Consider the following 52,023-nt stretch of genomic DNA (forward strand, 5'->3'; position numbering starts at 1 on the left):
TTATAGTGCTGTTCTCAGTTCGAAGGGCGTAGAGGTCGTCCTGGAGCTTCCTGGTGGAGCTCTCCACAGCCCTAGAGATAATGGTGGGGAAGTCCTCTGCCATCATCTTCAGTTTGGCCGAGAAAGGCTCCCACATCCTCGTGACCTCGAGAGAGAGGTTTGCTTGTGGAGGCACCGGATGGGCTCGTTGTTGGCTCTCGCCGCCACCTTCTTTAGTTGGTTGCTCAGCAGGTGCTTCTTGGCGTGGTGGCGACGTCGGGGATTCGGTAATCAGAATCGGAGAGTTGTGGGCAACCTCATCCCCGATTGGACCAACGTTTGCGGTTGAGGCATTTGAAGGAGGACCCCCTCCAGCTGATACATACGGCGTGGAGGCGCTCCGGGGGTCCTCCATGAAGTTTGGCTCGGGGGCCTCAACCACAGGTGGCGCAGACGCCAATGGAATTGCTTGGACTGGTGAGGCAGGAGCTGGTGGGGGTGGCAATGTTGGAGGCGGAGCAGGTGTAGATGGTGGTGTTGATGTTGGAAGAGGGGGTGGAGCAGATGGAGAAGAAGGTGCCACCCTCTTCCTCTTCGTGACGAGGCCGTCTTCAGTTGCCTCGTCGTCTTCCTCTTCCTCCTCGTGGACTACTTGGGGGGCTTTCCTCTTGGCTTTCCTGAGGACAAGCTTTTTGCGTTGGTTGGCGGGTTGGACATCGGGAGGAGTGGGGCCTTTGGGTGGCGATCGGCCCTGTGCGGCGGCGATCTCCACCACCGAGTTTGGCACGGTTTGTGAACCCGATGCCAACCCGTGGGTTCGGGCGAGCGCCCTTAGTTCAGCGAGCTTGCCCTGGCCCAACATATTATCTGCATAGAGCAAAAATGCATGGGTTAGCTCAGAGAGAAAATAAATGCATAAGGCAGTATGCAGCAAAGCAGATAAATGGTGCAGAAAAATAAAACCAAAGTCTTGCGCACAACGCGCAAGACGCCCAGAAATAGTTAACAGAGGTAATGTTGGAATAAAGACTTAGACGTTCTAACCTATGCGAATTTCGAGTTGGTCCTCGAAGAATTCAAAGCAGATGAGCGTGGTGGTGAGGAAGGTGATGTTGGCATCTGCCACGCTCTTCCAGAAGAAGCAGAGGTCTCTGTCCAAGGCACCCATGCTGTCAGGACTTCTTGGCCTCCTGAAGCTACTCTTGGACTCTTTGTTCCCCTTGTTTACCCAATACAAGGGGAAACCGTCGAGCAACGAAGCGTCCTTGTCGTTGGGGCGCACCTGGACAAATTTGCCTTTCCAGTCTTTGTAGGATTGCTGGAAGATAGAGAGGATCGACCTCCCAGCAATCCCGTTCAAGCTTACCCACAGGCGATCTCCGGGGTGCTTGGCTTCAAAAAGAAATAAGAAGACATCCACTGATGCTGGCAACCCCAGATGGTCGCACATGACCTGGAACGCCCGCACGAATGCCCAGCTGTTGGGATGGAGCTGGGCGGCGGCGATGTTGAGCTCGGTAAGAAGCTCCCTCTCAAAGCGAGTGAAGGGAAACCTGAGTTTCACCTTCTTGAACAAGGTTGTGTAAACGAAGCAGAAGGGTCCACCGTTGTTCGCCTTGTCGTCGGCGCAAACTGGCAGGTCGGGGGGGCAAGGTAGCACCGTCATCTTCTTGTCGTGCTCCTTATGGAATGATTGGTGAGGCTCATCCCCCTTCGTCAACCGTAGAACTGCCCCAGCAGAAGTTACGGAAGATGTTTCCCTCAACAAGGTCGAGTTGGCCCAGGGGTATAGTTTTTTGAAGTCTGGTGGGGGGACGGAGGCTCCTCCGGTGACAGGCGGAGCCGCCTGGGCCAGGTTGGGGCGGGAGGGTGCAGGCCTCTCAGCCTGAGAAGACGAGGCACCGCGTGCTCGCGGTGGGTCATGTGCTTGTGAGGAGGGGTTTCGTGATGAAGGAGGAGGGTTTGGGGTGATCTTTGAGCGAGTCATTGCGGAAGCTGCAGAGGAAAAAGAAAAGGAAAAATGATCAGGGTTCGCAGAGGCTGACTCGATCATGGAAGAAGGGTGAAAAACGAACGAACGTAGGTTCGTTGTGACGTTGACGGAGCCCTAAGTTACGAGAAAGGAGAAATGGAAAAAACAACCCACAACATATGCATCAGACAGTTAAAGGATGATGCGAATCGGTTAAAATGCAGGAAAAACCAGCAGAAGAAGGAAAGGAAGTACCTTTTGATGATCGGAAGAGTGATGGAAGAAGTTGGTGATTCAGGAAGTTGAAGAACGTTGAGAGCTTTTTTGCAGAAGAAAGTTGGAGCGTTTGAGAATACGAACAAAGTGATGGAACAGTGGAGCGAAAATGGGTTTAAGGGTTTTTCGAAATGGGTTTGGGAAGCGCAAACGTTAACTAAAGGTAACCGTTGATGAAGCCACGTGTCGAGCGATGGGTGAGGTGTTTGGTGGAGCGTCAGAGAAGCAGAAAGTACAACTGCTTGAAATTCTGCGCCAGTGCCACGTAGATCGGTATTGACGTGACTCTTTTAGTCTTTTCGCTGGACAAGTCTTCGCTTAAGACTGGGGGGCTTGTGTACCGCCCTGGTAGTCGGAAGTGATGACATGGCATCAAGCTACAGTATAGGCGTGTTGACATACATCTAGTTTTCCTTTTGTTATAGCCTTTCATTGCTTATACCTTTTCTTGTTTGTCTTTATTGCTTCATTGGTTTTGTTGTGGTTGGCTTTGAGATTGGTGTGCCTTGCTTTGACATCTTTCATTTGAGGATTCCAAGACCTCAAGATCAGATTGGTGCAGGGACATTATTTCTTTGAGAGTGACTTCTTGTCAAGCCAAATTCACTTCGGCAGTTTGCTACCAAATTACTTTTTGCTAACTTTGTTTTCTTAACTTTGTTTGCTGTTTTGTTGTTTGCTGTTTTCTTTTATACATGGCTTCATATTACAGCAGTGGTTCTTCCAAACAGCATTCTTCTAGCAAAGCTGCTGCTCTTGATGAATTAAAAAAGGCAAAACGAACCATTAATCTCAATGATGAAGCTATAAGAAAGTTGGAGGAAAGATTACAAAGACTTGAAATGAAGCAAGCTAGGTCCTCTCATTCTATTCATGGAGAGCATCATCATCATAGACCTTCATCAAGAGGCTCTTCCAATGATTATGGACGTGAAGAAGATCATAGAAGAAGGAGACCTCAACCCAACTTTCATGGATTTAGACCATCTCATGCTCATGAAGATAAACGTGAAGATGGCTACTACCGAAATGCAAAGGCTAGGCTACCTTCGGTCCAACTTCCCTGTTTCAATGGCTCTAGTGATCCTAATGTATATTTAGATTGGGAGGCTAAGTGTGAACAAATATTTGAGACCCATAAGATCCTTGATGAGCACAAATATAAGCTAGCCACCTTAGAATTTAGTAATTATGCCAAAGAATGGTGGCGTACAATTGTAACGGACATTATGTATCGCAAGAAACCTCCCGTGGTTTCTTGGAATACTTTGAAAGAGTATATGCGCGCGAGGTTTGTTCCTCATTCTAGGAAGGAACACTTGTTGAAGTTCCAAAGGCTTCCTCAAGGACATAGGATGGTAGATGAATACTTTAAAGATTTTGAAACCACTTTGACTAAAATGAATATGCATGCTAATGAAAAGTCAAAGATAAAATGGTTTGTCCGTGGTTTAAGAAGAGATATTAGAGAATTTATAGAATTAAATGAGTACTCTTCTTTGAAGCAAGTGCTTCGCATAGCCATCAAGATGGAATTATATCTTTTGAAAACCACGTCTACAAAACAAGTTTCTACTACAAATTCTTCTACTCCTAAGTCACCTACCAAAACTTCCAATATAAAATGTTTTAAATGTTTAGGTTTTGGGCACATAGCTCTTCATTGTCCACAAAAAACCTTAATGACAAACAAGGTAAAACAAGACCTACCTCACCCACCTCCCTCACGTAAAAATGAAAAAGACAAAGAAAGCCAAGTTGACATGAGTCTTATCCTTTCACCTCCAAGGTGTTTTCCTTCCTTATCTTTTTCATTACCCAAGGTTTCTATTTCAACACCATCTTGGTTAAAAAGTGTTAGGGATGATTTCATACCTCCTCATGGTTTTCACCATTTAAGAGGCCTTTTTCCAAAAGATATCATCATTCCCAAACAAATTTTTCCAACTTGGTCGATTTATAGAACCTCCTTTTCTGAAATCCCATTGTTTACAAAAGCTAAGTCATGTTTGCCTTTTTCTTCCACTTTTAATTGTAAAACTAAACTGACTTTGTTATATGCAGGGATTCAGAATTCGTGGACGAATTCTCTCCAACTCGAGGAGTATGATGAGAATCAAATAAATGAGGCTTTTATTAATGAAGGGAGAGGTCATTCACCTACACATTTGAAGTTCTTCCTTCTAGTCTTTTCAAAATTAAAAAGAAGACATAAAATAAAGAGAGGATCAAGCCATAAAGCCAAAGAAGTCTACAAGCTTTCAAGAATAGGCTTCATTTAAATATCTCTCTTTATAGTTTCTTTTATAAATTTGTAAATAATATAGAATGTTTAAATACATAGTTTTTAGGAAAGGTGCTTAGAGGGAAACCTTAGATACCTCTTTTGTAAAAGCATCTTTAGGCATTAGTTTAGAATTTTCTAGAAGGTGACTCTTCATGCTTCACTTTAGGTGCTAGAAGTGAGTAGCATGCAAGGGACTTTTGGTTAGCTTGTTTTGTAAGCTTCATGACCAGCCCTTGCTCCTATAAAAGGAGGGCTTAGGTCCTTCATAATGCAGATTTGGAATTTGTAGTATCAAAACTCTCCCAAATTGGTGATTGAGTGTAGTGAGAACTTGTCTTCTCCTCTTCCTAGTCTCATCTTGAGTGCCTTGGTTCTCTCAAGTGGCGGCATTGCACACTTATCTTGGAGCCTTCACACTTCAAGTGGCGTGTTCATCAACCAAGAACTACAACCACATAAGTCCTCTTTCTTCTCCATCTTCTCATTCCATTTTCGTGCCTATTTGAATTCCTAAACATGTCTTAGGTTCCTTTCTTGCTTTCTATTCGGTGTTCTTGCTTATTTTCATGTTTCAATCGGTTCATCTTCTTTCTCCTTGGATTTGTTTGGTGCATTTCAGTTTTGAAGCATTTTAATCGGTTCATTTCATTTGTTATGCATTTTAATCGGTTCATTTGCATTTTTACATCTTTTAATCGGTTCAATTGGCAAGAAATGGGTCTTCCATGTGAGTTTGGTGTTTGGTGCAAGTTTTGGTGAGTTCTTGATTATAGAACCTTGATCCAATTCTATTAAAAGTGCCTAAGCTATCTCCAACTCAAGTTGATTCCTAAGAATGTCAAGAATCATTCATATTGTGCTATTGGAATCACATCATTAGCCTCCCATCCTAAGTATACATTGGGATCACTTTCACCACTAAAACTAGGAAGTTTTACATTTGGAGAACAAGGGCCAGCCACATGTTGGCGCCTCTCTTCATGGTGATGATGTCTTGGCCTTGGATTATCTTCATAATAACCATGGGAGTGCCTTGAAGAATGCCGACTAGGAGGAGGAGTTCTTCTCTCACGGTTTTGATGCATTTCTTCTCGGTTTAACTCCAAACTTTGGAGTCGTGCTTCCATCTTCCTTATCACCTCAAGATAGTGAGCATTGGATTGCTTGACATTCTTTAAGTTCTCATAAAGGGCTGCCTTTTGTGGGGAGCACGGTTTGGAGGACTCACCACTAGAGAAATGAGCCATGAGCCATGAGCAGAAAATACACAAAAACAGAAAACAAAACAGTGAAAGAAACTTGTTAGACCAAAAAAAAAAACAGTGAGATAGAGGTTGCTGGAAAATGCCCAAGAAAGCACTCAAACCACTCCAAGAAAATATTCTGTCCTCAACCAAGCCTTCCTTGTGGAATGGAGTAGCTTCAAGTGAAATATGTCACAGCAAACCAACTTACTTAAGAACAAGTCTCCACACAACTTTAAGAAGAACAAAAAGACAAGCAAGAAAAGGTGTAAACAATAAAAGCTAAACAAAAACAGAGAGCAATGTTTGACAAACTAGAAAGAATATGAATGAAAGACAATCAAGAAAATAAAGAACTCAATGAATAAAGAAGGCACACAAAAAGAGTCCTAAAGAAAAGTGCTAGAGTAGATTAAAGAAAACAGAAAACAGCTACTGGATTTTTTATTTTTTTTTTGTAAAGCAAACTGTGCTATGTTTACAGATTTAACTGTACCGATTGAAAGAGAACTGGAATGTGAAAAATTAACCACAGAAACTTCAATGTCTTATCTCAAAAATGGCACTGGAATGAGGTAAAAACAGTAAGCCAATTGAGAGAAATAAATTTTTCAAAATTGCTGCCCAATTACCGTATTCTTTTCGGCAGTATTGTACACTTTTCGTATTTTATTTATCATTTTTTGTGTACTTGGAATTTTTGAGTGATTCTTTTTTCTATGCTTTTGTAACACTTTGAAGTATGTAAATCCAAATTTTCACAAATTTCCTATGAGCCAATTAATTGCAGTAAATTGAAAACAGTAGCACGTTTGTAAGAAAACAGAGGAGCCTATTTAGGAATGAAAAACAGTATGATGAACTAGCAAAGACATAATGGAAATTGTGTAAAGGAACTTGTATAGAATGAAAATACAAGCATGAACTCAATATCTAAAAATGAAAATGCACAAAGGATCAAGCAATAAACTCAAAAACAGAAAGTAAACCAAAGCAAGAAACAATCAAAGCAATAAAAGTACTACTAGAAGTAATGACAATTATGGAATAACATGACTAAGACAAAACTTGACATGATTACAAAATTAAAAGACATAACAAGATATAACAACAAGTGAAAGGAAGCTTAAGGTCAGCTCTAGGAAGGAGAATGCCATTCCAAAAGAGCAGCCATACTCATATGAACAATGAGTGCTAGAATCCTTTTCACAAACACATGGTGTAACAAAGAAAACAGCAAGAAAAACTCAAAATAAATCCTAAAACAGAATGGTAAACAACTTGAATTTAAGAGCTCTTGAAATGTAAAGTGCAATACAACTCAAGAATTAAGCAAAAACAAGCCTAGACTCTAGATACCACATGATGTGAATGTAACTACAAGAACACATGATTCTTGACATTCTTAGGAGCAACTTGAGCTGGATTGAAAGGCACTTTACTTTAGAATTGGATCAATGTTCTAAATTCAAGAACTCACCAAAACTTAGCACCAACCAAGACTCATATGGAAGTCCATGTATTGTCAAATTGAATCAAACACAAGGAATGAAGAACAAGAATTAAAAACTGGACAGAATTGAAAAGCTAGCTACTGAACCAAATAGAATAAATGGAAACCAAGCTGAAAACAGAAATGTAAACGGTAGAAAAAATGAAGGAAAACACTAGGAAATTAAGCTACCAAATGGAAATTGAAGAAAAGGAAGAAGAACACTTATAGAAGAAGATGCTTGCTGGATTTTGAGAATTGGAAGAAGCCATTCACGCCACTTGGAACCTTGAACCAAGATAAGTGATGGAGTGCCACCACTTGAAGCTCACCATAGCTCACAAGATAAGGCAAAGAAGAGGAGGACTCAAAACTCACAAATTCTCTCCCAAATTGAGTATAGTCTCTCTACTATAAAATTCCAATCTGAATTGTGAAGGACCTAAGCCCTCCTTATATAGGAGTAAGGGCTGGTCATTTACATAGCTTATTCCCTAAGCTACCCAAAAAACTCCTAAGATCACACCCCCCTTACTAAGCTCACTCCCCAAGCTTCTAGAATTTGCTAAACTAAAGCCTAAAGATGCTTTTACAAAAGAGGTGTCTCATGTTTCCCTCTAAGCACCTTTCTAAACATTATTCTATATTATTTACAATTTAAAAGAAACTATAAAGAGAGATATTTAATATGAAGCCTATTATTTGAGAGTTTGTAGACTTCTTTATCTTTAGGCTTGATCTTCTCTTTGACTTCTTTTAATTTATGAGAAGACTAGAAGGAAGAACTTCAAATGTGTAGGTGAAAATCCTCTTCCTTCATTAATAAAATCCTCTCCTAGTGGATATCCATCATATTTGCACCACAAATAAAGCTATGCTATGCTTGATGGGCTTCTTGGAACATGTATAGATATGTTTCCCTTCCATCCGTAGCCTTGTCCCAATCTTCATCAACTCTCTTGGACATGGACCTTGTGGTTGGTCCTAGACGGCCTTGTGGTTGACCTTTATTTAGGGTGGTGCTTGCCCCTCTTCCATCAGTAGGCATAATATTTTTCTGTTATATATGCTTTCAGTTGAGATTATATTCTCGTGAGTGAAAGTTGTTAAAGGGATAACTATAAAAAGGGGTTGAGACCCCCGGAAAAGGTATGCTGTTTCTGAGTGCTGGAGACTGAAACTGATTATTATTTTGTACGCTCTCATTGACTTGATCGTCGGAGTGTGATCAACAAGTAGAGCCTCCTTTGTCTCAACGGAGCATTGTTCCAGTGCACCAACAGGACACAATCTAGAAGTGGAGCTTGCCCATCTAGTCAACCCGAGGTCAACCGGTGAGAACAACCGCCCTATCACGTTTCTTGTTGACCAGTAGAGATAAAGGGTACTCCTACTTCCAATGTCTTAAGAAGAACAAGCATTTTGCGTGGATTAGTGAATGAGAAGAAGCTTTCACCAAGTTGAAAAAGTACTTGGCCAATCCCCCTATTCTTGGCAAGCCAGTCCCAACAATTCCCATTCGTGCTTATTTTGCGATTACAGATTAGGCAATCAACTCGGTCCTCTTGCAAGATCAGGATAAGGTCCAGAAGCCAGTTTATTTTGTAAGCAAGGTGTTGCAGGGACTAGAGACTGGATACCAAGATATCGAGAAGGCTGCCCTAGTTTTCGTATTCGCAGCTCGATGGCTTTGCCATTATTTTCAAAGCTTTACCGTTATTGTCATAACCGACCTTCCCATATGTAAGGTCCTCCAAAAGCCTGATATAGCAGGTAGGATGGTCTGCTGGGCAGTTGAGCTATCCGAGTTTGACATAAGTATGAACCACGAGGGCCAATCAAAGGTCAAGTGTAAGCAGACTTTATGGTGGAACTTTCATCCAAGGACTTTCACCCTGATCATAATGACTTCCAATGGGTTCTTTCGGTAGATGGATCCTCCAACCAAAAAGCGGGTGGAGTTGAGGTCATTTTTGAAGGACCAAGCAGGCTCTTAATCGAGCAAGCCCTCAGGTTTGCGTTTAAAGCAAGCAACAATCAAGATGAGTACGATGCCTTGATAGCAGGGATGGTTCTAGCCAAAGAGTTGGGAGCTCATATTCTACTGTTGAAGAGTGACTCATTTCTCGTCACCGGGCAAGTCAGAGGCGAGTATCAGGCCAAGGACCTCTGGTACGTAAGGATCTTGATAGCAGTTTTCTCTACATTTGACCTTGTTCATGTTCTCAGAGAGCATAACTCCCGAGCAGACATGCTGTCTAAGCTAGCTAGCTTAGGGAAGGGAGGTCGACAGAGGATAGTGATCCAGGAGACATTGAAGTCACCTAGGACAACTGTAGAAGGATTTTCCGAAGACAACCACTTGGAGGTCTTACGGATAAGCTCGGGAAAAAGGAGAATGCATCGATCGATGATTCAAGAAACCCTAAAAGTCCTAAGAATAACCACCCATGGGTTATTGGGGGATGAGTTTCTTGAAGTTTTGCAGGTCATCACCATAAAGACTTGGATAACCCCTAAAGCGTTACCTTGTTGATAGGTTACTTCCCGCCGAGCTTGTGGAGGCCAAGATGATTAAGAAGAATGCAGGACGGTATACAATGATAGATGGAAACATTTTTCGTCACGGTTATACCCACCCGATCCTCACATGTGTAAATGTAGATAGGTGCGCTCGCATAATGGCTGAACTCCATGAAGGCATTTGCGGTAGCCACATAGGAGGACAAATTCTCTCATTGAAAGTCGTCCGAGCTGGGTATTATTGGTTGACGATGAAGAAGGATTGTATAAGATATGTCCAACGTTGTGAGAAATGCTAGAAGCACGCTGATTGGTGCCATGCACCAGCCGAGGAGCTACGATCGATTTATAGCCGATGGACCTTCCATACATGGGGAATAGACATTTTAAGCCTTTTCTGCTTTGGCAATACGTCATATGAAGTACCTCATTGTGGCCATTGAATACTTCAACAACTGGATTGAAGTTGAGCCAGTTGCACAAATAACTGCTCATGAGGTCTAGTATTTTGTGTGGAAGAACATTATTTTTCATTTTGGGATTCCGAGGCACCTAGTGTCTGACAACGGAACTCAATAGTTGGGCAAGCTATGTTCGGAGCTCGGGATAAAGCAGGTGTTCGCTTCGGTTGAACAGCCCTAGACGAATGGCTAGGCTAAGTCAACTAACAAGGTCTTACTAAGGGGGTTGAAGAGGAGATTAGAAAAGGCAAAGGGAACTTGGTCAGAAGAATATCCTAGAATCCTGTGGTCATATCACACCACCCCTCAATCGACAACCAAAGAGACACCTTTCAATTTGGTATATAGGTCAGATGCCATGATACCAGTGGAGATACAAGAGAATTCTCCCAGGTTCCAAATCTTTGTTGTTGAAGAATCTAATGAAGGAAAGAAGGTGAACCTACATTTGTTGGACGAGGTGCGTAATGATGCTCGTATCAACTTGTTGGCATTAAAGAGAAGGGTGGAGTTAAAGCACAAGACCAAGACAAAACCTTAGTAGTTCAAGGTTTCCGACTTGGTGATGTGAAAGGCCCACCCCTACCAGCTGTTGAACAAGCTATTTCCAAAGTGGACTAGCCCGTTTCACGTAGTTGAGGTGCTCAGAAAAGGAGCATATAAGTTGGAAACCCTGGAGGGGGGAGCCATCCCACAAATGTGGAACATGGCCAATCACAAGTTTTACTTCAGTTAAAACATTTCTTTTTTATGCTTTTCTTTTGAACAATATGATGTTTTAGGTGATTCTCTTTTTCCCTTGAAGGGATTTTTAACGAGGTCACCTAGTGATAAATTTGTTCTCAAAAGATGGTACATTAGTTTGATTGAATATCGTTGATGTAGCACATGGTAAGTTGACCTGGCTCGGCGTAAGTACGCCTACCTGAGCATAAGCGCCCTATGAGATTAATTTATTTGTTGATTTACTTGAGTTAGTACATGGTAAGTCGACCTAGCTCGACGTAAGTGCGACTACCCGAACATAGACGCTCTGTGAGATAAATTCATTTGTTGATTTACTTGAGTTAGGACATGTTAAGTTAACCTAGCTCGACGTAAGTACGTCTACCCGAGCATAGGCGCCCTGTGAGGTTAATTTGTTTAACGATTTACTCAATTTACTGCATGGTAAGCCGACCTAGCTCATCGTAACTGCGACTACCCGAGCATAGGCTCCCTGTGAGATAAATTCATTTGTTGAATTAGCTAATTTAGCACATGGTAAGACATCCTAGCCCAGAGTGAATAGATTCACCTGAGTATAGGCGCCCTGTGGAATGGGTTTATTAGATTTAATTTGACACATCGTAAGACGTCCTAGCCCGGAGTGAATAGAGTCATCCGAGTATAGGCAGCTTGTGGAGTGGGTTTATTAGATTTAGTTTGGCATATGCTAAGATGATCTAACTCAGAATGAATAAAGTTATTCTAGTGTAGGTGCCCTGTGATGAGAAGTTTACTTGTTCTGGTATATGGTGAAAATGACCGAGCATGGGATAGGTGCAACTACCTAAATAGACACCCTATGAAGTAAGGCACCATTTCTTTCTTTAGGTTCTCTATCTCGCCCAGAAGCTTGTCCTTCTCTTTGGATAGGGCCAGTGCCTCTTGGGTCTTCTCAGTATAGAGATGCTCAGCTTTTTTGAAGCAGGCCGTTAAGTTGGTTGATCTCTATCTGAAGGCAGTCCATTCCTTGGCGGAGCTCCATGATCTCCTTTTTTGCGGTCTTTGGACTCTTTGTGATCTTGCGCTTTGTCATCAGCCAGGCAGACCAAGGCAAATGCTTAACTGAATAACTTCAAGGAGTCATGACGAAGGAAGTCTTCGTCATGGACTGTTAACATGTTTTTGTCTTCGTGGGGAAGAAAGAAAGCCTTACCATGAGCAAGGACGTCAAAGTCAGCATCCCAAAAGCTTTTTCTGCATGAGCTTTCAGCCTCACACTCTTGGATGGTAACGACCTCCTGGTGTGGAGCTTGACCATTCGAGTTGGAGTGTTCGGGAGGGGGAACTTCCTCTTGCCTTTTTTTCTTGAAAACAAGGTCCGAGTTGGTTTGCTCGTCCTAGTCAGATTGAACTGGAGCAACCTCAACAAGGGCATTCCTTTTTGGTGCCAACGAATCCTTGCTCATGCTAGCAGCTGCTCTCATCTTTCTAACACACTCAACCATCTCTGCTTTTCCAATGTTGGATAACATTCTTTCTGCGAAAAAAAGGCAAGTAAGTGGTTAATGAAAGTGATATAAGTACCTTTACAACCTTCAAGCTTGTAAAAAAATTCACATATACCCTGGTCTTTTGCAGACAAATCCTCCAAGTGCCAGTAGAGTCGGATCTCCTGTTAAAGCTTGGACCTTAACAAATTTACCTTTGAAATTTTTGTATGAGGGCTGGAAGAGGGTAAGCAAACCTATCCTAGAGGAACCATTTAGGAACGCCCACAGTTTACTACTCGTGTGCTTAGCCTCGAAGAAATAAAGAAAAACTTCCACAGGTGGTGAGATGCCAACTGTGAACACAAAATAATAAAAGCTCGGATGAATGCCCAACTATTTGGACGTAGCTGGGCAGAGCTACATTGAGCTCGCTCAGTAGCTCCTTTTCAAAAATGGGTAGGGGAAGACGAAGGAAAACCTTCTTGAAAAAAATGGTGTAAAAGTAGCAAAATGGACCATCGGGGTCCGACGACTCGCCCCAGCAGATAGGTTCACCCTCCCTACACTCCACAATTTTAACACGTCCCTCGTATTTTTTACTCATGGTACACCCGTTTTCTCTCAACTCCCCGGGACATAAATGGGTTGTGTAATAAGAAACCTCTTTTAAAAGCTCTTTTTAGGCTCAGGGATACATTGAACCATAATCCATTGCAGATATAGCTAGAACACAAGAATAAACACAAACAAAATACAAGCACAGTTCAGGCCAGGCAGAGAAAGCGGAAGAAAATAAGATTACAGTTCAGACAATGCAATCAGTAAGATGAACATATAATTGTCAATAGGAATTAGTGGAGAAAAATACCTGGTGCGACGGAGGTGGGTGATAGCTCGACGATGAGAAAAAGTGTGAAGAAAGCTTTTGAATTAAGAGAAGTTCTGGGAGTAAGAAGTGTCGTGTAACGAGTGAAGGAAGAAGAAATGGTGTTTTCATTATTTGAAAGAAGGAGATGAAGCGGAAAAGCTTCCTCATCTTTGATGCATGTGCCACGTGGAGACTCCAGATTTAGTGTGGTGGGATGTCTCATCGGGAAACGCTTCGATAAGTACGCCTCACCTACCCTCTGCGAAAGTGTCACGTTAGTTGGCAACGCTGGAAAGACTTTTCGCCTAGCCAAGCTCGGCTTGAGCTTGGGGGGGCTTTTGTATTGGCTAGGAGTGCTTGGGACCTTGGTCTAAGCGTTTAGGTCAGCTCAGTTTTTGGGCAAGTATGGTCCCAAAGGGTAGGCCATGAGCTCAACCTAGATGTTGCTAGACAACTCGAAAAAGATAATTAAAATAGAAGGAATAATGTGATTGTTTATAATACATACGCTAATTAAATACCAATAAAAGTTGTTGGGAATAAAGTAGTTAGCACCAGAGAATAAAGGTGCACGTAAACAGTATGTTTTTCTGTTATGATTATATGCTTTTTGTTGAGATTATATTCTCCTTGTTGAAATATTGCTCTGTTGAGATTGGAGAAAACCGTTGAAGGGATATCTATAAAAGGGGCTTGAAACCCCAAGTAAAGGTGTGTTGTTTCTGACATACTTGAGACTGAAACTGATTTGATATTTTTGAATACTCTCACTGACTTGATCGTCGGAGTGTGATCAACAGGTAGAGCCTCCTTTGTCCCAGTGGAGCACCAAGTACCTTGAAACACTAATTGGAGACAAATCAGAAAAAGAGCTTGCCCATTCAATCCATCCGAGGTCGACCGATGAGAACAATAGGTAATTCGGATCAATCCTGGGCACGTCGGCTGACGACCATGCAAAAACATTCATGTTCCTGGAAATCACTTATGTTATCTTTTCCTCCACCTCTTTGGGAAATGAAGCTCCGAGCTTGAACTTCTTCCCATTTATCTCTATTTCTCTAACCTCCCTAGCTGGTCTCCTTCCCCATGGGGGACGTGATTTATCTCAATTGCAGGTTCTCCGTGAGTGGTAGCCACCATATACGTACCTCTTTTGTTCCTCAGGCTACTTTCGTAGCACTTCCGAGCTATATTCTGGTCTACTTTCATAATGATGACTTTCCCTTCTGGCGAGGGTAGTTTTACTTTCATATGATAGGATGAGGGGACCGTTTTCAGTTGGTTCAGGGATGGACGCCCTAAGAGCAGGTTATATAAAGAGGGTGCATTAACTACAATGTACCTTATCACAATGGTCGCAGCTGCATGCTCATCCAAAAGGTTGTTCGGAGGTCAGCGTACCCTCAAACCTCCACTTGATCGCTTGTGAACCCTACCAAGCAACCCTCATAAGGTCATAGCTGGTCCAATGGGATATGTAATCCCAGGAACGTCTCCCAATACATCACATCGGTCGAGCTCCCCTGATCCACAAGGATTCTATGCACAATTTGACTCATGGTGATGATCGACATGACAATAGGGTTGTCCTCGTGAGGAAACACGTCCTCAGAGTCTGAGGCTGCAAAACATAGAGAGGGGACCGTGATAGACTCAGACTTCCTGGCTTCCACATTTCGGTTGTAAAGTTTTCGGCTAGATGTCGAGGTTCCCCCTCCATAGAATCCTCCAAAAATGGTGTTAAAATCTCCTAGGATCGGTGTCTCGTGGTCTTTTTCCTTTATTGCGTCTCCCCTCTTTTCTCTTTCCGTATCTTCATCGATACATATGGTTAGATGCCCTTCACTTACCAACTTCTTTAATTGGTAGGCCAACATGAGGCATTTTTTGGTGTCGTGACCTCGAGCGCGGTTGAACTCGCATCAGTCGTCTCTTTGTCCGTCCAACACTCGGTCTGTCCTCTTTGAAAAAGCAACCTTTTTGCCACACTTTCTTTGGTGATGAGGGATTTGTATGAAACTCAAAACCTCGGCTTGGGTACCTCTCCCTTTGTTCCTTCTTTGGTGTCACCTTTTCTCACTACGTAAGGGATGTATCTCTGGTTGTAGCGCCGATTCATGGATGTATCGGTATTCCTTGAGCGATGGTCTCGCCCGTTCTCCTTGTACCTCCCCCTGCTTGGGCTGTCAATTGTTGTTTTTTACTATTACAACCTCCACTACTTCTGTGTGGGAGACAAATTGTTTCCTGACCTCGTCCATGGATTCAACCCGATTTCGAATGAGGGAGTCACTAAAAGGGCTTGCCCACATGCCTTTTACGAAAGCGGTAACGACCATCTCCTTGTTTGGTGTTGGGAGTTGAACTAAGAAGGCGTAGTAACGATTTAGATAGTTTTTCAAAGATTCGCCCTCCCTTTGTTTGATATGAAACAGGTTGGGTAGTCGAACGGGGTCGCCTTTGTTGGTTGAGAACTGCTATTTGAAGATTCGCGAAAACTCTTGGAACGACGTTATATGTCCATCCGGGATGTTGCTAGTGGAAGGTCATTCCCATGAATGTTCCCATGAGCATCTTACAACGAATAGCATCTGAACCGCCTGATATGATCATCTGGGTCCTAAACGCCTTTATGTGACTCTTAAGGTCCTCCACTCCTGTAGAAGGAGTCATCTTCGGGGTAAGAAATTCCGGCGGGATGGGCCCGTCCATTATTTTCCTAGAGAAAGGCTGAGGATCATCCCTTCAAGACGGATCCGAAGAGTGGACATTTCACCTTTGTTGTTTGTGCATGGTCCTCCACAACTCTTTATTAGCCTTTTGTAGCTCCTCATTTACCCGTGCAGTTTCTTCCATCATCTTACGGTATGCTTTTACTTCCCTTAGGAGATGATCTTGGTGGGCTCGGGCTTTCTCTCTCTGCCACTCTTGTTCAGCTCGGGCCTCGTCCCTCAATTGCGCCTGCTCAGCTCGTGCCTCTTCTCTAAGCCGATCACGCTCGACCCGAGCCTCCTCCCGGAGACGCTCTTGTGCAGTTTGTAATTCTTCTCGAAGGCGGTCTTGCTCCCTACGATGATTCTCATTAGCTTGTTGGAGGACTCTCGTCGTCTCCTTAATTTGTTGCAACATGGGGACGTCATCTCCGTCAGGCACCTAAGTTCCTTGTCTCGTGTTTCTCATCTCGTGCATTGGTGTGGATGAACTCGTGTTGGTAGCTAGAGGGATCAATTTTATCTTTCCCACGGTGGGCGCCAAATGTTCTTGCTGACTGACCTGGGTCGACCAATAATGGTGGTTATTATCTCACTTTGTCTTTGTCGCAAATTCCAACGGAGGGTGCTCCACCTGTTGATTACACTCCGACTATCAAGTCAGTGAGAGCACTTATATATTAGAATGTAGTGTAAAAAGCCTAGAATCCACTTACCTGGTGGATAGGGTCTCAGGGCCCTTTTATAGTAGTCGTCAAGCATTGGTAACTGCATACTTTATCTGTTAACATTCTCCCTTATATTTTGGAGTTATATCTTTATAGAGTATCGTCTCTCACTAGGTCTCTTTTCTTTCTCCTCTTTCAAACGGCTAACTGAATCAGATAAAATACATCTTTGGTGTTTGGGCCATGTTAATTTTACCAAAAAAGAATGTTCGTTTGGAGATAATGGGTCTTATCATATTTGGGCCAATTTCTAGAATTATGGTTTGCTCAACATGTACCACTCTGACTGATCGGCCAGAGACCCATATGTTTGGACTATGGCATAACACGCCTAATTGGGTCGTAGGCCGAACATGCCGAACAATACAGTTTATAAGAAGGGAACCTTAATTAAACAATGTAGTTATTCTCCTAACCTAGCAACTTTTTCATTTTCAGCATAAAAAATTAATCAAACCCAGTTATTCGGTTATTTTTATATTTCTTTACAAACTAATTGTAATAATTGTTTACTCGTTCAACATGTTCTTAGTTATTAACTATCAGAATATATATATACCAAGTTCACAATGGTATCATAGTTAGATAGTGTTTTAAATTGAATTCAATTACATAAAAGAACTTTTTATGGATATCTTATTTAGAGATGATCTTTCTTAAGATATTGTCACTTACTAAATCTGAGTATTCCTTTCAACAAAAATTTAAGTATATATTATAAGGAATTAGATTTTTTTTGTTCAACACAATCTCTATTAAAACACAAATAAAGTATAGATTTGGAGTAAAAATGGCTTCCAATGTGCTAACCTTAAACAAAGACACTCTTAATATATAGTTAGCAACTTGGCTTTTGAATGTTGATGGATTAGGTAAGAGAGTGGTCCAAAACAAGATACGAGTCAGAAATTGCTTGCACAAGATCTTCAACTTGAAATTTTTAAAATGGCATGCTTCCAGCTCCTTCATCTTTGTCCCACCTTTTCTGGTTGTCCACCCACTTTTTTCTTCTTCTTCCTCTTCTTCTAATTGTCAAGTATCAATGACTTTGTTTACCAATGTCATGAGATTCATGAGATCAATCACACAACCTTTGTCTATGATCAATGTCATCCCCATGACAGGCTAGATAGATACCAACTTGGATCTTCAAAGGTTAAAATACAAATTAAGTAATGATTGATTAAGAGAAAAGCTTCATGTTATCAATTAATGGTAGATTATTATATGTTTGAAACTTATTATTATTTAACTACTTTAAGAGTCTTATAAAAAATGTTATAAAATTAGTTAATAATTTAACTTATACTGACAATATTACCAAATTTAAGCTTTTCAATTACTTTACCTTATTTTAAGTTAATTGTATTTTTATAACATTTGATTTTTATCAAATGTGTACAGGATCACAGAAAGCTATTAGTAGTATTTTGAATTTATTTGTTTTTTTTAATAAAAACTACATTAAAGCGTAAAATGGACAAAATTAGGTGATTATAATGAAAATTAGTTTTTTCTTAAAGGCTAACTTTTAGTGCATCCCTTCCGGGACTAATTTTTATTTAAAATATCTTTCATGCCAAGTTTTAATGCTATATTTTAGTGTGCATAAATTAAGGAATATTCAATTAGTTTAAAATATTAATATATTTATTTAATTAAAATATCCTTATTTCTTATAAGATGTAAATGTAACTTATTTCTTTTGTTGGAGTGTTTAAATAAGTTGTGGATAGAAATATATTTGAAAATGAGAGTTGAAATTTGTAAAACATTAGTTAATTTAGAATAAAAAAAGTTAAAACATCAATATATAATTTTATAATAAAGTATTGTAATAAGAATTTAATTTTAATTAAAAATATATGTTACACCTGTATTTTATTTCTCTTAAATAGTCTTACATCTTGCACTTTTGTAATAAATTAATCCCCTAATAAAAAGCAGCTGTGTGAATGAATGAAGAAGGTATTAGTGAGTGGGTAGCTAGTTAATGCTGTCTGCTTCATGCTTAACTTTTAGTTAAACACTGACACTGATCAGCCACCAACTAATAAAAGGTACGAAACCCTCTTAATCTTACTCAATTGCTGTTTAATATTAATCTTTATTTGTCTGAAAGCTGACAAAAGAGATTCATCTACTTGATATTTGATTAATAATTTCTCTCTGCACCTTATTCCCAACCTTAACTAGGACCAGACCTTTAAGGAAAGAAAAACAATACTAGTAAATGGTAGATGATTGACCTTTCATAAACTATCAAACCAACCCATATCAGCCAGGTGGTGGCATGGTTTTGAAATTTTCAATGATACCTGGATTCAACCAATTAAGGAAAGTTGTGAGAAGTTACCTTCTTAATTTAATCAAATACTATATATATATTTGACACATAACTCAGGATGTGACTATGTATCGAACAATTCTTCAACCTCAAAACATTTTTTATTCTACTTGGTTCGCAATCAATAGGTAGCAATAGGTAAGAAGTTTATGGTTAGAGGAAATGTTTCATGTCTATAAAAAAGGTTGAGAGACCCATAAAATATATTTTTTAATTTATTTATTCTATATGAGATACAATTTTAAAATTAACTACTAGTTTTATATTATATTATTTAAAAAATAAAGATATCAAAATATATATTGTATATTATTAATGTTTATGAATAATATAATTTTAGTAGTTAATTTTAAGGTCGTATCCTATGTGATTTACAACTTGCTCCTCAGTTAAATTTACAACATTTTTTATTCTACTTGTCATTCTATTTGACTACTACTTGTTCCACATTTAAATTTAGCTAAGAATTATTTTCTGTTAATGTTTTAATTTACTTTTTTTGAATTAATCATCTGACTTCATTTTTAAATTTGAATTGTCATTTACTATAACACAATATAAATTTATATTATAATATTTTTTATTTAATTATCATTATAAAGAGATGCTTTTGGGACATATATTTTTTTATAATTTTATTCAAAATCTAAATTATTTAAATATTAAGGTATATATATCAACATATTTTATGGTCTTATAAAATAAAAAAATTTAAACTTATATCTTTAGTTATAATGATGCAATAAAGTTGTCTTAAAAAATTAGTAGTTTTAGAAAATATTATAAAATCAAGCGTATAATACTTTTGGTAAAAAATATTATTTGGTTTTAAAAGAAAAAATAAATGCTACTAAAAGCTCATTTTACTGTTGCAATAAACCCATCAAACTATTTTTTAATATAACTCCACTAGAGAGAGAATAGAGAAATTTATTATGCATGATGTAGACCGAGTATTTGAAAACAACCTAACCTATGAACCTCTACACTTCACCAGTTAGGAAGGATTTTCTAGCAATGACAAAATCAATTATATCGATATAGTAATCCATTATATGAGATAAACAACACAAAAAACCAAGTGTAGGAGTATGGGAGATATGCACACTGCTGCCAAAACTTTGGACTGGAGCGGTGTTAACAAGGGATAATGCTTGAAATGGCAGGGACGTTATGCACAATTTTCTGCTTGCTGTATGGAACTGCTGAAGCTGTTTTCTTTCCCTATTTGATTTTGGGGATGGGAGAAGATCTCTAGATGGAGTAATGCAGTGGATATGGTAAAACCATGACAGCAATTGAGTAAAAAGATCAAGATTCAGCAAGTGGTGATATATTCTAACTACATTTATGTTTATTACGAAGTGTACTTTAAGTCTAACTCAAGTCGAGAGTGACAGTTCGTGTCTGAGATAATATATTATGGTAGTCCAATAACGACCTGATAGTGAGTGGCTTGATAAACCCAACAAACCCTCGAGATATGTTCGAAATGATTTTAATACTATATTACGAGATAGACTTTAAATCTAACTCAACTCCATAAAATCGACTCATCTCATTTATATTTGCTTAGCTTATATAATATGAAAATTTTTAATCTCTAGTTGGGATTCCAACAATATAACAATATATATTTGGAGTGGCTTTTGTACATGCAGCAGTAAGAGTGAGTGGATTTTTGTGTAGTACCAATGTTGGTGGTAGAGATTCTGCATATTGAGTTGGTCTTGGTGCCGATAAACTTGTTTTCCCTTTAATACAAGTTAATGGTGTGATAAGAGAAACAATTTTTTTTTTATAAAAATTGAAGTATCTTTAAAATATTTAATTTATTTATTATTGATAAAAAAAACATATTTTTAATACATTTTTGTAACTCTCATGTAACAAACTAGACAAGTTCTGTCACTTCTTCATATCTCCTTCTAAATACCAAAATTAAACAATTAACAAACATATGAATCTCACGTTTTACGTAAGCATTATATGTTGATCTAAATTAAATTTAAACTTTTTAATTAAAGTTTGGAGTTTCATTCTTATAAATAAGTAAAAAATCTTACTATAAGTACCTGATTAAATTCCCTGTACGTAGCTGATTAAATGCATATTGTAGACTTAAATAATGATTTACTCTTGATTTGTTAAGAAATACTAAAACAAACAAAAAAACACTATAAGATATTAGATACTTAGATATTTTGTCTCACTTCACTTATGATTTATTCAACTTGTTTATTTCAATTTAATTTGGGATTTCTTTTAATTCACACTGCTTCATAATTATAATTAAGTTTCTAACATGTGATAATAAGAGTAAAATAATAAAAATAACTACAATTACATTTATATGAATAATTTTACAAACTGGTGGATCCTACATTCAAAAAAGGGGGAATATGGTAAACACAAGAAGTTACAAACCAATGCAGTTTCTTGAGGAGGTGACTCCACCATCCACAACAAGATTATGACCACTAACATACTTGGATTCATCACTAGCAAGATAGAGTGCAGCCTCAGCAATATCTTTGGCTCTTAGAGTTTGTCCTTTCAAGTTGGCAAGCCCTCTAACAAACCCCTCCATTTTCTCCACCTCCTCTTGAAATGGCAACCCAAAATTGATTCCCTCATCATCACCCTCTTCCCCATCACAGCCACCACTTCTCCAAGCATTCACAAGCATGTTGGTGGCAACTCCAAAGGGGGAAATACAATTCACCCTTATTCCATACCTCCCCAACTCACAAGCAGTGTTCTTGGTTAACCCCACAATGGCATGCTTTGAGGCAGTGTAAGCATGTGGGCCAAGCCCCCCCATGACCCCAGCAACACTAGCAGTGGAAATGATGCACCCAATCCCCTTAGGAATCATGGCCCTTGCAGCGTGCTTGATCCCCAAGGCCATGCCCTTCACGTTCACCTGCATCACACGGTCGAACTCGTTGGGGTCAAAGTTCAGAATGCTTTTGTTCTTGGACTGGTTCCCCAACACCCCTGCATTGTTGAACATTATGTCCACTTGACCGTACCGAGAAACTGTTGAACTCACCAAATTTTCAACCTCTTCTTCCACGCTAACATCGCAGTGCACGTACGTGGCTGAAGGGGCCAAGGTCTCCGCCAGCATCGTGCCAAGTGCATCCTCAACATCCGCTATCACTACCCTTGCACCGTTCTTCACGAACACTCGCACCGTTGCTTCACCAATCCCTCTCGCACCCCCTGTTACGATAGCAACCTTTCCCTCCAACCTACCACATAACATCAAACAGTTTACAATCATATCAACAGTTTCTTCAAAAATTTCATAAATTTAAGTTTTTCCCCCCTCAAAAGTACATTTACAATTTTTACTTCCATTAATTGTAAATTATTCCTATATAACACAATCTTAAAGAAAATAATGTAAGAATACTTCAGAGTTCCCGATAAAAGGTCCTAATTACAATGATTATAGTCAGAAAGAGAAGTACCATGGTCTCTATGGTTTGTAACTCTTTCAGAAGTTTACAATGCAATGTACAATTAGATTTGTCAACAAAATGTTCAGATTGTTCATAATTGGTAAACTTAAGTTAAAGGTAGTGATTCGCTTTGTGGGGTGGCATGATTTTTCTTCATTTTGGAGGAAAACAGAACAAATTGAGGATAAGGGACTATACGTTTCCAATATAACTCTCAAAACTTCCCTTTTAGCCAAAAGCATGCCAGCATTTTAAATAGCTATTTTTTTTATGTGTAAGAAAACAAAACTAAAAATGCACAAAGAGAAGGGAAGATTTTTTTTTTCCATATTGAAAATAGTACCTTCTTGGTGAAGATGAAAAACTGCTTTCTCTTGAAAGGATAGGAACTGCATGAAGGGGAGTTTCAGGCATTACTTCAGCTGCACCCATGGTAGTGGCTGAGTATATAATGAGGGCAATGGAGAGAGAAGCAGAGAGAGACAGAGGAGGCAGAGGCTTACAGAACAAGTGCAGTTAGAATGGAAAACAAGGGTATTTATACATGAAGAGATTTTGATTTTTGAGGTTGTATTGGTTGGGGTTACATTATTTTCAAACCAAGAATAATATTTATATATTTCCATACTACTTTAGTTCTATCTCTTTTGACTCATTTTTTTATAACATCACATTATTTTTGCATATTGCAGTTGTTTATTTCTGTCTTTCTTTCACTTTATTATGTCCTAAAATAGTGTAAGAATAACATTTTTCATTTCCAAATTTGTGTTTGGTTTTTTATCAGGTTATTAAAAAACCATTGATTTTGTTTTTTAGATCTTTGTTTCCTGTTGCCAGCCAGGACTTATTTCCAAGTATGCAGGACCAATAATACAATTTTTTTCCCTATAAACCCTAGGTGTACAACACTACGACCCTATGAAAATAAATAAAAATATAGTAACTAGTGTACTGTGTACCGTGCAGACCAACTGTACATTTGTTAAATTGAAACTCAATTAAAAATGGTTTGATGTGATCATGAACAGATTCAAATATTGAATATAATAGTTCGTAGAAATATATATAGGCATTTTATTAATGCCCAACTGAAATATTTTTTTGTCAAATCTTTGTTTATGTAAAACTTTTATTAAATTATGGCTAATCCTAATCAAGTGGACTTTTTTCATAACAAAATTTCTTAATTTGTTTATATATTAGTCAGCTGAGATAATTAAGGAAAGATAATCTTCTAATCACTTAATTGAGCAATGGTTAGTACGTAAAGATTCATTTAGATAGCTATATTATGTAGTTTTATATCCTAACGTGTAATTGAATATCTACTTGTTTTTTCCACTCATGTGAAGCATGGTTTTTTTAAATATAACGACTATAAATAAAGAAGTTAAAAGTAGGAAATTGAACTCAATACAATTGCATAATTTACTAGATCCGTAGTATCTTCTACAAGATCTCTTTCTGACGCTAGTTTTAGATAGTGTACAATAGTGTTATCATCTACACATGTGAAATTTTTTAACACTCTATTTAACTCTGAAAGCTATATAATTAGTTATGTGTAATAATTTTATTTAATAAAGTTCAAAGACATTGTTAGACACCTTGACTTCTACAAATCACACAAACAACAATGAACTTCTAACGACTTAAATGATCATATATTCTTTCAAAAGGGGTAAGTCTTGTTTTTAATGTTGCTTCGAATCACAACCTTTGCACCAATTTCTCACTGGTGTTAAAAAGCTCATTTATGTCACTAAATTCATTGCGCTTTTACTGTTAAACGTTTTTTATCAAAACGTGGTGACATTTTTTTAAATTAAAACGAGTGTAAAACGATGATCTTAGGTGAAACCGTCATTTTAGATCAAAGTTGCTTAGTGTAAAACGACGGTTGTGGGTGGAACTGCCGTTTTACACCAAATACTTTGATCTAAAACGAAGGTTTCACCCATAACTGTCGTTTTACATCAAGCAACTTTGGTCTAAAACGATGGTTTCACCTAAGAACCACCGTTTTAAAGTCATTTTATTACTTTAATTCGAAGCGCACCACTTGCGCTTTTGTTTTCGTTTGTCTTTTCACTACTCTTACTCTCGTGCTCTTTGCTTCTTCTTCATCTCCGTTGCGACATTCGCCCAATATTGTAAGTTCTTTCTCCTTCACCATTCATTCATTCCATTCCATTCTCCTCCATTGGTTATTGGTTTCTCTTTTTTGTTTCTCTTATTTGTTTGTCTCCTCCATTGGTAAGGTTTTCTTTGCTGCCATCACTTCATTGTTTCATTGGTCCACCGCTGTTTTCATTGGTTTCTTGGTGCCACCATTTTTTTGTTTGTCGCTACTAGCCGCTACCATTGCCCTTTTCCGCTCGCCCTTCACCATTGTTCTGCCTTCACGCACAAGCACTAGCGTAGAAATGCCAAACAAGTGCAATTATTTTACATTTACAAATGCGGCTATAGAGCCGCATTTGATCAGCACGCATTCGTAAATCAGAGAGATACAAATGCGGCTATATAGCCGCATTTGTAAATACTATTTATAAGTGCAACTATTTCAAATAGCCGCATTTGTATATGCTTTAGAATGAGGTGACATGGTTTAGGGGTTTAGGGTTTACAGATGCGGCTATTACCATAGCTGCATTTGTAAATCATACACTTGATTTACAAATGCGGCTTTGGTAAATAACCGCACTTGTAAATAGTGTTTTTTTTAGTGCAATCTGTTTTGTCCCAAAAATTAACCTATATATTGATCAAAATGTACCCAGCCAGACAAATACATAAATATAGAGATAAATTGAGAGAATCAAAATGTACATTACAAACAAGTAATCAAATTACATATAATCCCTACACTACTGATCAGTTATCCTAAAGTTATAAAAATTTATGAAATATGTGGACCAAAAATGTCTCATATATGACATGGCTTCCGAATTCATTGGTATTTCTTTCGTGAATAACTGCATTGCAAAATATAGTTGACATAAATTTGTTTTTAGATACATATATGTTCAAGAATTATAAAAATGATTTAACATATCATGTTACCTCTTTCAACCAGTTTTAACACCTAGTCTTATAATGGTAATCACCCATTGCATAATGTAATAGCCACACTCATAGCTTCCTAGTTGTTTATTACACTATAATTCAATAAAAAGTAAAAGTTAGTATATTGATAAACAATGATAAGAGAAAGAAAAAAATTACAAACCTTTATTCTTATCCAGTTCAAATTATTTGAACTAGATCGACCTTTTAGGATGTTATATCCACGCCATGAACTGGTTAATACAAAAAACCTCGTTAGTAGATGGTTAATTAGTAACATACAAAGTAAAGTTTATACTGTACTTACGTATCAATGATATTCTTAAAATTTGTGGGTATCTTCTTGTGTAGGGAACAAAACCACACAGCAGTCTTGTCAGCCATTGATAAGATAAGTAACTGTCAATAATGCCTATATCATCCATGAAAAGAGTTAGTAAATAGTAATATAATTAATGATGAAATAGTAATAATTAATTTAAAACATGAAATAGTAATAATTGATGACATATAATTAAACTTACTCATTAATATAAAGGCATAAATAAATTTGTTTTCCCTCTTTTTCCAGGGTGTTAGTGATGTATGCTTGGGTCTCATATGACCTTGGTCCAACGGGATTAATATATGCAGGATCTAAGAATCCATACACATTTTCCTTCTCCTCAGTGAGACAGACTCCATGCAGAAACCTACAAGTTATTAGTTAAAGCATAATCAATAATAATTTAACATAAAGTAAATTGAAAAATAGGTAAAGATACTTACATCATAAAAAATTGAATTATATTTATATTGAGGTCCTCATTCTCAGATACAAATTCTAATAAATTTGTGTTGTACATCATCAGTGGCAGTTCGGTGTTTATTTGAAAAGACGTATCATCCCACGAAACTTCAAAAGGTTGATTACCAATCTGACTAGCAATTAGACCTAAGGAAGCTATAAGATCGTAAACTGGAACCTCACGCTTCTTCTCCGGACTTGGTTTCCGAAAAGGTTTCTACAAGATAAAGAACATTTGTATTAAATTATATGTAATATATAAATATAAATAAAAATTAATATAATGAAATGAAATTGTTACATGAGGTTGGGGCATAAATCGATTGAGGTCTCTGGGCCAGGCAACAAATGTCTTAAATGCATCGACCACAGTGGTTACCTTATCTGAAGGTACTGGAACACGAGCATCAGGTACTCGTACTTTTTCAACTGTTACCTTCGCCACATCAGGGAAGAGAGGAACGTTATGTAAGGTGGTGGCCTCTTCATAGACTTTTCCAAGGGCCACCACCCGAGGAAGCTTGTCGCCCGCTACCAGTAGCTCACATTCCCTCGTCTGCTCAATGATATCATCCCCTGATGTTGTAGGAGCCGCACAACTCCCATTTGTGCTCTTGGGAGTGGGACTAACAAGGGGATGAATTGGCTCAACACAAATTTGTTGCGATAGAAACTCTTGTCGCATTCGATCATTCTCCTTTCTCATCTTCTCCATTAATTCTTCACGTATCTTAGTCTTCATTTGAGTTTCGCTCTCTTTAGAGGAGGCGGAGACGAAACTCCAAAATATAGTTTAATTCCCCTTGTCCAGCTGCACAAACACAACCACAGTGCTCAGGTCGTTCAATTGCTTCAACCAGGATATCGTGATGACCTTCAACAACAAATTTACCGTCGGATTCCAAGGAATCCTGCAAGAGACAAAAATCATATCAGTTTTTAATATAATTAATGCTTTAAAATAAATGAAAATAACTAAAAATAACTTACAATTTTTTCGATGATAAGCCCGGATTGCTAAAAACTTGGTGCACCCGCTTTTTAATTCGAGCCCTCTTCCATTTTACATGGCGAAAAGGTGGTGATGGAGGAAAAATGACCCTTGTTTCCACATTCTCAAACGACGTCCCCTGTTTAGATTGCTCATTTTCCACCATCAGTGCTTGCTCAAGTTTTCGATACCCCGAACGAGAGAGTACGTGCGGGGTAACATTCTTCAAAGCTATCTCTTGAGCTTTCTTCCGACAATCCTGTCATAATTGAAATAAACAAAGTGAAGTAAATAAGATAAACTTATTAATGTTATATAAATAAGAAAAGTTAAGTTACTTCACTTACCATCCAAGCCTCATTTTGACGGCTTTCTTTAAAAAGACGTCATGTCTCTTCATCAATATGTTTGTACTTTAAACATGGATTTTCGTCTTTAAGGTTGCCAAAAACGTATCTCGAAGTCAGTCTTGACTTAATGGTACGAAATTTAAGTATGATATTGGATATAATCTTTGATCGAAGCGGTTCCACATCAGGAATTTCAAAGTTTGCCTAGAAAATAACACCAAATTAAAATTAATCAATCAATATTAAAAGGCATTATATGGTAACAATAATAATGTAAAAGCTTACCAGAACATCCTCCTAAATAATGTTCTGATCGACCTCTGACACCTCATCCCATGAATTAATCAAAATGGAGAGCCTCTCACGAGAAACAACTCTAAGATAGCTCATAAACTCATCTGCTTTAGGACCAAAAGCCACTCCAGTGTTGAGGTCAATGTCAACACGTATCTTATCACCGGCAGCACGTCTCAATGCGAGACTCTTCAATCTAGTAGGTCCTCTGCTCCCTCGTCCAGATCGAGGTCTGATTGGGGTATGATCATCATCCGTGTCTCTGTTAAAAAATTTAGGTAACAAACATTAGTTAATCTACATCGAATTAAAATCATATAAAAATAATACATAAAATTCTAAATGCTTATTTACGGGTTGCATGAGGGTTGAATGTTCATATGTAAATTCCTTCACTGTGGTCTTTACGGGTTGCATGTTCATCATCAAGTACATCGTCATCTTTATTAATTATCATTGGTGTGAATAAACGGGGGTCACCATTTTCAATATCATCTATGGCCTCCACTTGTTTTTTTTCCGTATAAAACGACATACCAATGTTCTGACGTAGGATCTTTCACGTAGAAAACTTGAGATGCTTGTTGAACCATTATAAATGGCTCATATCGATACCCTATCTTTTGAAAGTCCACTAGTGTGAATCCTAATTCATCAATTTTAACCCAACTATTATCCTCAACCCATTTACACTTGAAAACTGGAACGGAAAACTTAGTGTAGTCAACCTCCCATATCTCTTCTATAAACCCATAGTATGCCATTGATCCAAGTACTGGATTTGTATCTTTCGAAGTCGAAAACTGCATTGACTCGACTTTAAGAGTAACACTAGAATTTTGAATTGTACTCTTTTCATCCATGGACTTCGTGTAAAATATACAATTATTCAGTTTGTACGTTGTACATGAGATGACATCAAACTTCAATCTAGCAGCCAACCAGGTCAAGGTCTCTAATGTCGTTGAATCCTTGAACACCTCGTCTTTAAACCAAGGCATGAATGTTCTATTATGTTCCATCAAGACCCATTTCTCTGCTTGTCTTGGGTTATTTGCCTTCACAATGGCTTTGTGAGCTTCTATGTAAGGTATAACTTCACTTGTGTTATTCAATATGTACAAATGTGCTTGCAAGACTTCTGATTGAGATTTTCTTACAATATTCACACCACGTAAAAGTTTACTTGTAGAACGCTTGTGGTGCCATGAATTAACTGGAAGACCTATTGGATTTCCTTTTGTCATGTACTCTGAACAAAATTCAATACTTTCTTCAGCTATGTACCTTTCAATCATTGATGCCTCTAGATGATAATGATTTTTCACATAACCTTTCAAAATTTTCATATACCGCTCAACAGGATACATCCATCTTAAGTACACTGGTCCACACAATCTAACCTCTCTTACCAGATGCACCACTAGATGAACCATGATGTCAAAAAAAGATGGAGGAAAAAACATCTCCAATTCACACAAGATAACAACAATTTCATTTTGTAGTTCATCTAGTGTTGATGGATCAATGACTTTACAACATATGGAAGATAAGAATGAGCACAAACGGGTTATGGTATGTCTAACATTTTTTGGTAAGATCCCACGAATAGCTATCGGCAACAACTGTTGCATCAAGATGTGACAATCATGAGACTTCAACCCAATAATGTTAAGAAGTGTACCAATTAAGCTATCACACACATTCTTCTCAACATGCATTACATCTATACAATTTCTGACTTCTAACCTCGACCAGTATGGAAGATCAAAGAAGATTGATTTCTTCTTCCAAATGTTTGTCACAGATGACTTTTTTTTTTTACTTACCGAAGGTGTGGTCTATGTTATTTACCTTTTCGTAAACCTCAACACCGGTTAATGGAGTTGGTGGACCACTAGCCTCTTGGTGTCCATTAAAGGTTTTTTTCAACCTCCGGTAAGGATGATGACTTCTAAGAAACCCGATGTCGAAGATACACTGTCTTCCTTCCATGTTTCAATTGTTGAGGAGCAGTGTCTTCTTCGCATATTGGACATGCTTTATGACCCTTAACACTATAACCTGATAAGTTACCATATGTCGGAAAGTCATTGATGGTGCAAAATAACATGACATGAAGCTTGAAAGTTTCATTAACAAATCCGTCAAATACTTCAACACCCTGGTCCCACATTAACTTAAAATCTTCAATTAGAGGACTTAGATAAACATCAATATCATTCCCTGGCTGTTTCAGACCGGATATCATCATAGACAACATCATGTATTTTCGCTTCATGCACAATCCAGGAGGTAAGTTGTAAATAACTAGTAAAACAGGACATGAACTTTGATTTGTACTCATATTACCAAAAGGATTCATTCCGTCTGTAGCTAAACCAAGTCGGATATTTCTTGATTCTTTACCAAACTCTGGAAACTCATCATCAAATTTCTTCCACTGAATAGAATCAGCCGGATGTCGGTACATGCCATCACATTTCCTCTCATCTTCATGCCATCTAAGATTCTTAGCATCGTTTGGGTTTGCAAACAAACGCTTCATCCTTGGAATGATGGGAAGATACCACATAACCTTCATTGGGGGTCCATGCTTTTCTATATCTTCAATAGTATCATCATCTTTTTGTTTCAACTTATAACGTGATAACCCACACCTCAGACAACTTTTCAACAATTCAAAATCTTTCCCGTATAATATACAATCATTAGGACATGCAGGTATCTTTTTATACTCCATACCCATTGGACAAAGAATCTTTTTTGCCTCATATTTACGATTAGGTAGAGTATTTCCCTCTGGAAGCATATCCTTCAATAACTGAAGCAATTCCGTGAAGCTTTTATCAGTCCATCCATTTATTGCCTTCAAATTCATCAATCTTAACACCGCCGACAACCGTGTGAAGTTAGTTGATCTAGGATACAATGGAGTCTCTGCATCGCTTGACATACTTCCATATCCATGCACTTTTGCAAAAGACTCAGCTCCTACATTACGAATCATGTCCTCCAATCGATCATCATTTACATCATCGTGTACTGCTTCATCCATGGTGGACCCCACGTATTCTTCAGTTACGGAAACATGTGGTAAATTTAATAATTCACCATGCCATGTCCAAGTTGTATAAGATCGAAGAAACCCATCACATAGCAGGTGCTCCCTCATTATATTAACATCCATTATCCTTCCATTCAAACAATTAATGCACGGACACCTGATCTTTGCTCTATCATGACCACTATTAATTGCGTTACGTTGTGCAAATTGTATAAATTCTTCTACTCCTCTTTCGTACTCTTCACTTATACGAACATAATTCATCCAATTTCGATCCATTATACATTCTGAAATGGTTAGGATTTTTATATCAGTGTTCTATCTCACGCGTTTGTCGAGGGTCGAACACCCCCAGACTCAATACCAGAACCTATTATTGCCAAAGATAACATATAAAGTAACAACTAACTACTAAATAATATAAATTTTAATATAAATTACATAATACATAAAAAAGAACAAATTCAAAATATAATAAGTACTAATACTAAATAATATAAATTTTAAAATATACAAATTATAATACGTAAAAAACATTCAAATTCAAAGTATAATAAATACTAAATAATATAAAATTTAAAATATACAAATTATAATGCATAAAAAAAATTCAAAAAATTTAAAACAGCACACCAACCTTGTGCAATGCTCACTCAAAAATTGAGTATAGTTTCTTTACTCTAATTTCAATTCTGAATTGTACAAGCTAAGCACCTTTATTTATAGCCTAGAGGTGCTGAAAAATAGGTGGGAAATTTCAAATAAACTCATTTGAAATTCCCACCAAAAACAAGTCACATGGGAGGTGTGACCTTTTTCTACTATGACACCTCCTAAAAACTACACCTACACCACTCTCCTAAGTCACATGGACAATGTGACTTTATTTTACATTTTCACACTCCTTTATTTAATAACCACACCTCCTAAAACTATACAAGAGTATTTCAAAGCTTGGCCTTGCCCCTCATGGGATGGACTTGGGCTTTTTGGGCTTTGGCCTTCTTGGGCTTGGGCTTGGGCTTTGGGCTTGGGCCTCATCTTTTATTTTATGTCTTCTTCTAATTTTGAGAAGACTAGAAGGAAGAACTTCAAATGTGAAGGTGAATGTCCTCTTCCTCCATTAATAAAAGCCTCCTTTATTTGATTCTCATCAGAAAGCGATTCAAAAACATACAAACTTATAATGAAGACTACGGAAGAGATGAACTTCTTACTCTAGCGCAAACGAAAAGGATGAACAGTGAAAATGAGAGGCAAGAACATAAAGAAACTACGAAAGTGGTTAGGGGCGTAAAAAAATTTAGGGTAAAAAGGATTTACAAATGCGACTAAACGTAAAAACTACATTTGTAAATCAAGCGCTTTGATTTACAAATGCGGCTGTTTGTGTAGCCGCATTTGTAAATCAAATTAATTTCAAAAAGGCCACCGTGTTTTTTACGAATGCGTTTAAGCGCAAAACCGCTCTAAATAACGAGCGCTCTTTTTTTGATTTTGCACTAGTGAAGGTTGGCGGTGAGCTACTTGAGTCGCATGTTAGTACCGCTCCCAAGAGCACAAAGAGAAGTTGTGCAACTCCTACAACGTCAGAAGGGGATGTCATTGGCCAAATAAGCCAATGTGAGTTACTAATAGAGGGCGACATCTTTCCTCAAGTGGTGGCCATTGAAAAAGTTTATCAAGAGGGCACCACCTTACATAACATTCTTCTCTCCCCTAATATAGTAAAGGTAACGGTGGAAAAAGTACGAGTATCTGATGTTTGTGTTCCACTACCTTCAGATGAGGTAACCACGTCGATGCATTTCAAACATTCATAGCCTGACCCAGACACCTCGTTCGAATTATACTAGAACCCCGGTAATAATTTCATTTAATTATATTAATTTATGTTTATATATTACATCTAATGTAATACAAATGTTCTTTATTTTGTAGAAACCTTGTCGGAAACCAAGTCTGAAAAAGAAGAATGAGGTTTCCATTGACGATCCTATAGTTTCCTTAACAACAGCTTCTAAAGAGATTGGTCAAAACCCTATGGAGATTTTGTGGATGATACATTTTTGAAATAGACACTGACATGCTACTGTACATATGTGTTCCCGCCGGTTGACCTAACGTCTTTGTGCGTTTCTATTGACTTCGCTTCCAAGAACCCTTCGCTCCCACATTTCCTTCCTCCGGTTGAACCACATGAAAACAGAGAAACAAAGGGTGCCCTCGCGGCCGTTTGCACTCCAACGGTCAAGTCAGTATCTCGGGAAATGAACACCAAACTAACACTCTTAGGTCACTGTTTGTTTTCTCTCACTATGTTCCCCTCTCGAAAATGTGTAACTTGCACTAATGAAAGCGTAAATTGTTTTGTAAAAATGTCATAATGTACCTTAGTTATGTCTGTTGTCAACCTTATATACCTTTGGTGTTCTTGCCCTTTTATTTCACTATGACTTAGGCATTCTGTAGATTCATCTTAGCGACACTAACGCCCAGACTTAGGGCCATCTAGTGTGTAAGACTACCTTGCCGTAGTGCAACTGGCGCGAGGTGACTTCTTGGATGCCAACTCATGCACCCAATCTTTGAGTCATCCGCCTTGGGAGTCCCCTGCCTTCCTCACGTGCCATGCATGCAAATCACCCCCTGGGACGTTACCCTCTCTTGGGTCGTCTCTATCTCAATGGCTCTTTAACGGTGGTGCGTACTACCGCGTCCCTACACCCCATGCACGGATCTCTCGTGAGTTGGGTCTCTTCCTACTGGTTACTGGGGGTGTGGCTTGAAAACCACCTTTCTTCATCTATCTTCACTGTTGAGGTGTCGAGGCCCGAGGTCTCCACACCCTGCCTTTGTGCCGCCTCCTCCATAGTCGCTCCTACCCGTGGGTGTAAGGAGACACTTCCCTGGCCTGCTATGCTTTCCAGGGGTCCCCCTTCGGGGTCCCATCATGTTGACTTTAGTCAACGCCCGAGGCTGATCAACGCCTGAGGCCTGTCAACGCTCGAGGCCGATCAACGCCCGAGGCCAGTCAACGCCCGAGGACCGTATGGTACAATATACATGTCAGATTTGTTAGAATTTGCAGTTGGAGACTAGGAGCTCAATATAAATATAATTCAATTTTTGAAGATATAAGTATTTTTACCTATATTTCAATTTTCTTTATGTAAAATTATTATTGATTATGCTTTAACTAATAACTTGTAGGTATTTGTCCGGAGCTTCTATTAATGACGGGAATTAAGATGTCTATGGAGTTTTGGATTCCTATTATATTAATCCAATTAGAGCAAAGTAATTTGAAACTCATTCTTACATCACTAACACTCCAGGAAAAGACAAATTTATCTTTGCCCTTATATTAATGAGTAAGTTCAATTATAAGTCATCCATTATTACTATTTCATGTTTTAAATATTTACTAATTTTTTTCATGGATGATATAAGGGTCATTAGCAGTTACTTGTGTTGGGTTCAATAGTGTCAAAGTTCAAGAGGGGGTGGGGGGGGGGGGGTGAGTTGAGCTTTTAAAATTTTCACACAAATTCAGTCTTTTTACAAAACACAGGAAAAGAATCGATTTATTTTGGAAAGAACAAATTTTTTTTTTCTGCTAACTTCATCAAGACAGTATTTCAGTTATCTGGCTTAAGGTATTAAGTGATTTTAACTGAGAGCAAAAAATCACCTTGATATGCACAAATGAAAAACAGATGTTTGAATCCAGAGACAGTTTATGAAAGTCAAACCACACAACACCTTTGAATGATTCCACTAGTGCAAAATGAAGAAAAGAATGCTATTTATTTAGTGCAGTTTTGCGCTTACACGCATTCGTAAAAAACGCGGTGGCATATTTGAAATTATGTTGATTTACGAGTGCGGCTATTGGTAAAACCGCATTTGTAAATCAAAGCGCTTGGATTTGAAGTTAATTGGGTTGAAGTCTCATGATTGCCACATCTTGATGCAACAGTTGTTGCCGGTAGCTATTCGTGGGATCTTACCAAAAAATGTTAGACGTACCATAACACGTTTGTGCTCATTCTTCTCTTCCATCAGTTGTAAAGTCATTGATCCATCAAACCTAGATGAACTTCAAAATGAAATTGTTGTTATCTTGTGTGAATTGGAGATGTTTTTCCCTCCATCTTTTTTTGACATCATGGTTCATCTAGTGGTGCATCTGGTAAGAGAGGTTAGATTGTGTGGACCAGTGCACTTAAGATGGATGTATCCTGTTGAGCGGTATATGAAAATTTTGAAAGGTTATGTGAAAAATCATTATCGTCTACAGGCTTCAATGATTGAAAGGTACATAGCTGAAGAAAGTATTGAATTTTGTTCAGAGTACATGACAAAAGAAAATCCAATAGGTCTTCCAGCTGATTCATGGCACCACATGTGTTTTACAAGTAAATGTTTACGTGGTGTGAATATTGTAAGCAAATCTCAATCAGAAGTCTTGCAAGCACATTTGTACATATTGAATAACACAAGTGAAGTTATGATGGCATTTTCATGTGTTCTTCTTGAATCAAAGTAGAAAATAAGGTGCGGAAGCAATGAGTGAGATGATTAAGACCCTCCTAGGAGTTGTGTTGGCCTTGTAGGTGCATGATGAGTATGGTGTTTGAGTGGTTCGGCCAGCTCAAGGGAGAAGGTGAAAGGATTGAAGTTTAGAGCCTAGATTTCTAGGAGAAGTAAAGCTTGTGCACAAAAATGGCAGCATAACCTTACTCAATTAAACTTGAAAATACAAGGTGTAGGCTCCTCCTTTTATAGGCTAAGGAGGACCATAATGCAACCCTAATGCTAGCCAAATGAAATGTAAATGTGAAGCACATGGGTGCACATGGGGAGGGGTGTGTCTAGTTTTTATGCTCACCCCCTCCATGGTCTTTCTAGAATGTTTCACACAAATATGCTTTCTACACTACTCTAATTACTAAGCACCCCTAATGGGCCTTTATGTAACAATTACAAAGGTCTTCTCTTCCCAAAACCGTAGCTTTGACCCATGTGTATGTGAAGCTAGACGGTCTAGAAGGAATCCTCATCATGGCCTAGACGCTCCTTATGTAGCCGCTCCTCATCATGGCCTAGACGCTCCTCTTCATGGGCTAGACGCTCCTTTTTGAGTCTAGACGCTCCTCATTATAGGCTAGACCGTCTAGTCTTGGAGGCTTGGCTTTCATCGTGTGGTGAGCTTGGGCCCTCCTCCATCATCCCCTCCCTCTTGAAAAGGATTTGTCCTCAAATCCAAAGCTTTTGCTTTTGAGGGGGCTTGTTGTGGCTGGATGGTGTCCATCATCTCCTCCTTCGGGAAAAGATCTATCCTCAGATTTGCTAACTTGATCTCGGATAGCAGCCTCTTGCTTCGTCAAGGTGTGTCCTCCCGGATCAAATATCAACCTATGAGAATCTTGAAACAAAGCAAAGGAGTTGGAGTGAGTATTTGGAGAACAATTAATTGTGTGAAGTTGCCATCTTTGTTTTTCTCTTGTTTTGGTCAACTTCTCACAATGCTTCCCTTTTGATGGTTGTAGGTGCCTTCTAATCCTCTTATGTTTTCTAAAATTTCCAAAAGTAGTTACTTTTTCCTTAGGCATAATCCCTTTAGGAAATGGTGACAACTTTAAAAAGACAAGAGGACTATGTTCACATACAACTTCAAATGGAGAGATATGAGTAATCTTGTGGACTACTCCATTGTATGCATGCATAAAAGGAAAAGGATTCTTATCCCAAGAATTGTGGGTGTCCTTCATGATTTCGTGAAGCATAGAAGGGAGAGCTATGTTTTCAAATTTTGGAGCTCTATCCCTTATTTTTGAAAATAAATCATGGAGGCTTGTCACTTTTCTTAAGAAGAGTTTATCCACTTCCATGAAGAAAGAATCAAGACCTTTTGTTGTCCTAGGAAGCTCTAATATGAAATTTAGGTTTATGTCTTCCCAAGGATCATTTGCAAAAGGTGAAGGAGTATAGAGTTCATGAGACATCTTTGAACATCTTTTCTCATGGGTGACAATAATTTTCCTTTTAAAAGCTCTAGAGTTTTATCAACTCTAATTTGACCCATGAGTTCTCCTTCATGAAGAATTTCTCTTTTATGTGTGAAGGTAGTCTCGTTGATACAACCTTTGTTCATGGAAATTTCAATTCGTTGCAAAGGTTGTCTCCATAAGACATGACAAGTTTCTTTAGGCACTACTTCACATAAAAAATTGTCTTTGTAGATGCCTATAGATGACTTGACCTTCACTTGGTGATATCTTGGCATGTATGTAAAATAATCTACTATATTTTTATCTATGCAAGCCTTTTTTAAGGATTCTTCTTTTTTTTCTAGACTTGCAAGTGTTCCTTTACAAAAGGTAAGGCTAGGTTGTTCAACAAGAGGTATATTTTCAAATGTATTTTCAACTTTTCCTTCTTGTTGAATGACCTTGTGGGAAGGAACACTCTTCTCCCACGCCTTTTGTTTCCCAAGGGTTTTCTCTTGCTTTTCTATTTTTACATTTTCTTCACTCTCACTAGCTTCTTTTTCTTGGCTACTATTCTCATCTTTGTCCCTTAAGATCATAGATCTTTCATTGAAACATTGAGATGCTAATTGATCATTGCCAAGGTATTCTAAACATGGAATTTCTCTAGCTTGAGTGTGAGAGATATGCTTGGTTAGGTTTTCTTGTCTCTCTTTCCTAGCTCTCCTAGGGAATTGTTGATGATATTCATTTTTCCTAAGACTTTCTTCCCCAAGATAATCATGATGTTTAGAGCTAGATGCATGAGAATGTAATTTTTTTGAAAATTGAGACTTCTCATTCTTTGCTTTAGTCAATTCATTAGTTTTGATCTCATTCTCCAATTGTTTAGATGAAATTGATTGAATATCCTTAGTAAGTTGTTTCAAAAGAGATTTCAAGGATTTCACCTCACTTTTAAGAGATTTAGAGGAGTGAGAAGACATGACTAAAGCTTTGTGTGTAGAAGTATTTTACCTTGAGAAAAATTTAGGGAAGTCAAAGAAGGTAGTCTTCCAGGTAAGGGAGGTGAGTCACAGTGGACTACTTAAATACCAAGCCTTTGCCTTAGCCAAAAACTATCCCTCAATGTCTTCACACAAAGCTTTCTCTTAGTAAACCACTTGGAACACAATTAAGTTGAGAAATCAGATTTTAATGCAAGAAAACAATGCATGCTAACTAATCAACAAAGCTAGACGGTTCAAATTTAATCAATACTAACCATGCAAACGTCACTACTAAAGCAATAGAAAAGCAATTACAAACAAGTAACAATTACTAATCAAGAATTGCTATACTATTCGGCCCTAGGTGAGGCTTCTTGGACACTTTGAGCCCTTGAAGACACACTCACCGTCTAAACGTAATTAACAAGGTAATTAACAATAAACCAAGTTGCAAAGGAAATAAGAGAACTCCCTTTGTTGATCCTCTTTTGATTAGTGCACTTCCTTGTTGTCTTTGATTGTTGATCTTCCAAGTGTTTGTAGTGTTTATTTCAAGAATGTTTGTTTCGGCTTTGACTTTGTCTCCTCCTTAGAATGTTGGCTTTAATTCTCCAATTTCCAGCACCTATTCACAAGGGCTAAACCTTAAACCAAGTCAAATTGCATGCACATAAGCACCAAGGGAGAAAATAAATTCCAGCACCCAAAAAGAGAGGTCAAGGAACAAAAGCAAGAAACAAATTTAATTGAAAGAAAACAGTACCACCAAAAGGATTTATAATATGACAACTTAGAAAGAGATTCAAGAAATTAAAGCAAACAATTAAAGGTACTCAATAAAAGTTGGCACACAAAAAGAATTCCTAAAGAAAAGCACTAGATTAGATGACCAAATAAAAAAAACAACACCACTGGAAAATGTTGTGGGCCAGAAAACGTGTTTGTTCCCCGATTTATGCTGATCTGTATTTTTGGAATTTGGCTCTGAAATTTGTTATGCAAGATATTCAGGGTCTTATCTAAAATCTGGCTTTGGATTCACTCAAAACGGATGCACCATTGTTTTTTAATAAATTTTGCAAAATTGGTGTTCGGTTATGCCAGCTGGAGCGCTTCAGATTTGCACTCTGATCTTAAAAGATTTATCATTTTTTTTCTGTTGCTTCTTTTGACCTAATTATTTTTTTGTCTTTTCTATAACACTTTAAAATTGCATTTTCCAGAAAATCAGAATTTTCCTATGGGTGGAAATATTTTTCTGGGTTAAAACAGCCAAAACAGAGAAGGTGTAAACAGGGGAATCTGAAAACTGGAAACAAAAACAGCAAGATACCAAAGTTTAGACACAATGGAAATTTGTGAAATAGAATTGTGTATGATCTAAACACAATATGAACTCAAACTAAAAATTAAAAAGGCACCAAAGGATCAAAGAACAGCAGATTCAAACAATTTAAAGAGACCCAAAAGCAAGAAACAATCAAGCCAATAATAGGACTACTAAGAATTGTTGACAAATATGGATTCACATGACTTGACACAACATTTATAGATTCAGAAAATAAAGACTCAAAGCATAAAATGAAGCAAAATTAAGAAAGCAAAAAGGACTCAAATTCCTAAAAGAAAACAGCCACTCAATGGTGTAAGGAATCCTATCACAAGCTGCACAGAATTTGTTCAAGATCAATTGAACAATTGTGCTTCGGTTGGATCTTCCATAAGCACACCAAGAACAATTTAAAAAGTAAAAAACAGCAAGACAAGTATGGAATTTAAATGACAATATGAAATAAAGAAGAACTGAAAATTTAAAAGACCAAGCTACTCATCTTGAAGAACCAAAAGCTCATGATACCAAATGATGGCATTTTCATGAAGTTCTTCTTGAATCAATGTAGAGTATGGAGCGGAAGCAATGGGTGAGATGATCAAGACCCTCCTAGGAGTTGTGTTGGCCTTGTAGGTGCATGATGAGTATGGTGTTTGAGTGGTTCGGCCAGCTCAAGGGAGAAGGTGAAAGGATTGAAGTTTAGAGCCTAGATTTCTAGGAGAAGTAAAGCTTGTGCACAAAAATGGCAGCATAACCTTACTCAATTAAACTTGAAAATACAAGGTGTAGGCTCCTCCTTTTATAGGCTAAGGAGGACCATAATGCAACCCTAATGCTAGCCAAATGAAATGTAAATGTGAAGCACATGGGTGCACATGGGGAGGGGTGTGTCTAGTTTTTATGCTCACCCCCTCCATGGTCTTTCTAGAATGTTTCACACAAATATGCTTTCTACACTACTCTAATTACTAAGCACCCCTAATGGGCCTTTATGTAACAATTACAAAGGTCTTCTCTTCCCAAAACCGTAGCTTTGACCCATGTGTATGTGAAGCTAGACGGTCTAGAAGGAATCCTCATCATGGCCTAGACGCTCCTTATGTAGCCGCTCCTCATCATGGCCTAGACGCTCCTCTTCATGGGCTAGACGCTCCTTTTTGAGTCTAGACGCTCCTCATTATAGGCTAGACCGTCTAGTCTTGGAGGCTTGGCTTTCATCGTGTGTTGAGCTTGGGCCCTCCTCCATCAAGTTATACCTTACATAGAAGCTCATAAAGCCATTGTGAAGGTAAATAATCCAAGAGAAGCAAAGAAATGGGTCTTGATGGAACATAATAGAACATTCATGCCTTGGTTTAAAGACAAGGTGTTCAAGGATTCAACGACAATAGAGACCTTGACCTGGTTGGCTGCTGGATTGAAGTTTGATGTCATCTCATGTACAACGTACAAACTGAATAATTGTATATTTTACACGAAGTCCATGGATGAAAAGAGTACAATTCAAAATTCTGGTGTTACTCTTGAAGTCAAGTGAATGCAGTTTTCGACTTTGAAAGATACAAATCCAATACTTGGATCAATGGCATATTATGGGTTTATATAAGAGACATGGGAGGTTGACTACACTGAATTTTCCATTGTAGTTTTCAAAGTGTAAATGGGTTGACGATAAAAGTTGGGTTAAAATTGATGAATCAGGATTCACACTAGTGGACTTTCGAAAGATAGGGTATCGAGATGAGCCATTTATAATGGTTCAACAAGCATCTCAAGTTTTCTATGTGAAAGATCTTACGTCAGAACATTGGTATGTCGTTTTACACGGGAAAAAACAAGGGGAGGCCATAGATAATATTGAAAATGGTGACCCCCGTTCATTCACACCAATGATAATTAATAAAGATGACGATGTACTTGATAATGTACATGCAACCCGTAAAGACCACAATGAAGGAATTTAGATATGAACATTCAACCCACATGCAACCCCTGTAAATAAGCATTTAGAATTTTATGTATTATTTTTATATGATTTTAATTTGATGTAGATTAACTAATGTTTGTTACCTAATTTTTTTAACAGAGACATGGATGACGATCAGACCCCAATCAGACATCGATCTGGACGTGCTGCTGGTGCTAAGACACGTGTTGGCATTGACGTCAACACTGGAGTGGTTTTTGGTCCTAAACTAGATGAGTTTATGAGCTATCTTGGAATTGTTTCTTGTGAGAGGCTCTCCATTTTTATTAATTCATGGGATGAGGTGTCAGAGGTCGATTGGAACATTATCTGGGAGGATGTTCTAGTAAGCTTTTACATTATTATTGTTACCATATAATGCTTTTTAATATTGATTGATAAATTTTAATTTGGTGTTATTTTCTAGGCAAACTTTGAAATTCCTGATGTGGAACTGCTTCGATTAAATATTATATCCAATATCGGACTTAAATTTCGTACCTTTAAGTCAAGACTAACTTCGAGATACGTTTTGGCGACCTTAAAGACGAAAATCCATGTTTAAAGTACAAACATATTGATGAAGAGACATGGCGTCTTTTTAAAGAAAGCCGTCAAAATGAGGCTTGGATGGTAAGTGAAGTAACTTAAATTTTTTTATTTATATAACATTAATAAGTTTATTTTATTTACTTCACTTTGTTTATTTCAATTATGACTGAATCGTCAGAAGAAAGCTCAAGAGATAGCTTTGAAGAATGTTACCCCGCACATACTCTTTCATTCGGGGTATCGAACACTTGAGCAAGCATTGATGATGGAAAAGGAACAATCTAAACAGGGGATGTCGTCTGAGAATGTGTAAACAAGGGTCATTTCTCCTCCATCACCACGTTTTCGCCATGTAAAATGGAAGAGGGCTCGAATTAAAAAGTCGGGTGCACCAAGTTTTGAGCAATCCGGGTTTATCATCGAAAAAATTGTAAGTTATTTTTAGTTATTTTCATTTATTTTAAAGCAATAATTATATTAAAAACTGATATGATTTTTGTCTCTTGCAGGATTCCTTGGAATCCGACAGTAAATTTGTTGTTGAAGGTCGTCATGATATCCTGGTTGAAGCAATTGGACGACTTGAGCACTGTGGTTGTGTTTGTGCTGCTGGACAAGGGGTTGGAATTAAACTATATTTTTGAGTTTCGTCTCCTCCTCCTCCAAAGAAAGCGAAACTCAAATGAAGACTAAGATATGTGAAGAATTAATGGAGGAGATGAGAAAGGAGACTGATCTGATGCGGCTAGAGATGAGAAAGGAGAATGATCGAATGCGACAAGAGTTTCTATCGCAACAACTTTGTGTTGAGCCAATTCATCCCCTTGTTAGTCCCACTCCCAAGAGCACAAATGGGAGTTGTGCGACTCCTACAACATCAGGGGATGATATCATTGGGCAGACGAGGGAATGTGAGCTACTGGTAGCGGGCGGTAAGCTTCCTCGAGTGGTGGCCCTTGTAAAAGTGTATGAAGAGGCCACCACCTTACATAACGTTCCTCTCTTCCCTGATGTGGCGAAGGTAACAGTTGAAAAAGTACGAGTACCTTCAGATGAGGTAACCACTGTGGCCGATGCATTTAAGACATTTGTTGCCTGGCCCAGAGACCTCAATCGATTTATGCCCCAACCTCATGTAACAATTTCATTTCATTATATTAATTTTTATTTATATTTATATATTACATATAATTTAATACAAATGTTCTTTATCTTGTAGAAACCTTTTCGGAAACCAAGTCCGGAGAAGAAGCGTGAGGTTCCAGTTTACGATCCTATAGCTTCCTTAGGTCTAATTGCTAGTCAGATTGGTAATCAACCTTTTGAAGTTTCGTGGGATGATACGTCTTTTCAAATAAACACCGAACTGCCACTGATGATGTACAACACAAATTTATTAGAATTTGTATCTGAGAATGAGGACCTCAATATAAATATAATTCAATTTTTTATGATGTAAGTATCTTTACCTATTTTTCAATTTACTTTATGTTAAATTATTATTGATTATGCTTTAACTAATAACTTGTAGGTTTTTGCATGGAGTCTGTCTCACTGAGGAGAAGGAAAATGTGTATGGATTCTTAGATCCTGCATATATTAATCCCGTTGGACCAAGGTCATATGAGACCCAAGCATACATCACTAACACCCTGGAAAAAGAGGGAAAACAAATTTATTTATGCCCTTATATTAATGAGTAAGTTTAATTATATGTCATCAATTATTACTATTTCATGTTTTAAATATTTACTAACTCTTTTCACGGATGATATAGGCATCATTGGCAGTTACTTGTCTTATCAATGGTTGATAAAACTGTTTTGTGGTTCTGTTCCCTACACAAGAAGATACCCACAAATTTTAAGAATATCATTGATACGTAAGTACACTATAAACTTAACTTTGTATGTTACTAATTAACCATTTACTAACGAGGTTTTTTGTATTAATCAGTTCATGGCGTGGATATAACATCCTAAAAGGTCGATCCAGTTCAAATAATTTGAACTGGATAAGAATAAAGGTTTGTAATTTTTTTCTTTCCTTTATCATTGTTTATCAATATACTAAGTTTTACTTTTTATTCAATTATAGTGTAATAAACAACCAGGAACCTATGAGTGTGGCTATTACATTATGCAATGGATGATTACCATTGTAAGACTAAGCCTTAAAAGTGATTGGAAAGAGGTAATATGATATGTTAAATTATTTTTATTATTCTTCAATGTATATGTATCTTAAAAGTAATTTATGTCAACCATATTTTGAAATGTACGGATGAAGCACCAATGACTTCGGATGCCATATCATATGTGAGACATTTTTGTTCCCCATATTTCATAAATTTTTATAACTCTAGGATAGTTGATCAATAGTGTAGGGATTATATGTAATTTGATTACTTGTTTGTAGTGCACATTTTGATTCTCTCCATTTATCTCTATATTTATGTATTTGTCTGGCAGGCTAAATTTTGATCAATATACAGGTTAATTTATATAGGTTTGGGACAAAACAGATTGCACTAAAAAAAACCATTATTTACAAGTGCAGTTATTTACCAAAGATGCATTTGTAAATCAAGCGCATGATTTACAAATGCGGTTATTACCAAAGCTGCATTCGTAAATGTGATTTACAAATGCGGCTTTGGTAATAGCCGCATTTGCAAACCCTAAACCCCTAAACCCTGTCACCTCATTCAGAAGCATATACAATTGCGGCTACATGAAATAACTACATTTATAAATAGTATATACAAGTGTGGCTATATAGCTGCATTTGTATCTCTTTGATTTACGAATGCGTGCTGATCAAATGCGGCTCTATAGCTGCATTTGTAAATGTAAAATAATCGCCCTTGTTTAGCATTTTAGCGCTAGTTCGTGCTAATTAATATACTTGGTTGTTTTTTTCAAAACAAAGTGCTTCAATTATATTCAAATTAGTTACTCATATTTCAACAAGTTATTTAGATTGATTTATCAGAAATCAAGAACAGTATGAACACACCTAGAAAGCACAGATTCAACTTTAATTGAACATGGTCATAACCACTGTTTTAGGTCACCTTCTTTGGTGAGCATAGGGATGGTATAAAATGACTGTTATTACCATAACTGTCGTTTTATACCTCTTGCATGTATTGTATTTTGCAATTGATGGGAAGGTGTAAAACGGTGGTTATAGTAATAATTGTCGTTTATATATGCACTTAACATGGCGGTTAAATAATTGTCGTTTATTCTTGAAGATAGACTATGTGTTAAAACACAACGATCCAAGAGCCACCTTGTTAATGCTAAAATAACTGTCGTTTTTCACCTTTTCTGCACCAGTGTCTACCAACAACTAATTTTATTATACATGTGATCATGAGCCATTAAGATTTCTCATCAAGATCCAAATAATTATAACGTGTTTTAAGAAGTAGATTGTGAAAAAGAAGGTTAAAACACTTAATATTGTTCAAAATTAAATTTTTAGCCAATCAACATGAATCATCTATCAACATTGTGAATAAATTGTATCTTTTGGAAATATCTTTGTAAACTATGTTGTGAAATGAGTATAATCATTACCAAGTGTAATTACGTTCCACCCACTTTCCCATTTTTCTCTCACATTCATTTTCTTTTCTTTCTCTCCTTCCTCACAAAATTCCTTATTCACTCTCTCTAATTTCTTTATACTCTCATTCATCCAATTCTTATATCTTTCAGAATTTGATCACACCTCGCAGTAGTTGAGATCTAGGGATCACTTTTAACTGGTCATATTTTTAAACAAAGTAAATTTTCATTTACTTTAAATAATCTTTATTCTTTTCATTTGCTTATGAATTTTATCATCAATCTTGGTAGGGATAGTTGAGAAAAGTGATCCTCTTAACTTGGTTAAGCTCATATTGAAATTTGGTTATGTTTGGATACTTTGTGTTAAGTCTCTATATTAAATAGTTTTCTTGCTTGAGTTTGAGCTTTCTTTAGAAGGAAACAATTTTAGGTAAGGGAAGTTATTTATATTTCTTTTATAGAACCTTAAGATAGATGATCTGGTTGTGAAAATGACTTGGTCACAAGATTTTGGTTTCAATGCAGGGATTGTGTTTTGTTTGAATGTTGAAATTGAATGTTATTTGATTTTTGGCTTAATAGATAATTGTTTTAGAATATTTTGAATTGGATATTCTTTTTGAGAAGTTGATTTAGTGATTAGATGAAAAATGTCAAGGAATATACTTTATTATTTTTGTTTATTTTATATTTTATTTTAATTTGTAGATCTGTTTTTATTTGTTTAATTTATTTTCATATTTGTTTTGAATTTATTTGTTTAATTTATTTTCATATTTGTTTTGAATTTATTTGTTTTTATTTTATTTTCATATTTAATTGGAATTTAAGTTTTCTATTTATTTTTAAATTTTAGAAAAAATATATTTTGTTACTGCTAGTGGATATTTGTGTTACCCTTGAATTAGTTGTCTTATATGATACTGAGAGGTCAAATTCCCAAATATCAATTATTGTTTGAAGTAGAGATTAAAAAGATAGCAAAAAGAAATAGAATGACATCAATTAAAATAATATATGTTAATGTTAATAAAAAAATTGTTTCTAAATTGAAGGTGTGTTTTGGAAAAGTTTTGGGGAAGCGTGCGGAATAGCTAGGGTTTTTGCTTCTATCTCTCTGCGCCGCCTGGTTCCTCCAACGCCAGGCCAACAGTCGCCGCCGCGGTGCAGCAGCAGTCGCAGCCTCCAACGACGCCTCCACCACTGGGAAGCTGCCAATGCCGTGAAACCAATGGTCGCCGTCCAGAGACATAGTAACGCGTCACTAATATTCTCCTCCAGCGAGATTCGTCCAGCAGCACTTCGATTCCATCCTCCACCGCGAATCATCGTTGCGAACCGCCACCGCGATACGTCTTGCACCGTGACGCATCCTCCACCGCCACGCGAGCTCCACTGCGACACGACCTCCACCGCGACGCGACCTCCACCGCCGTCTTCTTCAAGGAAAGAACGCTACGGTGAGGCGAGAACGAAGCAAGCACTGCGAGAAAGACGGGGACGAACCCAAATAGCAGCAGGTCCATGTTATGTAAATTAACGAAACCGAAACCCTAAATTGAAGATTTGGGGGTTTTAGTGTTTCCTACTACAGGTCCGGACTTGTTAGCCTTATAAATGGCGTAGGGCTCTGCGGGTTTCCTCATTCCATGGACTTATTTGATGGATCGAAAAGTATATCCTGATAATAAAGTTTTTCTATGTCCGGTCAAAGGAAGACTTTTGCCCAGGCTTTGGGAAATACATGTGACATTCCTTTGTCTCAGCTACCTACCCCTTGTATTAAGGGTGACATGATTGTTGTCCAGATTGATGAGGCAGATTACTTGGTTGGTCTTGAGGATTGCAAAACCCATCTCCATGGTCGGGTTATTCTATCTAAGGGGGATAAACCTCTCACACACCTGGATTTAACTAAAAAGTTGCAGCCGGTTTGGAAAGCTCTTGGACCATGGAAAGCAATTCCTCTTGGAAAGCATTTCTATGAGTTTGAGTTCGCTTCTATAGAAGACATGCGATGGGCCCTCGGGATGGGTTCCCTGAAGTTATCTCCTGGTTTATTGAGACTGTTTTCCTGGACAAAAGACTTTGTCCCAGCTACCATGAGGAGTACGAAAGCTCAAACTTGGGTTAGAATTTACCATTTGCCTTTGGAGTATTGGAAACCAAGAACAATATTTTCCATCTTCAGAGGCCTTGGTACTCCTTTGTCTTTGGATGAGCACACTATGAGAAAGAATAGGGGTATGTTTGATAAAGTGCTGGTGGATATTGATCTGTTGTCCCCTCTTCTTGATCACCTCTTGGTTGAACGTTCAGACTTTGCTTTTGTAGCTGGTGTGGAATATGAATGGCTCCCTCCATTTTGCTCTCATTGTAAGATGATTGGGCACGAGCTTGCTCAGTGCCGGGTGATCCATGACCAGGGTCGTGTTCCTAGGCCTCAACATAAACCTTCTCAGAAGACACCTTCTGATGAACAGGAACAAGGGAGGAACACGATTCCAACTCAACGTAAAGAATATCGGAAAAAAGATCTGCAGACGAAGCTCTTAGAAGGTCCCATGGATAATTTGAAAGTTGATGCTACTAGTGGGGTTAATGTAGGGTCACCCTTGGGTCACCTTGCTGATAAAACAGATGGAGGGGAGGATGATTTTGCAGATATGCCTCCTCTAGAGGATGCTTCAGATCATGATAGGTCCCCACCCAAGCAGGGGTTGTCCACTCCCACTTTGGATTCACTTGTTGTTATTCAAGCTAAGGACTCAGAGTCAAATTCAACGACTCTTATTGATGATCATCATGTGGAGGCCTTTGCTCCTGTGATTGTACCATCTCCGTTGCGTACTACCTCTCCTCGGAGGGCTAAATCACACGCAGATACTAATCCTAATGTGGAGATCTCTGCTATTGTGACTGTACCATCTCAGTCGCCTCATACCTCCCCTCGGAAGGCTAAATATATTGGGGATGTTAAAGCAATATCGTTGGTCCTTCAAAATCACTTTTCCTCTCTTGATGGCTTGGAAACTATAGATGTGGGAAGTGATTCTCATATTGGAGCGTCAAATATTCCACCTACCATTGTTTGAATTAATTAGGATCATATTGAAAATCAGGTTGTTTCAAAATTTTGGGCTGACTCTAATGAGATGGAGGAGGATGACAATGACAATTGGGAAGAAACAGTTCGCACTAAAAGAAAACCAGAGAGACCACCTAAGGTGCCTGGTAAATCCAGGAAAACTGCTAAGGCAGTTCTCACTACAACGTCGCAATGAAGATTTCTTCATTTTTTTGGAATGTCAGAGGATTGGGAAACCATAAAATTGTGGAGATGTTGCTTAATTTACTTAACCTACATAAACCTCTCCTGGTTTTTCTTGCTGAACCCATGATGTCGTACACTAATGCTTTCGACGTCCTTTTCAAATCGGTTAATATGCATTTGGTGGCTACGTCTCCTATTGTTAATAAAGTTGCTAAGCTTTGGTGTTTGCCGGTTCCTAATCTTGTCCAAAATTTCTTGGTTAATGATCAATTTATCTCTGTAACTTGTCTCCTGCAGGATAAAAGTTTTAGCTTTGCAGGTGTTTATGGTGCTAACACATACTTGTCTAGACGATTTTTGTGGAGGGATATTAGTTTCTTCACAGGGTCTTGTTGTATTCTGGGAGATTTTAATGTCGTGCTCTCGGCGGAGGACTGTAAAGGGGGGGTGGCTCCTAATCAGGTTTCTTGTAATGAATTCCTGGACTGGATTAATACTAATGATCTTTCTTGTATGCCTTTTACTGAATCTTGTTATACTTGGTGTAACGGAAGGAGAGGGTTGCATAGAATTCACAGAAGACTGGATAGGGCTTTATGTAATGGAGTGTGTCTGGATGAATGAGATTCTTGTACTTATCAGGTTCTTGTTAAAAATTGTTCTGATCATTCCCCTATTCTTGCTAGTCTTGCTAGTAATTCTTTGCGGAAGGTTAGCAATTTTCGTTTCTTTTCTATGTGGTTTCAGGACACTTTGTGTATGAAACTTATTCATGATTCTTGGGCTAATAAGGTTGTTGGTTGTCCTATGTTTATCTTGCAACATAAGTTAAAAAGGTTGAAACTTGAGCTCCGAGACTGGAATAAAAATTCTTTTGGTAATGTTCACAATGCAGTTCTTCTTAAGCAGGGTATCCTCTTTGGTATTAAAAAAAACTTAGAGACTGCTAGTTTGTCTGATAGTGATGGGCTTCTCTGTGAAGAAAAGATTGCTAAGGAGGAGCTTGATCATGCTCTTCACTGTCAATATTTGTTTTGGAAAGAAAGGGCTAAGATGTTATGGTTCAAGGATGGAGATCGAAATACCGCTTTTTTCCATGCTGTGGTCAAAAGGAGAAATAAATCTAGTGGGATTCATCGTCTACGGATTGATAATGAGGTTACGGAGGATCCTAAAATCATTGAGGATCATATTTTGGACTTTTATAAGAATCTTTATGCTGAGTCTATTTCTAATGTTCTCGATGCTGATACTATGGAAGATTTTATTGGTACTTATATTCCTGCGATGGTTTCCTCTGAGGTGAATATGATGTTGATTAAATGTCCTGATTTTTCTGAAATCAAGAATGTTGTTTTTAATCTTAACGGTAATAGTGCTCCAGGTCCTGATGGTTTTGGTGGTGTTTTCTATCATTCTTCTTGGGAAATTATTGGGACAGATGTTTGTAATGTAGTTCAATAATTTTTTAAACAAAATTGGGTTCTCCCTGGAATGAACAGTAATGTGGTATCTCTTATTCCTAAGATTCAGGGTACTGATTCCATTAAAGATTACAGGCCAATTGTTGTTGCTAATTTCAAATTTAAAATTATTTCCAAGATACTGGCAGACAGGCTTGCTCTTGTGGCTGCTAGAATCATTTCTCCTAATCAATATGGGTTTGTGCAGGGTAGACAGATTCAGGATTGCATTGGTATTGCTTCTGAGGCTATTAACATGCTTTCTAAAAAGGTTAGAGGAGGTATGTGGCTTACAAAGTTGATATTCATAAATCTTTTGACACTCTGAGTTAGAAGTTCTTATTATTAGTTTTGAAACGCTTTGGTTTTCACCCCTCGTTTGTCAGTTGGATTAGTACAATTCTCCGTTCAGCTATGCTTTCTATCAGAATAAGTGGTAGTTTGGTGGGTTTTTTTCCCTGCAGTCGAGGTGTAAGACAAGGTGATCCATTGTCTCCTTTACTTTTTTGTCTTGCAGAGGAAGTTCTTAGTAGAGGTATCTCTAAGCTTGTGAATGATAAAAATATTTTAAATATGGCTAGTCCGAAAGGTTATCTCACTCCTTCTCATATTTTGTATGTTGATGACATTTTTATTTTTTGTAGGGGAGATATTAAGTGTCTTCGAAATTTGAGTACTTTTCTTAAAACATATGGTGATTTTTCTGGTCAATATATTAATAACTCTAAAAGTAGTTTCTTCACCATGGATAATTCTCCAAGATTTGTCACCAAAATTCAAAATATTCTTTCTTGTAGTCATGGTTGTTTGTCTTTCAATTATTTAGGAGTGCCTATCTTTGTTGGTGCTCCAAAGTGTCGATTTCTTCAACCTTTGGCTGATAAAGTCAAATTGAAGCTAGCATCTTGGAAAGGTAAATCTCTTAGCATGATGGGTCGGATCCAGCTGGTCAATACAGTGATTACTGGATTTCTAGCTTATAGTTTTAATATGTATAAATGGCCTGTTCCACTTATTAAGCAAGTTGAGTAGTGGTGCCAGAATTTTATTTGGACTGGTGATATTATGAAAAAAGGTATCGCTACCGTTAATTGGGCGAAAATTTGTTCATCTCTTGAGGATGGAGGCTTGAATATTATTAATCTTCATCATGAAAATAATGCATATCTTCTTAAGCTTGCTTGGAACTTTGCTTATAGCAACAAACCTTGGTCTTTACTCTTGAAAGCCAAAGTTCTTAAATCAAAATACGAGTTTAGAATGGTTTATAGATCCTTTTCTCTTTGGCTTGGAATTAAACAATTTTATTCTATCATACTTGATTATACTTCTTGGACGGTTGGTACAGGTTCTTTTATTAATTTCTGGAATGATAAATGGTGTTCTACTACTTCTTTAGCAAATATTGCATGGTTATCTGATGGGGCTAGCATTCCGGATACAGTCTCTCAATTTTGGTCAGGTTATGATTGGAATATTCCTTTATCTTTACAGCAGATGCCGCATTTTTTTAATCATATCATGATTAGAGAGGAACAAGATATTACTAATTGGATTCTAGATGAGTCTGGTCGTTTCACTCTTAAATCGACTAGGACTTTTTTCTTGGAACCAGGAGTTCCATGTGGTTGGGGTAAGTTCATTTGGTCTTCATCTATTCCACCTTCCAAAACTCTAGTACTCTGGAAAATTTTTCATGGGCGACTTCCTACAGATCTGCATATTCAGAATAAGGGTTTGCATATATGT

General features: G+C 37.8%; 1 protein-coding gene across 1 annotated transcript; it reads right to left on the bottom strand.

The window, feature by feature from the left end:
• Positions 1-21,414: 21,414 nt before the first annotated feature.
• On the bottom strand, positions 21,415-23,061 carry LOC137819599 (short-chain dehydrogenase reductase 2a). The gene is made up of 2 exons (XM_068623495.2): positions 22,903-23,061; positions 21,415-22,346 (listed from the first exon to the last, which is right to left on the bottom strand). The coding sequence occupies exons 1-2, from the start codon at positions 22,989-22,991 to the stop codon at positions 21,509-21,511; spliced, it is 927 nt and encodes a 308-aa protein (XP_068479596.1). The 5' UTR covers positions 22,992-23,061; the 3' UTR covers positions 21,415-21,508.
• Between the last annotated feature and the right edge of the window lie 28,962 nt (positions 23,062-52,023).

Source organism: Phaseolus vulgaris, chromosome 10 (genome assembly GCF_051622355.1).
Source record: "Phaseolus vulgaris cultivar YP4 chromosome 10, ASM5162235v1, whole genome shotgun sequence".
Lineage (NCBI taxonomy): Eukaryota > Viridiplantae > Streptophyta > Magnoliopsida > Fabales > Fabaceae > Phaseolus > Phaseolus vulgaris.

Coding starts and splice junctions, on each gene's coding strand:
- LOC137819599 (XM_068623495.2), bottom strand. CDS start 22,991: ATGGGTGCAGCTGAAGTAATGCCTGAAACTCCCCTTCATGCAGTTCCT. Junction 22,347..22,902: donor TTTTCATCTTCACCAAGAAG/GTACTATTTTCA, acceptor GTTATGTGGTAG/GTTGGAGGGAAAGGTTGCTA.